The sequence below is a fragment of the Ochotona princeps genome, chromosome 10 (assembly GCF_030435755.1).
Source record: "Ochotona princeps isolate mOchPri1 chromosome 10, mOchPri1.hap1, whole genome shotgun sequence".
NCBI lineage: Eukaryota > Metazoa > Chordata > Mammalia > Lagomorpha > Ochotonidae > Ochotona > Ochotona princeps.
In genome coordinates this window covers 17818803-17889589 of record NC_080841.1, presented here as the reverse complement: position 1 = coordinate 17889589, position 70787 = coordinate 17818803, and the positions used below count along the sequence as shown (strand labels likewise).

The 70787-nt window shown below is 47.4% G+C and overlaps 1 protein-coding gene and 1 long non-coding RNA gene across 4 annotated transcripts; one reads left to right on the top strand and one right to left on the bottom strand.

Moving 5' to 3' along the window:
- Positions 1 to 4539: 4539 nt before the first annotated feature.
- Positions 4540 to 17751, top strand: LOC131481234 (uncharacterized). Of its 2 annotated transcripts, XR_009246158.1 has the most exons (4): positions 4540 to 4740; positions 4908 to 5430; positions 11292 to 11465; positions 17377 to 17751. It is a non-coding gene; the product is annotated as an uncharacterized LOC131481234 (long non-coding RNA). The 2 variants fall into 2 exon arrangements; XR_009246157.1 differs by having other exon boundaries at positions 4540 to 5430.
- A 24714-nt stretch (positions 17752 to 42465) lies between these two features.
- On the bottom strand, positions 42466 to 70061 carry CD46 (CD46 molecule). 2 transcript variants are annotated; one of them, XM_012930296.2, is made up of 11 exons: positions 69818 to 70061; positions 60454 to 60642; positions 60012 to 60114; positions 58768 to 58853; positions 58116 to 58313; positions 53047 to 53229; positions 50388 to 50435; positions 45973 to 46011; positions 43842 to 43877; positions 42730 to 42793; positions 42466 to 42532 (listed from the first exon to the last, which is right to left on the bottom strand). In XM_012930296.2, exons 1-11 carry the CDS (start codon positions 69939 to 69941, stop codon positions 42493 to 42495), a joined length of 1110 nt encoding a protein of 369 aa, XP_012785750.2. In that variant the 5' UTR covers positions 69942 to 70061; the 3' UTR covers positions 42466 to 42492. The 2 variants fall into 2 exon arrangements, 1 of the variants encoding a protein (XP_012785750.2); XR_009246156.1 differs by lacking the exon at positions 42466 to 42532 and adding an exon at positions 48418 to 48515 and having other exon boundaries at positions 42760 to 42793; positions 69818 to 70060.
- Positions 70062 to 70787: the final 726 nt, after the last annotated feature.

Here is a 70787-nt window from a genome sequence, read left to right as displayed (position 1 = left end):
AAAAATTCTTGTAGTCAATAACACCTGCATAAACTTGGAGTAGCCAGTAATTTCGTAAAGACACTAAATATAAAGGAAAAGTTCAGTCAGTTGGATGATATTAAAATAAGAAACTTTTTAAAAAGAGATTATGTTGATTTATTTGAAAGAGTTAGAGAGACAGAGGAACTGAGAGCTCTTCCATTATCTGGGTCTCTTGCATGGATGGTAGGGGCCCGAGCACTTGGGCCATCTGCTGCTGCTTTTTCCTATGTCATGACCAGGGAGCTGGATCATCAGTGGAGCAGTTAAGACATGAAAAATGCCCATAGAGGATGCTGGCATGAGAGGTAGCAAGTTTACTTGCTCTGCCACAACCCTGGCCCCAGGAGGACCAGGACCTCAGCAGAATAGAATAGAGGCAAGCCGAAGAGAAGATGCCTGCAGAGTGCTTTGTTGATAGGTGTATTTAGGTACACAGTCTGCCCAGAGATCCAGCAAGTCCGGAGAAAGAGAACCCCTGTGCCCATGTTTGGGATTTGTGAGATGCCTGTACTTTTCTTCTCCCAATCCCAGCATGTCCTGGATCATCGGCACAACCTGGTGGCTGTCCCTGGGAACTGTCTCACCGGGTGGCTATCTCCATGTCCTCCTGTGTGTGGCCTGCAGGCCTGTCCTTCCCCTCAGGGCTTTCTGGGCCATCAGTGCCCCCTTTCGCACCAGCGTGTCTTGGCCTTTCTCCTTGGTCTCATTAACTTTCGATCAACTCTGCTGAGAATATTTCTCTCCACACCCCAGCCCCCTTTCTTTTTCATTTCCCCTTTCACACCTTCTTGTTTAGCCTGAAATTTTGTGGCTGTAGAAGCTATCCTAAAATATCTCGGAGTCTTTGGGGGGACAGTAGCCTTGACCTGCGAGGCAGCAGAGGCCAATTCCTAACAGCAGGGTCATCTCATCTCCGTTGTCTGGACATGGCAGCGTCGCCTTGTCTCTATTGTCTGATTCCACCAGAGGTGGGGTGGGAGGTTGGAGCTCGGAGCAGCCCCTCTGCATTTCCCAAGCAGCAGATCTCAGGAGAGAGAGAAGGAGAGAGAGAAACAGAGAGAAAGAAAGAGAGAAAGAAAAAGAAAGAGAGAGAGAGAGAGAGAGAGAGAGAGAGAGAAAGAAAGAGAAAGAAAGAAAGAAAGAAAGAAAGAAAGAAAGAAAGAAAGAAAGAAAGAGAGAAAGAAAGAAGAAGCCGGGATAGCTGTGGAGTCCACCTGGTCCATATGGGCCACACATGAGCCCTTGTACCTCCATGTACGGCTGGCTGGCAGCTACGATTGACCAAAGGTTTAGAGTGCCCTGATTTTCCCCAGTGGCACCTGTACGGTAGTCAGGTTTTCCTCTTGTTTCGTTGTCATCGTCTGTCATCCTCATCTTGGTTGGTTTTATGGAGTTTCTCATTCTGGCCACGTTTGTTCTTTTTCATCACAAACGGTCTTCTGGACATGCTAGGACTCAGCGACTAAAACTGGAAGCTCTGTGTAGAGACGTTTTGACTTTTAACATTGTTGGACAGTATTTAAAACTCAGGAATGTCACATAACAAGATTTGAGTTCCACCTTGCTCTGAAAAATGGGGCAGTGTAGACCCTTTGGGTCTCTGTTCCTGGGTAGCCCTGAGCAGGCTGAGCCAGGGTGGGTGGGAGATGCCCGGCTGGAGTAGTATGTTCCTATCACTTCCCACGTTCCCTACCCTCCTCCAGTGCCTCCCTCTTTAAAGTTACCTGTCTCCTCCCCAAAAGGCACTGGAAAGGATGACTTCTGAAATGGACAAAATATGCATTTGTGAGCCAACCTGGGAACCCAACAGTGTTTGCTACTTTAATGGGATTCCAGTTTTGAAAGTACAGGTTTTTTAAACACCCAACAATGTCTACCTGGGGGATGCTTGAGGCCCTCACCTGGAATGTGGTTGTGGCTAAGATCCTTGTCCTTGTCCTGGACTCCTCCCGTGCTGTTATTTTGCCCTGGCACTTAGTAGGTGCTTAATAAATGATTCACCTCCTGGGATCACCAGGCACCTCCAGGGGTCACCGGAGCGTGTGCTCCCCCCAGGCAGTAAACAGAAAGGCCATCTCCTTGTGGCCCTGGGCCTGCGCGTTCCGCCTGAGACCGGATTGCTGCCTGATTTATCTGGAACACCCACTCCTGCTCTAGATAGCCAGGCAAGGTTTGGAATCTGTCTCCTGCACAGCTGCCCTATCTCGATAGCACAATTTCTTTCACCAAGTGAAGACCCAATCCCTGTAGAGGCCAGCCCAGGTGGAGCCTGCTTCCTCGGCAGATGCCCGGATGCCCACTGGAGCTGTGCCCTGGACAAGGACAGGTCAAAGTGCAGCTTGTTTCCTTTGAAGAAGAAAAAAAAAATCCTCTGTCTTTGGCCTCACCGAAAGTTCTGACCCGGCTCAGTTGGAGGCCATAGAGGGCTCATGGTATCTGCAGAGTTTATTTAGTTCCTGGGCCTGGAGTGGTAGAGAAACCCGCTAGAGCCTATGACCTGCTGGGTCCGAGCTGAAGTCCTGCCCTTTCAAGGCAGTCCTGGCCCGGCTTTCCCGGGCCTGTGAGGGTGAATGGAAGGAGCCAGTACCTTCTCGCTCCGGAGTTATCTTTGCCCCCTGGAATCAAACACTGCGGCACCCTGGTGAAGCCGCTTCCTTGTGCTCGTTAAGTAAACATCCTCCTCTGGTTCTGGAAAGGAATTCGTTTCTGCTTCCTGGTCATCCCATTAGATTTTTTTTTTTCCTTTCTGTTCCCAATGCCCCACAGAATCAGGTTAATAGGAGGAAGACCTAGAATTGGGCAGAGGCACCCACAATGACTGTTGTAATCCTAGTATGACTACGAAGGGTAACAGGGTCGTGGGAAGGAAAAGATCTCGATGGAAAGTGCAGTGACACAAAGTTGTCCACGCACAGTGGCGTCCTAAGGCTTTGCAGCTCACCGTTGGTCCATGCCACACCCCAGCCCAGGACATACCTGTGCCTGGATTCAAGCTCAGCTGGCTCACAGCCATCAGCCCACCTTCAGCCAGCCCCTCTCTGCCAGTCCTAGGCTGCATGTGTCCGTCCCCTGACCCTGCCCTGCTCTCACTCTGTCTCTCCTGACTGATTTGCCTCAGCTCTCTTACTTCCACCCACCCGTGACATCTCCATTGCCATGGCAGTGAGCAGCCACGTCATTCAGCGAGTCTACAGGGTGATGGGCCAGTCCTGTGCAGGGCCTGCTGCTCTCTGGTTCTAGCTCCTGAAGGAGGAGGCTCCCTGGCAGAGCACAGAGCCCTTTGTTTATTTGATCCTGGGCTCTTGGATAAATCAGGAATGTCCTGACATGAACTTAGGCATGTTTTTCTTCCATGGAGAAGGAAACTGCAGCAAATGGGATCTCAGCAAGCAGAGGACCATCGCAGGAACTTGCTTTGGTGCCATCAAGGCCACATTCCTTTGGTCATCAGACCAGTAGGTGACTTCTTTATTGGCATGCTCAACTCTGGAGCCCAGAAGGTGTGAATTTGAAGCACTTTCCCCCCTGCTGGGAGCCTGGCACGGAAGGCCCTTTTAAAGCTGGTGCCATGGGCATCTTCCAAGTGGTCCTCCATTCTGCCGGGCAAAAGCTTGGGCCAGAGGAGTTGCTTGAAGGAGTTTTGGGATCTGGCTAGGAGATAAGGCAGCCGGCTGCCTGGTCTGTCGTCCTCGCATCATCCCTCTGGAAGTTGCAGGGTTCTTGGAGGGCTCTTTGAGAGTCAGCCACGTCAGGACCCCAGTAGGTCTTGCCTTTCTGGCCAGGCTGGGGCTCAGGAGGTGTGACTGGTTGTGAACAACCTTTGTGGTCTGCATTCTTTGGATGTAGAGGTGTGGGAAAGAAGGCTTCCTGGGCGTGTCTGGCTATGTAGACTCCAGTGGATTAGCATCTGAGCTGTGCTGGGAAGCGTTTTTTTTGAGTCTGGGGTGGGGCGATGGAGAAGAGAGGGGCAGGAAAATGTTGAGAGCTGTGAACTTTGCTGCCCTGGAAACCTGTCCACATCCAGAGCAGAGTCTCCAGATGGGTTCCCATCCGGGCCTGACCCACGTCCCGGGTCTGGAGTGGCTGCTTGGTGCCCACTTTCCATGCGTGCCTGTCCCAGAGAAGAGAACCCAGTCATTGGCCATTGCAGGCCCAGGCCTGGCTGTCGCTGTGCTTTGTTGCGTTTCGTGTTGTGAGGAGGATCTTCTTGGGAACAAATGACTCAGCAACCTGGATCTTGGAGGCTGTGTGGCCTGGGTGTCTGCTGAGCAGTAACTGGACGGAGCTACCTGGGCCCTACCATGATGGGCCTGGGGAAGAAACGGAGAACCAGATTGCTCTGCCTTTGGACTCTCCAGGCTCTGAGGTTCAGTTTGGTTTTTTCAAATTCCTGTGCTGATAGCAGGATCTGACTCGTGGGGTAAGCAGGCAATGTTTTAATTATGCTTTTTGTCCTTAGGAAATTCCAGGGAGAAAAAGGTCCTGGTGTGCAGCCAAAAAAAGCCAAAAAAAAAAAAAAAAAAAAACCAACAGAAATGAGCTGTGGCTGTAATTCTGGACTTGTCTGTGGTGGAAAGAGTTAAGGGGGTGGTGGTCCCAGGGCAAGGACCACTTCCCCTTGCTGAGGGAAGCCCCTGGGTCTCAAGAGAAGATGATGCAACATTTAGCAGGGAGCAGCCCTGTCTGGGCTCTGGGGGCTGCCACTGTAAGAGTTAAGTGAGTGTTGTGGCTGGGAAGCCCTCAGGGAAGGACCTGGTCTGGAGGGATGGGGACCTGCCAGCCCTAGGGCAGTGAGGTGTGGGGGACAGGGGGTTGAGGAGTGTGGCTGTGGAGGCAGAGTATGGACCCAACTTTTTTTTTTTTTTTTTGCCTTGTTTGACCAGCCTTGGCACTGCCCTCCGGCTCTCCAGGGGAAAAGCTGCAGTTCTGCTCTTGCAACACAAGGAGCAGACTGGAGAATTTAGATCTGCGTCACAGAGCTCAGAGAGAGAGAGAGCAAGCGAGCGAGCGAGCAAGCTCCGTGGATAGGTCTGCTAGCAACAGCCGTGCTGCAGCAGGGAGAGAGAGAAATGAAGAAACAAGTCATAGCAACACCGGGCACCAGGTTCTGCCAGATCACTTGCCAAGCGTTCAGAAATCTGTCGGGGGCCAGAGGCCTCTGGGTAGCCTTGGCTAAGGCGATGACACGCAAGGTGGCACGGGCGGTTCCCGCAGGGAGGAGGTGGGGGGGTAGGGGTGGGAGCAAGAGGTTGCGGGGCGACGGTGGAAGGTTGAACAAGACCAAATTCTGGAACATTCGGGACTGCGGCACCTTACGGCCAGACCAAGATTTGGGTCTGCGCAGGCAGTGATGGGTGGTCCGACAGGCTTCAGGACTTGATGGCGTCACCCCCTTCGTTCCCCCATGTACGTATTTGCTGGGATCCGGGGCGCTGTCTCTGCATATGTGGGTGCTCTTTCTTACCTTCTTTCTCTCTTTTTGCCATTTTTTTTTCTCTCAGAGGAAAGATTTTTTTCCCTCACTTTAATTTCTTTTTCCTTCGTGTCAGCTGCTCAAGGCTGACCAGGGGTACAGGAATGGGAGGAGGGAACTGTCCCTGGCTTCCACCTGACCTCCTAGCTTTTATTCCACTTCCTTCCAGTGGACAGACAGGCAGACAGACAGACAGGTTTTCCAGGTTGCTGGTGGTGTCAGCGTCCATCTGTCTGGGCAGATCGAATGTGGAAGGCAGGGAGTAAGGAGGCTACATGGTGAGAGGAAGGCGAGAGGCAGGTTTTCCAGGGGTTCCCTTGCTGGATTGTCGGGTCCTGGGACTCAGGCTGGCAGGGAGTGGGTGGCCAGGGTGAGGTGTGGGCTGAGAGAAGTGGGGCAGAGCTGAGAGGTTTGTCACTGCGTAGTTGGAGAAAGTGGAAGCTGGTGACGCAGTCACTGTTGCATCTTGGTAGGAGCTCTGTGGGGACAGGTAGTGAGGCTCCTGGGGTCCGAGGGGCCGGCTGAGAGTGGCCGAGGATGAGCCAAGAAGGGAAGCTAGCATTTAGAGATTAAATGTCATCTTCTTGGCGTTGGAAAGTTGTTTACCTTGTGCTCTCTGTGTCTCCATGTTGGCTCCCTTCCAGTTCACATGTGATGGCCTTCCCTGTACTGCTGCATCATTAACTAAGTGACTGAGCTGGCCTTCCATTGGCCAGGGGAGGGCTCTCACTCCAGACACTTCCTCTGATTGGTGGGTGGGCCGATGGCAGGTGAAAAGCCTTTTCTGATTGGCTGAGGACTGGGTATCAAATCTGAATTTGCATTTCACTTGCTTAAAGGGGAGGAGGGAGAAGCCCAGCAGCTTTCTAAAATCTCTTTAGGGGTGTGCGTAGGCTCCGTGTCTATGCTTGCCTCTGACTGCCCAGTCGAAGCTTCCTCCTGGGCCTTTTAAAATTTCCTGCACCATGAGGAAGAAGGGCTCAGACTGTCCCAAACTTTTTTTCTCTTTTCTGGAGAGAGAAAGGTAGGGAGATACGGGTGCGTAGAGGGTTGGCCAGATTGGAGGGAGGTGTTTGCCCTTTAGTTTGGTGTCGGAAGAGGGAATTTTCCAACCGGCCACACCTCTGTGTTGCGGCAAAATAATTCTTGGCTCCCCTGGAAACACACGGCAAAGGTAGGGCAGAGCTGCTACCGCTGTTACTGCTGCCACCCTGAGCTTCCTGCTGCCTCGGGGCCACTCCCTAGGGACCAGAGATTTGCATTGACGTCCGGGCCTGTCCGAGGTCCTCTCAGGAGCCAGGCGTGTGATGAGCCCACTGTGGGAAAGATCTGCCTTCTAGAAGCTGCTGCTGCCTGGTGCTGGGAAAGGTGAGGATGGAGGCCAGCCTGGGGACCATGCTCAGGAACTGTGTATGGGGGTGGACTTTCCAGAAAAGCCCTTGGGTGGGAGGCAGTCAGCAATCTGGAGGTCCCGGGCTAGAAAGGGTTGTCAGTCTGGGGACAGACTAGAGTGAGAGTAAAACTAGGGCAGCAGGCTGTTGGCTGTGGTAGGGGTGGCAGGGGAGGCCTGAAAAATTCAGGGCCCTAGCTCTCCAGCCTAGCCTCCTTGAAGGTCCGGTGTTTGTGGGGAAGGGGTTTCCCAAGTCCTGTGCCATGCGCAGTGGCCTCCACCCGTGACTGCGCATCTAGGAGCGCAGTGCGCCCTGGGTCCCTGGCCCGGGACGAGCACCGCCCTTCCCATTACATAACGGAGGGCATGGCATGTGCCTTCTCGGCCCTTTCTTGCAACCTTACCTTCTGGATCCCCAGGGCAACGGGGTTGAGGTGGGGGGCTCTGACTGAGGAGCAGGGAAATTTGCACTCTTCTCCAGCGTTGACAGTAGGTCGGTTGGAGCATAGATATGGTTTGTTGTCCCCGGACGGAGGATGCCCTTCTGAAGGCCCTGGGTCACCTATGGGGAAGGGGGCGGCACCCTTCTTTCCCTTGCGTCCTTTCTGGGTTTTAAAGGCCGGTCTCTCAGGAGAAAGGTCTGATGGTTGTCAGAGTAGGGGCAGGTGTGATGGTCCAATAGCAGAAGGCTGACAATCCCCTGGAGTCCCCAGGTCCCAGTGGCTGCTCTTTTCCTTGGGTGGGTCCCTGATCCTTCTGGGTTCCTCCATTGGCTGCCATTTTGGAAGCATTTTTGTCAGGCTCCGGCTTGGTGGCGTTGATGTTTCTGGTCCTGCTGTGCCAGTTCCGCAGAGTGGGCGGGGGGGCGGGGGTGCTGGCTGAGTGAGGGAGGGGCCGCAGGCGCAGTAGAGATGGGGCAGCGGCTGCTGCCGCAGTGAAGGTGGCCCCTGGGGCAGGACCACCCAGTCCCACCCTCTGTCATGGCCTTGGATGGGGGCTCAAGTGCAGGCTTCTGCGTGGGAACTCCAACACTTTAGGGCACCAGCATTGCTGGAGCGTGGGCATTGGGTTTCCCACGCCCCCATCCCCCTGGAGCTGTGGGCTTCTGACATCAACATGCCTTGGTGAGAGGTGGGAAAGGGGAAAAGCATGGCCCCCCACCTTATATGCATCAGACCTGAGGTTTGTGTTCCTGCGTGGGCCATGTCTCTGGCTGCCTCACCACAGGAATAGGCAGTGAGGACTTAGGCAGCTTGGAAGATTGCTTTGGAAGGCCGTGATCTTGTTGTCTCCATCCTCTGTGTGTCCCTGGTGCCCCCCTCCTGTGCCACGCTTCCAGCTGTTGTCCTCTGGTGGGGCTCCCTGCTGCCTGTCCTTCTATCCAGGCCCTTCTGCGTGCAGCGGCCATCTTGTCTTTCTTTCTCAGAGATGTAAAATGGTCTCTCCTCCCTCCCAGAATAAAATGTCTCCCCTTTGCTCCTTGCTCAGACTGTTACTGGCTCTTGCATTCCTGCTGGGTGGAACTTCTCTCGCTTTCCTTAGATGGACCACAAAACCAGATCTTTTTCTCCTGTTTCCTATGCCCCTGGCCTCAGCTGGGGTGGTCTCCCATGGTTCTCCCACTGCTGTACCCACCTGCTGCTGTCTCCCCTACCCTCTCCCAAAACCCGTGCAAGGAACAGCTCTCATACCCAGCTCCGTTCCTTCTGCCAGAACCTGGTGCCCCTTTGGTGGCCCTTCTGATGGATCAGGGTTCTGTGTGGGATGGCCCCTGCCGCCTCTTGGATATTGAGCTCCAGGAAGGAGGCTGAGGAAAGAAGGAAGAACACACATACATATTTGGTGCCTGACCTCTGCCAGATACCATGTGACTCTCACTAGTGATTTTCTTTCTTTCTTTCCCATGGCTGGTAAGTGGCCACTCGTGGTTGGAGCCCCGGTCTTCAGAAACCTTTGCGTTTTCCTCTCTGCATCCTCTGGGTTGGTGAGATGCCCAGGAGGAGGTGGCTCCTGGTGATGAGTCTGTTTAAGGAGTTTGTGTGTCCTGAATGCCGTGTGGGAGCCGGGGGCCGTGTGCCTGTGTCCGTAGCCGGGTCACTTAGCTCTTCCTTTCCTGCCTACCTCTTTAACCTCTATTCTTCCCTATGACTAGGCTCACACAAGATGATGGCTTCCTTCGTAGCTGAGATTGAGGGACTGACAAACTTCAGTTCTCCTGGTTGTCTTGCTGTCCAAGAGGAGGCAGAGCACACGGTTCCAGGGCAGGGACCGAGACCCTGGACCTGGACAGGTCTTGTGCCCAGCTCCTCTTAGCTTAGTCATTTCAGAGACGCCATTAGATTTCTCTATGTCCTCATGTTCTGGGTCGGTGAGATGGAGCCACGACCACCTGTTCCATGGGAATTCCTGGTAGATAGGATGTGGCCCTTCTCTTCTTCCTTGTGGCTTGTTAAGGACCTAAATGATGGGCAGGGAGGGGGACTGCACAGGAGGAAAAGGGTGCTGGGTGTTGTGTGCTCTGGGAGGTGGTGTCACAAGCAGAGGCAACATGTCCCTGCAGCATGCGGAGGTGGTATCCTGCCACCCCCTTACCCCATGGTGCGATGGCCATGGAGTGGTGGCAGGGTGAGGGTTAAGCAGTGAGCTGGGATTCTTTTGGTGCCAGGCTTGCTTCCCTTCCTCCTACATCGCAGCCCTAGCTGCCCGCCTCCTGTCACTCCAGTCCTGTGGGACGCAAGGTGGCCAACCCAAAGCCCCTCATCACCAATTCCGGGTCGCAGAGCAGAGTGACGGCAGCCAGCCACTCGTCATTCGACGGCAGTGGGGACCCTGGTGACGGCTGCTTTGTTGTTTTTTTCCTCTTTGGAAGATGACTCAGTGTGTTGGGAGCCGGGAGATGGAGCTCTCCGCTGAGTGGCCAGGATGTTCTGTCAACATGAAAGCAGCAAAACAGCTCACTGGGGTTCAGAGCTGATCCTCTCTGCCTGGGGTCATTTTCAGGGAGGGCTGGGCAGAGAGTGCTAGCCCTGGGGCGCTGGCCTGGCCTGGGGATGATGCCAGGTAACTGGACAGGACGCTGCAAGCACTTGAATTTTAGAGACTGACCAGGAAATACAGCTGTGTCGTCAGCGAGCTTGGCAGACAGGGTCATTTTCTGACCTCTTCTCCCTGGTCTCAAAAGACAGACATTTTCTCAGGGCTAAAGAGAAAACCTGTTGGGGTTCCTCGCTGTGGCTTATCTCTGGTGGTCATCCCTTGTAGCACAGGTGTGAGACAGGCAGAGGGGCTAAGCATTGGCCGCCTGGGACGCCAGGAGCAAATGCCTTCACAGGGATGTGGCGTCTTAGGTGTCCTATGCTGGGCATTTTGTGAAGCAAGTGGGCCCCCTCGCTGACTCTCGGCAAAAGGCAGCCTCTGCTCTGTGCCTGGTGGTCCTAAGCTGAAACTACCCCTTCATCTTCCTCCTTTCCTTCTTTGGTGCAACAGTGGACCTTGAGTTTTTGACCTTTCTCTTTCTCTCTTTTTTGCGCATCATCATGGCGGCTCGGTTTCTAGACTTTTCTTGATTCTGCAGCATTGCGCCACGGGCGCGTGATCCCCCGGGCCCCGCCCCGCCCCGCCCCGCCCCGCCCTGCCCCGCCATGTTTTCTTGAGCGTGAGAGAGAAGAGGTGCCTACTTCTGTGGCCACTGCATCTGGACCTAACCGCGAATGCCTTGCTCACCTGTGCCCCCCGGCCAGTTGCTTCTCCTGGCTGTCCTTTGTGTCATGCTCCACTCTCATGCTCTCCCAGAGGGGATGCTAGCCCTGACATTTGTCACTGGGCACTCCCTCCTCTTCCCCGAGGACCTCTCCGAGTGACTCATTTGGGATCTCTGGTAAGAGTGACTCCTGGGCCCCGAGAGTCAGAAGGGCCAGGGAGCCATGACCGAGATCATGGCTGTGAGGGAAGCAGGGCGGGGGTAGGAGCCAGGCATCCCCACCCAGAGCTCGAGGGCGTCCACAGCCGTAGCATGTCACGTCTGTTTGAGCCTGAGTGCAGAGTGACTTGACCTAAACAGATGGCTTCGATGTGGCCTTTGGGAACTTTGGTGTTGTGTGTTTCTTCATCCTGAAGTGTACACAGGAGGAATCATGAGATTTCTATGCTCCAAGACTCTGCTTTTCTCTGCTTTTTCTCCTCGGTTAGCCTCTGTGCCCAGTGGCTGGCACCAGCCTTTCTCCAAAACACTGGGCCTGCACCTCTTGGGCTTCTGTTACTGCCTGATGGACGTAGCTGTGGATGGACCAAGGCCCAGGGGCTGCACCTCTGGCCCAGCAGGGATCCTGGTGAGGGTCTGTGCAGCTCACTGCTCAGTGGGCCCTGTGAGCTGCCCAACCTGCCTCCCTTCTCTCATTCCTGCAGAGCAGTTAGGAGAGTGCAGTTCACTGCGTGAGTGGGTGACAACCTCTTGGCAGCTCAGGCTCGGCTGCGGTGGTGCCAGCGTGCCGAAGAGAAGCCGCCATGCTGCCGGATGGAGCGACTCACTTGCATTTATTTGGAATAGAGAAAGGAGCCTCCTGGCAACCCCACTCTGCAGTAAGTGTTTCTCTACATTCTTGTACATTCTTTCATTTCTTCGAACATCAGAAGTGGATAGATGTTTATTGAGCCTGGCCAGCTGCTGTGCCTTCTCCATTCTCCTCCTGCGTACCCCTCCCTGAGTCCTCCAGGAGAGAGGGATAGATTGATTTTCTGGTGCTACTGGAGAGCTACAGAGAGGATTCAGTGTTCAGCCCCCACACATCCTTTGGTGTTGGGAGAAGTTGATTCTCCCTAAGATGGAGTCAGCAACCTGCGTCCCTTGGTGTGCCATGTCAAGGAGCCACATGAACACTGTGTGTCCCCTGGCCCCCAGCAGGGAGGTGAGACTCATTGTTGACTGGCTGCAAGAGGATGGTCCTTGCCAGAACCTAGCATGCTTCTTTGCCAAATTCTAGCTCCAAATCTCTAGGCTGGTAGGGACCTAGACTATATATAGCATTGTGCTAAGAAATTCTTATCAGACATGTCCGCCCTCCCTTGTGGAAGAGGAGTGCTTCTATCAGAGAACTGGAACCTAGAGAGTGTGAGCTGTCTCCAAGGGTCTCTTACTCTGGGAAGCATGTGTGTGTGTGTGCGCTTGTGTCAGGGTCAGGGCTGCCCAGCTTAGCTTTCTAGCCCCCGTTTCAGATTCTGATGGATTCCAAGACCATGCCAGCTGTGGGTAGTGCTGTGTAATGGGGTGAGGTAGGCTGAATGTTCTCTAGGGTACAGTGGACTTAGAGGGGCTTAGAGTTTCTGGATGCATGGCACAGTTGGTTGTGCCATGCGTTGGAGACCAGCTTCCAAAGTCTCTTCTCTGTTTCCTGTTTGCCTTGCTTTTGCTCTAGGATGTCTCTTGGCCTTACTCTTCCTTCTTTCAGACCTCTTGTGGTCTCTGCCTTCCTCTGCCACTTCTTTGAGGATATTTGAGGGTATCCATGAGCTGGCCCTTCTCTCTGCCCTCATCCTTGTTGGGGGTTTCTGGAGACAGAGAGGGGTCCGGTCAGTCAGCCGAGGGAGTCAGAGTCACCAACAGAGGGAGTTGGTGGCGCATGAGTGTGTGGTACAGGGACGTGAGAAGACTGGTGGCTGGATGGTCTCTCCCTCCCATTGGGATGCTGTTGAGCCACCAGACTGTGTAGCTCAGTGACCATACGTGCTGATGGATGCAACATGATCTGATTCTTGTCAGTGAATCGTCACCAGGCAGCTCACTCATTGGAAAGCAGATGCAGCAGGGAAAATAGCATCTTCCTGCCTCCCTGCCTCCCAGGTGAGTCAGGTGTGACAGTGCCCTGTGGCCTTTGCTGTGAAGGTCACCTTCCTCACTGCCGGGCATAGATTTTCCAACTTCTCCATTCACAATCTCCTAAACAATCGCTCTCTTCTTTGCATTCTCCTACTCTTGGCTTTTCTGTGAATGGGGTTGGTTACAGGCATAGCCTTGGGGGAAGGGTGCCCAGCTGAGGGATGTGTGGGAGATGGTTGGGCAGCTCAGCTACTGCTGCCGCTGGGCATAGCACTGGCCAAGCATTGGACCTCCCACAGTAAGCAAATGGAAACTGTCCTTGGTCCACAGCAGCCAGGCGTGAGACTCTGGATTTAACCCCTTGGTTGTGCTGGAAGCTGGCCTGGACTCTTCTCTGTTCGTTCTCACTCCAGTGCTCTGTAACCTTGATGGGTCCTTGTCCAGGGCCATGGTCTGAAGTTCAGATGGGGCTGAGGGAGGAGCTCTGGGACATCCCCCTGTTTGTGGACTTTGCTTTCTGAATAACTCTCTTTGTCCAGGCTCTCACTGCCTTTGCCTTACAAATAAGATCCGGGCTCCAGCCATGGCTGAGCATGTCTGGGCTGTTGACGAGAGATGCTTTTGCTCTGCCTTGCTTGTCGCCGGTCTGAGTGATAGTAGGAATGATTAAAGATATTGATGACCTGAGGTGTGGGTGAGGTCTGGTGGGCCAATTCAGAAAGCAGACTGTGGGTGCTCACTATGCCCCTGGAGCCTCCCTGCCCATCACGAAGGTGACTGCAGTATCCTTGGTCTGTAAGGCTGATTGGAGTCAGCCAGGAGCATGTCTGCCCGGGGTTCGAAGATGAAAGGGTCTTCTAGGTGATTTGAAGAGGCACTTCCAGGGTCAGTGGGGGTATCCCTCCCCTGGTGCTGCTGCTTGTGCTCATGAGGAAAAGCTAGCGCATTGCCTAACAGGGTCTCCCCCTCCCCATTTGGGATGAGTCTGAGTTGGGCCTAAATAGCCTGAGACCCTGGCCAGTGTGAAGGATACTAAGCAGTCTGGGAAAGCGAAACATTTCTTTCTTCAAGAAACTTGAGCATCTTGTGGTGAGAGGTGGTTGGAGGGTTGGAGCTGGGGCAGGAATACAGAGGAGCAGTCAGGTTGGCTGCAGGTACAGGGAGCAAACCAGGCCCCCCAGGACATGAGCGATGGAGTCTGACCACTGCTGGTCTGATCTGGGGCCTTGGCTCTCACACAGGTGGCATGTCTGCAGGCCTGGCTCTGCCTGACCCCCACGCCTGCTCAGAGCCCCATCCTTAGCTAGATCAGAATATTGCAGTGGGATGTCAAAGGGGAATTGGTTTTGCTTCTGGTCACCATGTTTGCCCCAGGGGCTTGTTTGTTCCCAAAGTTGGGGTTGGAACTCGCCTGCTGATTTTCCTATTTTTGTCCCTTGTCTAGTTTTTTGCACCCTCTCACCAGCCTGCTGGCTCCTGCTGCCATGACACTGGGCATTGTGTACTGCCAGTCAGGTGAGCAGAACAGTTGGCATCCCCTCCCAGGGGGCCCAGGCATATCTGGCACTTTTTCCTTGACCTTTGAAACCCTAAGGTTCAGCAGCCAAGAAGTGGTGTAGGGCCTCCCCACCTGTGAACCAGCAGAGGTTAATGGAGTTGGTGGCACCAGTGACCAGGTAATGTGGCTTGGCTGGAGTAGTGGGGAGGGTCCCCACTGGGGGCCCTGATTGGTTCATGCTTTCTCAGTTTCCTGGAATCCTGGTCTGATCAAGCCTGAGAACTGTCTCATGCATATCTTGGCTCCGTCCTCTGGTGTGAGTGGCTGTGACGTGGTAGGCACAGCTTTAGAGGGACCCGGTGTCTTGGCCTGGCCACTTCTATGGGCCTATTGCCTCTCCTTCCTTCCCTTCCGTTCTCCTTTCTCCCCCACCTCCCTGCCCCCTGTTTGCTCTGCTGCTGTTCTGGGACCTGGAGTGACTGTGAGAGAGGCGTGGAGTGGGTTTGGCTTCTGTCTGGCTCCTTCTGTAGGAGCTCTACATGGGCTTATACAGCCAGAGAATCCTCCAGGGCCCACAGTCTATGCAGGCCTGTGTGGGCTGGAGTGGGGGAATGGGGATGGAGAGAGCCATGTAGGAGGACAGTCCAGTGCACAGCCAGGCCTGTCCGCTGTGATCTCAGACTGAGGTGGGTGTCCCAGGGCCTGACGCTGCAGGCAACATGGTGCCCAGATCTGGGCCTGTAATGAGGCCTGAAGACTTGAGATGGACATCAGTGCTCAGGCCGTCCCAGATGGGGGAGGCTGACCTTTGAAAAGGGGCCCTTCCGCCTTTGCTTATCTGATTCCCTCCACAGAACAGCGGGTGATGTAGGAAATGTTTCCCTTTTATGGTTAAAGCCACTGTGATTATTAAGTGACTGAGCCAAGGTCACACGCTTGAGGTTTCAATCCAGGCACCTTTGCTTCTCAATCTGTGCTCTCTTGTTCACTCTCCTGTGCTGAAAGCAGACATTTTTGGTGAGCTGAGACCCTCAGATACTCGAGGCGGCCCTCCCCCACCTCCCACTTTGAACTTCCTAGTAGCTGGGGACTGTTGTGACACTTTCCTTTTAAGGGAGGCAGGGCCTGGGCAGGTCCCCTTTGGTGTCAGGCCAGCAGAATTGAGCATGGTCAGTACTGGCGTCACACCAATGTGTCCGAGGCCTGTGCTTTCCCAAGACAGTGTTTGAGCCTGAGAAGAGTCATGAGTCATTATCTGACAAAGAATGGACAACAATTATAAACCAGGCACATCTGGAGATTGTGTGAGGCCCGAGAAGGACACCCATACAGAAGTGGGGGGGGGTGAGGCAGGTGACTGCCAGGAGGGTCCCAAGACTGAGGGGCCTTGGCCACCTGGGTGGCCATGGGGTGGAGCCTGCCCAGCTGGGACAGCGGCCCCTGGCATTTCCTAAGAACTAGGGAGATCCACCCTCTGCTTGCAGGAACTCACAGTGAGCCAAGGTCAGGATGGGAGGGACACCACGCCTCTGGTCACCAGCAAACCGGTTTTTTTCCATATCCCGTGGCTTCTGTGCCCCGTCTCAGTCACTGTGCGTCTGTCTTTGGCCACGCAGCATGCAGGGACGTTCTGGTTCGGCTTTTGCCGAGTCATTGGTCAAATATGTGCCTGCGAGGGGCACGCTTAGAGCTCAGCCTTGCCTGCCTGTTGGAACGTATGGTTCCCAGAGCTAATGACCGTGGGGCAGAGGTCACCGCTTGGTGGATGCTCCGAGGAGCCTTATTCTACGCAGGGCTGCTGCTGTGGGTGGTGCAGGACAGCTCCTGGGCCCTGGGATCATTGACGTGGGCTCAGAGGTGGCCGGCCCGGGATGAGTCAGGCCATGGATCCTCCTTCTGCCCATGTAGCTGCCACCTGCTGAGGGGCCTGGGGAGAGTGCAGTGTATGTGACTTGGTGAAGAGGAGACAGCTGGAGAACTGAGTTACTATGAGACAAGGGAAGGGATCCTGAAGGACCGTCTGGGAACTTCCCGAATCCTGGGCCCCAGGAGCTTCTATCAGCTGGAAGGAGGATCTGTGAATGGGCTCAGTTTCTGACAGTCCTCCCAGAAGGAAGAGGGGAGTTCACGGGGATGGATGCAGGTGACGGGCTGTGAACGTGGCTCCCACGAAGAAGTCTGTGGAGAAGGGCCGTGTGAGAGCTGCTGGAGCGCATGGGGCTGTGTGGGGCTGCTCTGAGAGCCCAGGCCTGGGAGAGCTGCTCAGCCCTGCCTGGCTCTGCACCCTGGGGCGGTGATGACGATTGGTGGGCCGGCCATTGTCTGCTCTGGTGGCTGTACCCTGTGAGGCCAGGAAGTTGTTCTTTATATTTAGCCTTCTTTTCTCATGTGGTTGCTTAAGGCCTTCTATTAAAAAAATCAAGTTACATTTTAAAACAAAAAGAAGATGACAACTAAAGAAAAGGAAGAGACAACACTAAAAATATCTCAGCACCACCAGTTCCAGTTTGGCTTTTCAGTCTTGAGTCAATTAAAAAAAAATGGCAGAAATAAAACACATGCAGGAAAGCCTGAAGACCCAGGCCCAGGCCAGGTGTGGCCCAGCCTCTACATGCCAGGTTCAGTCCTGACCGTCTGCCCTTTGTCCGAGGTTGTGTGGCTGGAGCCCCTGAGGCTAGTGGGGCTCGTTGTGCAATCTGTGATGCAGAAGGCAGCTTTAAAAATACGCCACTTCTCCAAACACTGTCTGCCGTCCCTTTGCAGGATGTCCACCTGGGATTCGTGGGACCCGGGAGCCCGCTCCCCACTCCCAGTGGGGCACGCAGAACAGGGCTAGAATGCAAAGGCTCAGCCAGGCGAGCCATTGGCTATTTGTTCTCATGTCACACTGCCCTTGTTGCTTGGGCGTCGCCCATCTGGTCCCCACTCGACCCTGCTAGTCAGGTGGCAGTGTCCTTGTGGATGCCAAGCTGGATACTTGTGCCTGCTCAGCTAGGCTCCCTGACCCCAGCCTACTGGCTCCTGGTGTTATCTTCCAGGGCAGGGGTGAGGGACGGGATTAGGAGTAGGTCGCTGGGGTCTGGGCAGTGTGCATCTCTGAAGATCCTGGGCTGCTTCTCTGTGCTTTGTGAGGGGAGGGAAACCTTTGCCCATATGGCTTTTCTTCTCTGATTCTTTAGACTTCTTGACACTCTCATGAGACCTGGTCTGCACTCCTTGACTGGGAAGAAGCCAGCCACACCATGCGTGTTCCCCAAGAGGGTCCCTTCATTTTGGAAGTTTCCAGAACATCTGACCATGCTTCGGCTGAGTACCATCACTGAAAGGTACATCCTCACTGTGGGATTGTCAGGGTGTTTCTGACAGATGGGTGAGGGCTGCCCGGAGCTTTGCTCAGCATGTGTGGTGTGGTGTGGTGTGTTACCTGTTGGCAGGCTCATGTGCAGCACCTGCTGCAGGTATTGGCTAAGGTTCAGTGCAGCATCAGATACTAGAAACACCAGCTTCAGTGCCGATGGTAGACCTCACCACGAGAGTGAAGGAGGCTGAGAGGGTGCCCGCTCTTTCCAGGGATGCTGAGGCAAGTCCCCTGACCTTCCAGTCCTCTCACTGGTCTGACTTTGTATATACCCCAGGCTTCCTGGGAAGGGGAAAATCAAGTGTGTGGTTATAGCTGATGGCTGTCAGCTGCTTCTGAGGATTTTGGTGTAAGAAAGGGGAGATTGGACAGGACAGCCTGCGTGTACATCTGCGAACACCAATCCTTTTGCTCTCCCTGATGGCAGCCATAGCCGTGAGACTCCCCAAGACAGGGAATTCCTTTGCCAGCCACCTGGTGGGTATGGCTCTTCCTGTTCCCCTGGGGGATGGAAAAGTGGATGGGCTCAGTGTGTAGTGGGGAGAGCGACTCAGGTCAGACCACAGGAAGCAATCTGGGCTCTTCTTGCTAAAGGGTCTCAAACACCAGGCCCAGGCTCTTTAAACCAACATGGGGAGACTGGACGTCCTGGACAGGGCCCCCTAGTCATGAGGCTGTGGTACCTGGCAGCCATGGGCAGAAAGCTGGAGGTGTGGGTATTAGGATGGGGAGCAGGCTCTGCCCTTCTCCCATGTGGGACAGGACTGGGCTGGAGGGAGGTGCATCAGCGTAGGCATCCACCCTGGCACTGGAGTTTCTTTTTGCAGAGAGAAGCTGTGGTGCTGATGCTTGGGGAACCACTGCTATTTGCATGTCAAGAGAAAAGCACAGTACTTCTCTGCCCTTCTAGGGAGGCCCTGCGCTATTCCAGTCCTGTGGAGGCCTACCCTGCCCTCCTGGTATTCAGGACCTTCGACGGGCATGGCAGAGGTGAGTGTGTGTGTGTGTGTACACATGCATGCACATGTTGAGAGAAGACAGGGCCAGGCATGGTTTACATAGTAGAAAGGAGGTGGCAGGGAAGTACCTTGGACTGTCCCACATCCCTGGGAGCCTGCCTGATGTGCTGCAGGCATGGTGTCTTCAATGGCCATGCTGTGAAGAGGCAACCCAAGGTCTGAGAATAATTAGGTAATGGTGAAAGGAGAGTTGTATTGGTGATGGGAAATCATGCATCTTTTTGTGTTATTGCCACTTGTAGATTTCGCTACCACCAGGGACCCTAGGTTGTCTCTAATACAGGTAGGGAGCATCCTACCATGGGCCTTAGATCTTTGAAATCACTGGGCCTGGCCCTGCCAAGGCAACTGTAGGAAGGACTCAAAATTCAGCATAAATATAGCACCTGAGTTTTTTTTTTTTTTAAAAGATTTATTGTACTTCTTTGAAAGGCAGTTACGGAAGGTGGCAGAGTGATCTTCTATCCGTTGGTTTACTCCTCAAGTGATCACAGCAGCCAGGGCTAAGTCAGACAGAAACCACGAGCCAGGAGCTCCTTTGGGTACAGGGGCCCATGGATGTGGGACCGTCTTCTGCTGTTGTGTCAGGCACATTAGCAACAATCTGGATCAGAAGTGAAATGGCCAGGACTTAAACCAGCGCCCCTATGGGTAACCAGTGCCGCAGATGGCAGCTTGACGCACTACATCACAACGCTGTGCCCTTGTAGGCTAATTGTTGACAATTCCATATGGGCCGCGAATGATGTGACAAGTATCCAAATGGCTCTTGGCAGAGAAAAGGTGCCCCACCCCTACTAACGTCAGTCCTGCTTGTGTTAAATTGACATTGTGGCTCCTTTCTTTGCTGTTTCCCACGCTCTTGTCCTTGAGGTACAGGCGAACATAAGTGCACCCGTGCCTTGGTGCGGGGGAGGGGCGGGGTTCAAGACATTGTGGCCCACAAAGCCCAGAGTGCCAAGAGTCTCAAACACCCAAGTCCCTTTGAGGAAATGGTGTATATTCCCTACCCACATCCTCGTGTGTTCTCTCAGTCTCCTCTGGATTACTTGTAGTGCTGCATACAGTGAAAAGGCTACGTGAGTAAGTAGCAGGGGAACTGCTTAGGGAGTAACAGTAAGAAGAGCAAGCATGGGCAAGTAGGTTTTATGTACGTTCTCTGCTGTGGTGGTTGTACCCAGGAGCCAGCATGCATGGGGGCCGAGGGAGGGCCTTTCCCCTGTGGTGCTCAGTCCTCTCATGGTTGCTGGGGCCCGTGATTACGTGACTTTAATTCAGGTGTCAACAGGCCACAGGTTCACTGCAGGGCAAGCCAGGATGGGAGGCGGCCACCCATGGACCCCCACACTCCCAGGAGTCCTAGACTGACTTGGCCTGGCCGGGGAACCGAGCCACTGAGACCCAGGGTGTCCTTGCCAGGTCCTGTGCCCTGTGCCCTGTGCCCTGACCTTACTATCCACTGCTGCTTTTCAGCTTGACTCCAGAGCAGTGACCACATGTCCCCTTGCTTGGCGAGAAAGGGGACGGGAGCAAGCAAGGGGGAAGGGACACGGGTTCCCGGCCACTGGCCTTCCTCCAAGACAGGTGAACTTTGTGTTCAGAAAGGAACTTCTTTAATCTTTTGGCCCTTCATAGAAGTTATTTGTATTTTCTGTCCTCTATTTTCCCTCCTCTCTGTCTCTCCCTCTACCCTGCCCCCCCCAACCTCCCAAGAATTTAATCTGCTGGACAACAAACAATACTGTTATAAAACTTTGAAAACAAGAGGGCGAGGCCTCGCCGACAAGGAGAAGGGCATGCCGGGTAACGGCCTGGGGGAGCGTGCCAGGCCCGAGACGGAGCCGGGCAAGAGCCCAGTTGGCTAGATACCTGGGCTCCTGCCCCTGCCCAGCCCACTCGCCATGCCGTCCCCAGTCCTGGAGGGAAGGAACTGAAAAGAAGGGGGGCATAGCAGGGCTCAAAAAGGGGAAGTTGTCTGTGTTCCCCTCCAATCTGATGGGAACGCAACAGACTGTGAAACTTCCTCCTCCACCTCCCCCAACCCCCACCCTGCCCTGCCCCCGCTGTCCACCCTCCTCCTCCTGCCGCCTCTTGCTACTCACTGTTCTGGGGACTGAAGGACAGAGGTCCTGATAACGGACAAAGCTGGAATGGATAGCAGCCACCTGCAGGGCTGGCAGAGGCAGGGGAGAAGGCAGGCCTGGGGCTGTGTTCCCCTGTGTGCCACCTAGCCTCCCGCCCCCAGCTAGGGAAGTGGAGCCACGTCACAGGGTGTGCCCTGGTACAATGCGTGTGCTCCACCAGGTGTGCGCCCTGGGCACTGAGCCTCGTGGCTGGGCCCTGGGTTCCTGGTGCTGCTGCCTCCGGCTGGCTGAGCTCACGGGGACACACTCTCTCCTTTGCCACGCTGCTCTCTCCCCAGGGAGACGCAGAGGCCAGGCTCCACAGTCTGGCCATGCCCCTCTGGAGGAGCACCTGGGGGACAGAAGCCTGCTTTCCCCCAGTGGTGCCTGGTAGGACGCTGTGTGTTAGTTACTGCCCATAGGCAGCCCAAGGAGGGGCAGCCCTGCTCTGGCTGGGGGTGGGATGGTAGAGGGGTAAGGGTGGGGGTGTGGGGTGGCTGGAGGCTGTGGGTACCTCCCCCTTGACCTTTGGGGTTAGGGCCCATGTGAGGCTGAAATCTCTTCTGAGCAGGTGATTTGGGTGTGAAAAGGTATAGGCCTTGCTGGATTAATTTTGGGTTGCATGGGTCTGAGCCTGTGAGTTACCTTGGGGGCATTGATTGTGCGGTGGGTCACAGGCATTCATGCTTGGTTTTCCTCCTGTGGGGTGCAGCACAGGGCTCTGCCCTTCTGCCACTTCCTGCCACCTGCAGGAGCTGAGCCGCTTTGCCTGGGAATGTGGAGGAGTGCTGCTCCCGTTTTCTCCGTTTTTTCTCCTTCCCTTCACTGCTGTCTATGCCCCATCGCAGACCTGAGGCAGGCAGGCCACAGAGCATCCCTCCTTACCCGGCCGTCAGTCCCCACCCAGGGAGATTTGAAGAGCCAGAGTTTTGCCAAGGAGGGGACAAAAAAACTGGCATTTTTGCAGTACAGCCGCCTTAGGGAACATGGGCCTCTGGACTCCTGCTGCAGGGCAAGCCGGAGAGTCAATGCTGGACCCATATACCCTTGCCAGGCTGGGACTCAAATGAGTGTTTGAGGGGCCTTAAGGATCCAGAGAGTGTCCCAGGGGTTCAAGGAGGGCAGTGTTCTGGAGGCTGCCAGGAAGGAGGAACCTGGCAGAGGGGACTAGGGGCTGCAGGCCAGCCAGCTCCACGTTCCCGTCCTCTCTTGGCCCCTCCACGCATACCCCTCATTTTATCACCCTTTCCTCTGATTCATTAGCCACCGCAAGCTGGCAGCAGGCCCCACCCTGACAGCTAAAGACAGAATGTCCAGGACATTGGGCCTGGCTGGAGCAGAGTGTGACAGGAAGCTGGGCTGGCCTTTCCGTCCATGCAGACAATACCCTGGGACTGTCTTGAGGGCAGGATGCTCCCCCTTCTTTCCCAAGGGCCTTCCCCGAACCCTTCTGCCACCGGGATGGGCTCTTTCATGCTGCCAGGAGCCCAGAACCCAGCATTCCCAGTGGCGAGAAGATGGAGGATCTGGCTCAGCTTCCGGCACCTCCCCCAGCCTGGCTGGAGCTCGCATCAGTCACGTAAGTGGCGGTGACTCAGCACCCAGTGCTGGGTCGGGAGAGAGACGCTGCTGCCTTGGCAGGAACCTTCCCACGTCCTGGATCGTGCATGCTGTGGCTACGCAGAGCAGGCAAGCAGGGTTAGGTTCCTGGGGGCCCACAGCTGGATGCTCGGGTTGTGGGGTGTCTCATGACTCAGAACCCCCTTTTCCTTCTCCTGTTACTTCCAGGGCACCCTCCTGGGCCTGGGGTCCTTGAGGCTCTGAATGATGTGGATAGCAATCCTGGCTGCCAGGATCAAGTCGAAGCTGTCTGGCAGCCTTCACCCAGTTTTCGCCCCAAGGCCCATGAAGCCCGTCTAACCCTCAGATGTGTTTTGTCTTGCATGACTTGCATGGCGTGGGTTTGTGTGCCTAGAGGCAGCGTGGAGCCTGTCCAGGTCACCCTAGACTGCTGCCGTGGCTGTTTCTCTCCCAACATCCTGTCGCGTCCTCTGCACATTGCATGGAGTGAGACAGTCCACCCTGGCAACCCGTCTCTGCAGGTGGCGACCTGGAGGCCCGTCCAGGGCAAGCGGCAGCTCCCTGGTTTCAGAGCTGGCACCAAGCAGGCGTCAGAGCCACCGTGCTCTGATTCAACGGCAGCGACCTTTCCACCACCGTCAGGTCAGTGCCCAGGCCGAGGCGTGTCTGGCGGTGACAGGGTAGGGAAGCTGCCAGACAAGGGCTGGGGTCGGGGCCCCCAGGAGCACCTCCCTACATGTTGGCTCCCTGCTGGCGGGCACCCCTATCCACCCCTCTTCAAAATAGGACTGCCAGTGTGCATGGAGCCAGAGAGGGAGAATCCTGTGGCTCCAGGTGGGCCTGTAGGCTATTTCCAGGGGATATTTCTGACCAGGTCACTGCAGGCTCCACACCCCAGCCGCTATCTACACAGTCATGGTGGAAGTGCTGCTTGCCCCAGAGCTGGGTCATCGCCTGCTGGCCTCCTGTAAGAGGGAGGACTTCTGGTTCTGTGGTGGGAGTCGAGGCATGGTGGGCCTTTGCAGAAGATCAGTGGAACCAGAAGGGGAGGAGCTGTTGGATGGAGACCGTTGCTACTCTTTCTTCCTGTGCAGGGTCCATAGTAACCCAGCCTCACTCCCACACTCGTCTTTCAGGGAGCTGAGTGTCCGCTTGTAGACTGGAGAAGGGGGAACCTGTGCCCAGCCCCACCTCTGAGTTCTCTGTACTGGTGGCCGCCTCGCTGTCCCTGTGGTTTCTTTGCTGGACTCGGGATGGTGCTGAGCTTCGTGGGTCTCAGGCCACTCAGGCATTCCGTGACCACTGTCATCAGGCAGGATAAGTGCCTTCTCGCAGGAGGGTGCCTGAAGTGTCTCCCAAGCCAAGTGGGACCTGGAACCTTCCTTGAGCTAGGCGGGGGCACAGGACAAGGGTCTAGTCTCTCGTAGCAAAGGGTGAGTGGGTGGAGAGGTGGAGGACATTCCAGACAGGGGACGGCATAGGCAGGGCACTGTGGGAGTGGCAGTGGGTCTCCCATGAGGACACAGATAGGGATTTGTGGATCCCGGCAGCTATGGGTTGCTAAGGGAGAGTGTGGTCAAAGTGAAAAGAGAAAAGCTGAGGAGCCCCAGGTGTGACCTCGTATGCCCATCATTGCATGGGATTTAGACCTTCAGTAACAGCTGTCATGCAACATGTTCCCCTGCCATTTAAACTGCTGTTGTGCAGGTCACAGGGCCCAGGTGTCGGCGGCACTCAGAGCCTTGGGCTGCAGACCCAAGCGCTGGAGTCAGAATCCGCCCCCCAACAAACACACATGGACGCTCCACCCTCCCTCCCACCCCCAAAATCTGCCTGCTGTGGGCGGAGAGCAGAGCAGTGGCCTTGAGCTGCCTGTGCCTGTTACATGACCAAAGTCGTGCTGCCACCTCCCCCCAGGTATAACATGCCACCTGAGGGGACTTCTGAAGGATTGGGAACACAGAATAAAAAGGCAGGTTTCTATTTATTGCAAAGAGGAGGTGTAAAAGAAACCCAGTGACTGTTTTTTCACACTGTGCTCTCTGCGTGAACTTGTTGAAGACCCCACATTGTTTAGCTAGCATCATCCCGCCTCAGCAGTAATGCCTGGGGGTCCCTACCCTCATCCTGTTGATGATGAAGTTCAAGAACAAGAGAGGACAGTCAGACCTGTGGAGGTCAAAGAAGGCAGAGAGGGGCAGAGACTTGGGTCTACATTGATTGCTCATGTAGCTGTGAGCAGGGTGATTTAGCTTCCCTAAAGATCGGTTTCTTCTGAAAAACAACAAAACCCGGCATGAACACCTGCTTTCTAGGACTGCTATGAGAGTAAAACAGCAAAGTTTTCGAGGTTCAGGTTTTCTTTCCTACCCTTAAAACAAACACGTTGTTAGTGCCTGGCTCCAGGAAAACACAAACCCATATACAGGGATCCACAGAATTGGCAGGGAACCTGAAAGATACATCATGTCCTCACATCTCCCACGTGGTTATGGTATCAGAGGAAACACTTCACAAAACCAGAAAAGAGGATGCAAAAAAAAAAAAAATCTAATTCAGAGCACAGTTGCATATCTGATTTTCAGACAAATTTGAAAACAAGACGAAACTTTATTCTTATTGAATGTAAGATAACCTGCTTAATGTAGTTACAGGTTTTTAATTCGCATCAGAGGCTAAAACAGATTGTCATCTTAGGAGTTTGTATCTGAGTATTGTAATCCTTGTTTCTGGATGGGAGAAGGGGCCCCTTGGGAAGTCCCCCTGGCCCAGGAGAGGCTCACCTTAGGCCCTTACTCCAGCAGGTAGGTGGGCGCCTGAAGTGAGAGGCACCTTGCACACTGGGCAGTCACAAATGTAGGGCCGTGTGAATGTAAATGTTAATGTATTCTGATACTAGCTTTGCTAGCTACTTCTTCCTGTGTGTAATAATTTGCAGAGACTGGAATGAATGCACTTGTATTGCTCTCATGTATTCGAAGTATCGGCTCTGACTGGCATGTGGCTTTGGCCAGCCCCAGCAGTGCCTTTTCTGAGGGGGCTTTCTGCCCAGTCACGCGTCAAACTTCAACAAGATCCACCTCCGCCGGCTTCTGATCGCACCTCCCTTCTGCCTGCGGTGAGACCCTCTTCTTCTGGAAGCTGGTTTCACATGGTGGCTTAGATTTTTCCATCTTTGTATCTAGCACCATTTGAAATCAGTGTTTTAGGAGTAAGAATTGCAGCACGGCAGGGCACAGACTCCACGGAACTGCTGCTGGGGGAGCTCCTGTCTCCTCCTGCCACCTGCGCCTGGGCAAGAAGCCTAGGGAAGACCCCGAAGAGCAGAGTCATTCGAAATGCTGCATTTTCTGAGGGGTGATGGCAGCAGGGCTGGGTGGGTTTCTTGCAGCCGTCCAAGCAGCGGCAGAGGCTGCCATACTTTTCCTGACCACTGTCTGCTCACAGCCATCTCTGGCTCCAGACACTGGTAGGACTTGGAGCAGGGGTTGTGTTGTTGTGGAGTGCATTAGGCACCAGGTACTGGCCGGCCAGCAGGTTGGGGCCATGTGCTGGAGGGCTGTCCAGCTACCCCTAAATGATGCTCCGGAGTGTTAAGCTGTGGGTGCTATACAGCTGAAGTCAGACTTGCCACCTGCATGCAGGTACAGCCCCAGGGACGCCACTGGCCCATCTCTTACACAGGCTGACCGATTTCTCCTGGTGTTCAGAGTCTGTTTTTGTCTAGCACCATTTGAAATCGGTTATGATGTAGGGGGAAAAGCAGCGACCGCCACACCTCGTGCTGCCACCTCTGGTGTCCTGGAAGATGGATGGGCAGAGTGGGGAAGAAGGCACTCTTCCCTACTAATTGTAACTGGTTTTATGATGAGATTACTGCAGAGGTAAGCCATACATTATCGGGTACAAAAACAACAAATCACTATCATTTATCTGATGTCCTTCATTACGTTTCCTGAATTGTGGAACTGCTGTAAATTGTATAAACTTGGTTGCCGTTGAAGTATCTTTCTGTTAAGATGAGTCTATTCATACATCTTGACCTTAATAAATAATTTACTAGATTCAATTTATTATGTCTGTGTTTTTCATCTATTATTTTCCATTCATAATTCCATGACGATGAGAAGTGGTTCCTGAAAAATTAATTGACTGCGCAGATCCTCCCTACTCCATAAAGAATTTGAAGTAGGCTGCAGCAGACATTAAAAATGAAGCCCATTAAGACAAGGAATTCTATGTGCCAAAAAATAAAGTGGGAGAAGAGATGACGGAAGAGGAGAACTGTGGATGGGCTGGGAAAAGCGTCTTTGGTTCCAGTCGGACTGCAGACCTGGCTGGCTGCCAGTCAGTGTTCCTGCAAGAAACTTTGGCTAACTGAACATATTGTCAGAGGGTCTCTGCAGGGAGCAGCGCTGATGTCACTCGCGTCCCAGCAGATGGATTTCTACTTTTGCCTGTGAGTTTATATCAACCCTTGAAAACAGGGTGAGCCAGTTTTGCAAAGCTATTCGGAGATTAGCCAGATTTGACTTGGTAGGGAAGCAAGCTTGGAGAATCTTCAAACAGGCAGTCTCTGACCCCTCAGTGGTGCGGGCTTTTCCCACAGGAGGTGCATGGCTGGCAGTGAGCTACCTGCAGCACAGTTAGTTCCAGCCAGTGGCTTTCAGTAAATGAAGGCAAGTTGGCCACCTGAAAACAGGCCTCCCAGTCTTCCCCCAGATGGCTGCTCTGCCCGCTGGGCTGGAGCTGAGAGGGATGGGTGTAGTGTTTGCTAGGAAGACTTCCCAGGGAATGGGATGTGCCCCCTTGCTGAAGCTGTAGTGCTATCGCAAGCCTTTGGTAGAAGAATCCATAGTCTGATTCCCAGGGGGTGGGGAGGTAGGAAGTTCAGAGTCTAAATTGCACATGGACCTGCTGCTGTGACAGTTTGGGATCTGTTGCATTAATACATTAAACAGGTTCTGATTCATGGTCCATATCTTGGCCTCCTCATTCATTCCTGTTGCAGATACAGATACTTTGAGTACACCCAGGCGGCCACAACTCTGCTGAGTGATTGAGTTTATAAGCATCAAAGCACAAAACTGTAATAATATGGGACATCTTTTCCATAGAAGAAGTTTGGGGCACTCCCTTTGTCAGCTTGATCATAAATGGTGCCATATCAATGGGTCCTGAGAAGCAGAATGTGCCTGGGGCGTCTCCCAAATAGGATTGCTTGTTTTTCCATGCCCAAAGTCTTGACTAAAATTGCCATGCCAAGGAGGATTGGTTGGATTTTGTTTGTTTGTTTCTTCTTTTAAGCTTTTATTTGACAGACACAGAGAGGAGAAACACAGAACTTCCAATCAACTGGTTCACTCTCCCAGTGACCGCAACAGTCGGAACTAAGCCGATCTAGAGCCAGGAGCTTTTTCTGAGTCTCGCATGTGGGTGCAGGGGCCCAAAGACTTCAATCATCCTCCATTGCCCTCCTAGACCATAGGCAGGGAGCTGGATGAGAAGTGAAGCAACTGGGATACAAACGGGTACCCATCTGGATGCTGGCACTTGCAGACAAAGGTTTAGCCAGTTAACCCTATGTCCTACAGTGCTGGGCCTCATCTGTACCCATCTGTGCATTTCCAGGGAGAAGGGACATATTAGTCTGAAAAACACACTTCATAGAGTTAAATACTGATGTGTGAGACCAGTGACTGCTTTGTCTGCTGTAGGGAAAGCCGATGAATCAGGTCTGGAGCCCAGTGACTCCTGGAGCAAGATGTTGACCCTGGTCTTGATTCAACAATGTCACAAGAAAGTGTGTCATGCTTGGAGTAGCTTAAGAGTATAACCTTTATGCAAGAAACATTGCGTCTGATCCAGTAGTGCTTCACCCTTGCTGCCTCTTACATTCACGCTAGGAGCCTTTAAATTAGTCAGCTTTGGTTCCCCCACCCCCATCTCGCCCTGCTCTGTTTAGCTCAGGTTTAGTTGGTCTAGAAATGGGACCAGGACCGTGGTATAACTGTTCCATGGTTTCTCTAGGCAGCTCTCATTGGTAGCCTGGGTTAGGAGCCACTTGTCTGTGGTCTTTTCTGAAGACCCCATCACTGTGTTGTAACAGCACAAACTTTTTTTAAAGATTTATTTTTTTTTATTATAAAGTCAGATATACGAAGAGGAGGAGAGACAGAGAGGAAGATCTTCTGTCCAATGATTCACTCCCCAAGTGAGTGCAATGGCCGGTGCTGTGCTGATCCAAAGCCAGGAACCAGGAACCTCTTCTGGGTCTCCCACATGGGTGCAGGGTCACAAAGCATTGGGCCGTCCTCGACTGCTTTCCCAGGCCACAAGCAGAGAGTTGGATGGGAAGTGGAGCTGCCGGGATTAGAACCGGTGCCCATATGGGATCCTGGCGCGTTCAAGGTGAGGACTTTTAGCCGCTAGGCCACGCCGCCGGGCCCACAGCACAAACTTTTAAGATTTACTTGAAAGAGCAGCAGAGGAGAGTCATACACACACACCTTCCATTCACTGGTTCATTTCTCAAATGCCTACTGGGCTCTGTTGAAGCCAGGAGCCAGAAATTCCATCCTGATTTCCTGAGTGGATGGCAGGAACCTAAGAGCTCCAGCCATCACCTCCTCTCCCCCAGGATGTCCCAAGGCAGAAACTGTGTCAGAAGTACAGTGGCCACTGCAGTTGTCTGCTCGGGGATGCTGGTGTCCCCAGCAATGAGACTCACTGCGCCGCAACACTGGTTCCCAAACTCACGTCTTAGAACAGCACACCTTTATCTTCAACGGTGCTGGAGGTCGGACTTTGGAGCCAGTGTGCCTGAACTGCAACCAAGCTGTGGGTGGGGCTGGCCCTTTGCATGGGTGAGAGGTTTTCTTGCCATTTTGTGCTTCTAGCACAGCATTCTGGGGTTCATCCCTTCCTCCCTATTCAAAGCCAGCCCCCCAGCCCTATGCCCCAGTGCTCACATCGTGATCTCATACAGTCATATTCTCCTCCGCCCTCTCATAGGGGCCCTTGTGATTCCTTCCGGGGCCCCACCTAGATAATAATGTCAATTCATCTCAGCTGCACAGACCCAGTCACCATAGAGAGTTACCTCCACAGGCTCCGGATATTAGTGGTCAGACATCTTTGGAGTTTATTATATCCATATCCTGTCACAAACAGCAATGTCAAGACTCATTAAACACCCTCTCATGGCACCTGTTGAGTCCACATTTACTCACCAAGTGAGTCACCTGCACACTGAACCTTGACAACGTTAATGCTACGGGGTCCTTCCTGAGAGATTCTTCAGTAATTGAATCCTGCCCTCAACCACACACCTAGAGCATTTTCCCTAGTAACCCTGTTCAGGTAGAGATGTGCTGTCAAACAGCATAAATTTACCTAACGCATTTGAGCATCAGTCGCCCCTGAATGCCGAATAAAGCCGCTCAAAGCAGGGCTTCAGAGCTCTGGTTTCCATTGACAACGTCCATTTCTCGGGCTTTGTGTGCTATAATCACGAGCCACGGTCATTTTGAACAGCCTCCATATTGCCTTTTTCCCGTGCTTAAGCGGAGTTGAATAAAATAAATAAATTAACTTTGTGGACGCGGCAGAAGACACTTATTAGAAACCAGTTTCGGAATGAAACTAGGAATCCCAGCAGTAACTGAAGCCTCCGCAGGGCAGGGAGTGGCAGGAGCCGCGACCGTCCACAGGGCGGCAGTAGTGCCACGACTCCCAGAGGCTCCCAGCTCAGCCTGTGCTTGGAAACCCTTCAGCACCGCAAGCTGCGATGGGGGAAGGGGAGATGAGGGGTGGGGAGCAGGGCGTACGCCTGCACAGTCAGGTTTTCTGAAACTTAGTAGACTATCTTAAAGCCTGCCTTTTGGTACAAGTATACACGCTTTTTAAATATGGACAAAAAGCTCATGGCTGGGCCTAAGTTTTGCAGTATAAGGAGTTGACGACTTCAAGAAGCAAATGTGAATTCCTGCCCATCCCAGGTCTCATTCGTGCAGAAAACTCAGCTCCTTTGAAAGCTTTAAAAAAACCTCTCTGTGTACTTTTTATGTCAGCCTAAAAAACAGTATTCTGGGACATGGCACGGTCTGCCTTGCATGCACCAGGATCCCATATAGTTGCCGGTTCTAATCCCAGCTGCTCTACTTCTCATCCGGCTCCCTGCTTGTGGCCTGGGAAAGCAGTCGAGGACGGCCCAAAGCCTTGGGTCCCTTTTCCACCATGGGAGACCTGGAAGAAGCTCCTGGCTCCTGGCTCCTGGCTTTGGATCAGCTCAGCTCCAGCCAGTGCAGTCACTTGGGGAGTGAATCATCGGACAGAAGATCCTGTCTCTCCTCCTCTCTGTAAGTCTGGCTTTCCACTAATACTAATACTAATACTAATACTAATACTAATACTAATACTAATACTAATACTGTATCCAGTAGCTTCAGATTACAATTGAAATTTTCTTAAAAGCATTATTTATAGTGAATAAAATGTCCACCCAAGATTAATATGAAATAGGAGGACTGTTTTGTATTTTTAAAACACAGATAACTTTGTTCAAATGGACAGTAGTCTCTGAAATTTTCAGATTTCTTGAGTAGGCTGAGTTTAAATAGGAATTGGTTTGGCCTTCGGTGCCTGTGAAAGTTTTCTGTGGAGAAACTGTGGGGCTGGGGAATCACACATCTGGAGGTGCTTGGTTTGGCCACACAGCAGAATTGCATGGGGGCGCCTTTAAGCGTCCCATCCCCCACAGCTGCATCCTAGTTGGGTTCCCTGCAGACCTGGGGTTGGGGGAACCCAGGTGTCAGCTGCACTCCCTGGGGATCCCGCTGTGCAGCCTCAGCAGAGAAAATCAGACCTAGCCTGAGCAACCTGCCACCTGATCAAACTCATGTGCCAGGATGGCGGAAGGTATTTTTGCATCAACAACAGCAAAAATCCTATTGATTGTCCCAAGTGTATAAGTGGTTAGGACTTGAGTTGTGCCTTCGCCCTGTACGCACCTTACAGTGATGCAGGAGAGCCATCTCGAGACGCACAGGCTCGGTGCTTGAGTGTGGCCGGCTCCGAGGGACGTAGTGGAGGCCTCGGGAGCTCAGCTCAAGTCAGGCAGAACTTCATGGAATATGGCACTGCCTAGACAGGATGGTGGGTGCTTCTAGCCACAGGAACAGCAGCAGCAAACACAGGGGCTGTGGGCACGCATGCCTGAGACCGGATTATTTGAAGCAGTGTAGCTAAAAGGAGAGTCTTGGAAAGAAAAGAAGAAGGCTTGCCAGTGTGCTGCCAGGAGGCTGGGGAGGCCTCTGTGGGTGTGGGGTCAGTGCACTCCTGGGGACAGGAGGATGTCGCCCTGGGGTGGGAGTAGAGAGGCAGTGCAGGTGCCTGGGAGCCTGACTCATGAGGGACAGCAGCAGTGACTGTGGGGATGGAATGGGTAGAGATGGGCCCCAATTAGACACTCTTATTCAGGGTAGAACACACTAGAAATAAACACAGCATCACCAACCAAGTGTTTCAAAGTGTACAGTTTTATTTTTACCAGAGTTGGAGAGAAGTTTAAAAAAAAATAAAATAAATAAAAGAGCTCTATCCATGGGGCTTTTCATTTTCCTGAAAATACATTTTTGCAATCAAAAGATAATTTCTATTTCTAATGTTGTTCCTTCTGGTTTAGAAAAAAAAGCAAACTGGTTTCCACATATACAAAACTGACAAAATATGTATCTATCCAAATATACATCTCAAATATGAAATTGGAAGCATTAGATTTGAAGTAGAAACTGCTATAAAACTATTTTAAGACAAAAAACTTTGTTAAAGCATGGCAGGTTTACAAAAAACAGTATAGCTATCCTAAGCAGTGGCTACATTCTTGAAAAGTATGTGAAAATGGATATTTATTTCAACTCTGTTTGATTCAGAATTCTTGTTCATTTCCACTCAGATGTTCTCTCCCTGATGTAGCTCACTGGAGAATGTTCAGGACACTTAGAGTGTGAGCAATGACCATGTCTGTACATAGCAAACCAAGAATTCCTCGGATCCTCTGGATTCCCCAGGCCCGGCCTTCTCAAGGCACCATGTCTTGTGCCACTAAATATCAGAGAAGCAGCAGTCTCTTCACTTTGCCCTCTGGCTCCTTGTACTGACTTACAAGTCACTGTGTGGCTCCAGGCTTGCTATAGGGCTGGGGTCTGTTTTGCCTGAGTTTAAAGTGCTGGGAGCTGGGTTCACCTGCCTCGGCTCTGCCTGCAACCTACACCAAGATAAAGTTTCCTCCTGAGGTCCATGGCCTCGGTCCTGCCCTGCCTTCTGAAAGATGAGGTGACTCATGTGCAGTGCAAGCTTCCACAAGCACATCATTGACCCCAGCACAGCCTGAGGGGTCCTTGGTGAACTTCTTACAAAGCAAACCACCAGCAAGATAGTGGTGTGCATGCTTAAAGACCACCATTTCAGCAGAGAGGAGAAACCAGCAACAGCCAGGATTTTGGAGTGGTTCCTCAACTTGGTGGATTTCTTTAAGGATGCTGCTTGGAGACAGTGTTCTCTGGGTACCCTCATCTGGCACTCTGCACCTGTCAGTATTCTCACATTATACAGACAGATGCCGTTGATCTGCCATCCCTGCTGAATTTTGAGACTGGCTTATTGGAATAAAAAAAGCCATGCAAAATGTTTCTGGCTACTTTACAAAAGTTACATACATAGAAATAGAATTTTGTGTTATTGACTTTTAAGTTTTCAATAATAATCTTAGTGAAATCAAACTTGCCCCTGTTCTCAGCTTCCAGCGTTCTTGATTTAAATTGATGAGAGCAGTAGTAGCATACGTAGATCAGGACTTTTTAAATAACTTTTTGAATAAAGAATAATAAGATTATATTTTAGAGTTGTTACCAATCTTTGAGCAAAAGTCTCAGAACCATCTTACCACTGCATCATAATTTTCATTTAAACTGCATTTCTTTACATTTACACTTGGATAGTCAGTTTTATACCAGACTGTGTGTCATAGTTTACAGTCTAGGTACGCCTCCCCAGTCGGCGTAGGAGCTAACTGTGTTAATTTGGGGGACTCCAGTATTCCACCATCCTGACCCTCCACGGTTGCTGTACTGACTTGTAATTCAGCAATGGCCTACAGACTACCATGCTGAATGATGTCATAGTTTATCTTGTCACTGAATTCTCCATGACTGTTTCATGTTTCCAAGTCAATATTTTCTACTGCACAGTGTAGAATATTTGAGTCAAAATTTTAAAAGAAATTCAACATGTGAGAAAGACAAAAAATATCAGTAAAATGAAACTCTCGCAGAGAATATAAATTTGAAGTTGAATTACCAGTTACAGTCATTCTATACTAATTTCAGCATTCGTTGCATTCGCTTCTGATGTTTACAGACACCTGAAAGCTCAGAGTCTGAAAGCTGCTTTTTCAGTTGGCTTTGGCTTCAAAAGTGTGCTAAGAGAACTAGGACTTGGGAAGGCACAGACTTCCAATTCTAGTTGGTATATTTTATTCCTTTTTTTGGCCCTGGTCTGATCAAACACTACTTTGCCTTAAATGAGGAAATTCTTCCATTGACTGGCCTTGTCCATCCTCTTCCCAAACTCCTGCTCATAAACCAGGGTAGGTCCGCTCACCATCAAGGTGTCTTTTCAGCTGATACTGTGGCATAACAGGTAAGGCTTCTACCTGTAATGCCAGCATCCCATATGGTCACTACTTCCTGTTCTGGCTGCTCCATTTCCCATCCAGCTTCCTGCTCATGGCCTGGGAAAAGCAGCAGAAGATGACCCAAGGGCATGGGCCCCTGTCCCCCACATGGGAGACTCAGATGAAGTTCTGGGTTACTGACTTTGGCTAGGTCAAGCTTGGCCTTTGCAGTCATGTGGCGAGTGAGCCAACAGATTGAAGATCTCTTTTTCTCTCATTAAAATAAATAAGTCAACAAATATTTTAGAAGATTTTTTTTTATTTGAAAAGCAGACTTAGAGAGACAGAGAGAGGGAGACAGAGACAACAGAGAGAGGGAGAACTTTGATCCACTGGTTCACTTCCCAAATGGTCACAGTGGCTGTAGATGAGCAGATCTGAAGTCAGGAGTCAGGAGTTTTGACTCGGGCTCCTACGTGGGAGCAGGAGCCCTAGGACGTGAGCCATCCTCTGCTGATTTCCCAGGTCATAAGCCAGAAGCTGGATCAGAAGTGGAGCAGCTGGGACATAAAGTGGCATTCATATGGGATGCCAACACTGCAGGTGCAAGAGCAACCTGATATGTTACCGTGCCAGCTCCAATAAACAAATTTTTAAAAAAACAGATTTAAAGATGAAACTCAAAGGTATAAAGCAATGTAATCTACAATTTTCTTTTGAAGTCTGGGGATGTTTTTATTGTGCTAAAAAATTCTGATCCAGGGAAATAAATTCTTTTACAGTTATTTAACAAGTTGGAATTGGATAAATTTATAAAACTGGGGTCTGGCACAATGTTTCAGTTGTTAAATCCTCATCTTGCAAATGCTGGGATCTCATATGGGTACTGGTTCATATCCTGGCTGTTCCAGTCCCCATCCAGCTCCCTGCTTATGGCCTGGGAAAACAGTAGAAGATGACCCAAAGCATTAGGACCCTGCACCCACATAGGACACCTAGAAGAAGTTCCAGGCTCCTGGTTTTGGATCAGCTCACCTCTGCTGCTGCGGCCACTTGGGGAGTGAACCAGTGGGGGAAGATCTTTGTCTCTTTCTCTGTAAATCTGATCTGCCTTTCCAATAAAACTAAATCTTAATTATTTTTTTTTTAACAAAATTAAGGCTTCTGTAAAAGGGTCCCTTTTTATGCCTGCCCTCAAAGGTCAACTGGTTCTGCTGATTATTTCCCATTGGGCTCAAACATTTCTCTATTTCATGATTCAGAGTAGCTGTACAAGGTGGTTCAAGCCAGAGCATCTGCTAAGAGGCGGGAACTTGACGTTGTTTAAGGCTGCGTCAAAGCAGAAGCCTGTCAGTATACATTACGTTCCAATCATAAAAGGGCTGGTGTAAGAAAACATTAGTAATTCAGCAAAGAGAGCAGGAGTCTGTTTCCTCTTTGATGTTTATGGCCAATATGGCTCAATCCAGGCCACTGATATCTTAAGATCTGGTGACTGTTGAGAAGAAAGGACATCTTTAAAGAGACACAATAGAAAGCAGGTATGTTTTTATGTTTTAAAAAAAAAGCAAATCATTCTCCTAAGAAAAAGTACATTTTACGTTTGTGTTGCTCTCATCAGGTTTGTACTGAATAAAAAAGGGGAATTGGCTGAATAAATAACAGTGACATATAACTCCAAAGAAGTGAGAGTCTCAGCATGTGTAAGGTGGAATCGGTGCTGGACAAGGAGCTTGCAGCTCACAAACTGGCTCACGCACTGCAGAACATCTGGTTCTTTCTTTTTTTTTTGAAAGTGGGTAATATCATTGTTTCCACACTAATATTATTTTACCCTGCATCTGGGATTAGGGGAGTAACAAAGGGAAAAGCCCCATCCAACCTCCCACCCATCCCAGATCCCCAACGGGAGGCATGTTCCGAGGGTCCTGCTCATACAGTTTTGATAGTTAATCAGTTCTGGATTGCTGCTAATCCTCGCAGTTCCAATCGCAATGAACCCTATTCAGAGTCCACTGGCTGACAGTCTCTTCATGGTTGGGGTTCTAAGATCAGCAGTTCAGTTGGAGCGATCTCCAAAGAAACTTCATCTGAGATGATCCCAAACCTGATTCTTGCGTGAGTTTGCTAGTACAGGGTCCAACACCGTCCGTCACACCAATCAGCTTATGCTCCTGCTGGTTGTTGCGATTGCTGGGTCCGATCTGTTTCCAGCCCCGTCTTCCTCGTGAACCAATGGGTGTTGTAGTCCAGCTTGATCCTACCCACTTCATACTCAGTCCTCACGCAAACCAGTTGGAGCTGCAGCCTAGTTGGGGCAACTCCCCATAACCCCCACCAGGCCTACCCCCTACCCTGGTTCCCATGCTTGCCAGTATGTACTGCAGGCCTGTCCAGTCTGTCGCACATCCCATTTAGCGCTTGCACATGTCGATGGGCATTGAAGCCTAGTTCAACCCAACCAACCTACTATCCAGCCCACACACCTACTGGCAGGTGCCCTTCTGTACAGCCACCCCTGCCCCTGTCCTGGTGTTCGTGCTGTCCAGTGAGAGTGGTAACCCCAGGGAGGTGCCCACTATTTCCCTTCTAGGCCACACCCACTCCCAGATTATGCACTCTCCACGTGGTTCTGGCATTTGACTTGACAGAATTAGCTCCCAGTGCCAGCCTCTGCCAGCTAATGCTGCGGCTAAGCCCAACCAACCCTCACCCACTCTAATTTTTGCTAGCCCACATGAGGCCCACAGGTGTTATAGCCCTGCCTATTCTGATCTGCCCCCATCCCGACTCACACTTTCCAATGGAAGTAGTTGTCCAGCAGGGGAGCCCACATTCCCCTGTCAGCTTTGCCTCCTCCCCCTGATTATCACATGTGCTGTTTGGGCGCTGCAACCACATGTGGCACGGCTTGGCATTCCTTAAAGTGTACTGGTATGTGTTACAACCGAACCTGGCTCGACCCACACTCTGTTCTGGTGCTTGGATTCGCCAGCGGGTGATGTGAACAGGTTCAGCCTGGTCTGCCCCCAGTCCATGCCATGTGTATGCCAGTGGGATAATTTCCATTGCCTGCTCTGGGCTGTTTCCTATTGTGCTTCTTGCACTTACCTGCAGGGACTGTGTCCTGCCAGAGAAGTTGTCCAGACTCTTCCAATCAGAAACTCTCCCAGTGCCAGGTTTCGGGCATACCAGGGGTCCATGAGCCAGCACTACTCAGTTTGCCGCCTGTCCTAGCAGGAACAGTGGCTTTTCCTGACTGGCCTTCAACCCAATCTGGTTCTTATTGTTGGATGTTTCAACCCAGCCACGGCTCTTCCATACCCACATACAGCTCACACATGTTTCAGTAAGGGCTGAGACCTAGCCTAGTCTGTCACACATTTCCCCTGGTCCTGCAGAGCACCAGATGGTGTTGGAGTCTGGCCCGGCTTGGTGCTTCCAGTCCCAGTCCACACTTGAGCCAAGTGAGATTACAATCGTATCCTGATCAGAACGCAGCCCCAATTCCAGCCCATGCGCTTATTGGTGGGAAACTCAACCCAGCTAGGGTGTCCGCTTAGCTGCCCAACTGGGCATATTCCCAGCCTTAGATCACGTGCAGGCCAGTGGTTGCTCTAACTCAGCTTGGCAGAGCCCCTCACTCGTCCTGGCCCCTTCAATGCTGTGGCTTAGCGTCCATGTCTCACGCAGATCAGTAGGTGCAAAGACCTACCTGGCATGACCTGTGCTCCATCCTGATTTCTGTTGTTTCTTGTGAGTTAAGGTTTGTTCAGCCCTGCCCATTCTGCCCCCTTCCAGTGGCAGCACGGCCCACCCCATATCCTGTTTTAGGATGCACATTCAGGTGCTGCTGCTGCCTTGACCTGCCCTGACTGTTTTGGGTTCCTATACCTGTGAGTGATGGCAGGTGGCATGGTCACATCTAGCTTAGTCCATCCCAACCGCAGCTTGCGAGCTAACCAGGGGGACTTGTATTTCCACAGGGTTGGGCCCACACAACCCCACAGAGTCTACCCCCAGACCAAGTTCTCTCGCATGCTGGATAGAGTCTTGACCCTGCCAAATGTGACCACTCTACCACACAGTCTGGTAATGGTACCCAACACTGCCAAGGAGGCCCCCATCCATAGCTTTGGTGTGGGCTGGTGTGTGGTGATCAGTGATCTTCTATGCTAACAGCGCATCTCTGTATTCCTAATTGGGCTGGTGAATCTGTCTAACCCAAATTATCTTCTGGATACTTCCCTCCAAACCACCAGGTCTCAGTCCCCACGCATGCCTGTGAATCACCCCGAATTCACTTCTCACCTACACTAAAACTGGCCTTAGTCATGGGTGTACCCAGGCAGCAACTACATATCTTAAAAACCCCAGAGTTTGCTGCCGGACGGCCAGCAGGCAAAGCCTGGCACCACTTGGTGCACTGGCCGCCCAAGGCTGAGGACTCGTTCACTGCCTTGCAGCAGTGTCTTTGGCGTGAGCCCCCAGCATTGGGTCTGACCTTGCAGGGGCACCCTCCACAGCCGCCACACTGCAGGGAGCTGCACTTGCCCCCAACCCCAAGGCCAAACCAGCATCTGATTCTAACAGACTCCACAGAACTGTCCCAGGAGCCTCTTTCCCTTTGAAGTCCCAGTATGTTGCCGGCAGAGGAGCAGGCTCTAAATTGCTGTTCAGTGTGTTTGCCTTTGAAACCATTTTTTTTAAAGATTTATTTTTATTACAAAGTCAGATATACAGAGAGAGGAGGAGAGGCAGAGAGGAAGATCTTCCATCCGATGATTCACTCCCCAAGTGAGCCGCAATGGGCCGATGCACGCCGATCTGATGCCAGGAACCAGGAACCTCTTCCAGGTCTCACACATGGGTGCAGGGTCCCAAGGCATTGGGCCATCCTCGACTGCTTTCCCAGGCCACAAGCAGAGAGTTGGATGGGAAGTGGAGCTGCCGGGATTAGAACCGGTGCCCATATGGGATCCCGGGGCATTCGAGGCGAGGACTTTAGCCGCTAGGCTATGCCGCCGGGCCTGCCTTTGAAACCATTTTGCACAAAGCAAATAAGGTAAGAAATCTTTGCAAGAATAGCAGATTTTGCAGTTGAATGGTCCCAAGCTGTCTTCAAGGGAATACGTGGAGTACATGTGTTCGGGATATGTATGTAATGTGGTCCCAGAAACCAATTTTATGACGAGTCACACATTTTCAAATGCATCTTGACTTTTATACTGAGTAAAATTGCTTTCTGGGACACATTGGCTTTCAACTTGAGGGAAGAGCCTTGTCAGATATCATTATGTGATCTTTCAAATCTCTGGGCTGGATCTAATTTCATAAATATGCTTTCTAAACTAATTACATAATCTTTTGTTAGATTTTTGTTGTTGTTGTTCAAATATCTGTGGAAAGGGGAGCCAGCCCTGAGTACAGAAGCTGGGGTGTTTGTGTGCCACATTAGGCCATCCAGATCGCATTGCCAGCTCTGGCTTCTGAGTCCAGCTTCCTGCCTGGGAAAGTCCTGCCAGTTGGGACAGTGATGGCTCAAGTAGTTCCTGCTGGCCATGTGGGAAGCCTGGAGTGTGTTCCCACTTCACCCTTGGCCACTGCAGCCAGAGGGACTGAACCAGCAGAAGGGAGCTCACTCTATCTCTCACTTAAATGCAATCAATGATTACTTCTTTTTTTTTTTTTTTTTTTTTTATTACAAAGTCAGATACACTGAGAGGAGGAGGAGAGACAGAGAGGAAGTGGAGCTGCTGGGATTAGAACCAGCAGCCATATGGGATCAAGGCGAGGACCTTAGCCATTAGGCCACGCCGCCAAGCCCTCTTTTTTTTTTTTTTTAAAGATTTATTCATTTTATTGGAAAGTCAGATATACACAGAGGAGGAGAGACAGAGAGGAAGATCTTCCGTCTGATGATTCATTCCCCAAGTGAGCCGCAACAGGCCGATACCGGGAACCTGGAACCTCTTCCGGGTCTCCCACGCGGGTGCAGTGTCCCAAGGCATTGGGCCGTCCTTGACTGCTTTCCCAGGCCACAAGCAGGGAGCTGGATGGGAAGTGGAGCTGCCGGGATTAGAACCGGCGCCCATATGGGATCCCGGGGCGTTCAAGGCGAGGACTTAAGCCGCTAGGCCATGCTGCCGGGCCCAATGATTACTTCTTTTTAAAATTTCTGAAGCGTTTGTTGAATGGTCATGAATTTGATAGTCAACTAGAAAAATGCTCATGTCAACTTGATCCTGAAGTTGTTTTTTTTTTTTTTTTTTTTTTTTTTTTGTCCCTTGTCATTACATCCTGCAACTACTGTGCTTAAATGAAAACATTCATCAGTGGACTAAAAAAAAAAAAATCATAAAAGAATTGGATCAACCAGTGTTTCTTTTAACATTAAAAGTAGGTTTAAGTTACGCCAAATAGTAAGTATCTCTAATGGAGGGGAAAAAAAACTCTTATTTTGTCACAGGCAATAAAAAACATAACATAAAAATTCTCATTAGCTTATGCAAGCAACTCTCTTCTTTCCAGAGATTAGTTAACTCAAGTAAAGAATATCATGTGTTTATGGGAAAAAAAAGGGTAGGGAAGTGAAAATACTTTGGTAAACAAAAGCCATCTGGGCTTCTGTTCTGTTCAGAATCACATGGCTCAGATGCGAGATGTGCAGTCAGTGGTGAAGACGGGGCAAGGGCTGTGGCTTCCAGCACGAGGCGTTACAAGAATTCCCAGAAGAAGAGGGAAGGAAGGAACATGCAGATGGCATCTGCCTTAGTCACATTTGGATTCTGTTCTAAGCTGATAAACAGAACTACAGCGGAGTGCTCTGGCTTTTGGGTCCTTTTCCATTAAAGATCTTGGATGATTTGAATGATGACTTACACAGCTTTAGGACTTTGAGATGAAGGCTGCAGAGGAGTGTTTGTCAAGCATCATAAATGCAGACTGCATCACATCCATTCGGAAACAAGCTTTAAGCGACAGTTGGGGATTACAGATGTGAACTTGGTATCTCGTTTGCAGCGCTGGTTTGACATATAGAAAGTGATTTTCTGGGGGAGTCCATGGACTGAGCTACTACACCTGCAGGTAATCAAGGGAGCTGAGATGGGGTAAAAATCAGAAGGCAGAATCCAGAGGGCTTCCCTGGCTCAAGGGCTTGCCTGTGTCTGTAAGAGCCAGGGCTGGGGGCAGATCAGGCTAGCCAAGTGGCAGCATCCTCTGGCACCCCCAAGAGCTGTGTTTGGGGGAGGGTCTGGAGAGGTTCTTTGGAGTCATTCTGACTAGACCACAGCACTCAACAGTGATTCCAGTGATTGCAAGATATCTGCCTTTCCTTCTCTTTCTGTAATGCTCTTTCAAATAAATAAATCTTTAAAAATGTATACACAGGGCCTGGTGCGGTAGCCTAGTGGCTACAGGCCTCTCCTTGCATGAACCAGGATCCCATATGGGCACTGGTTCTAATCACAGTGGCCCCACTTGCCACTCAGCTCCCTGCTTGGGGCCTGGGAAAGCAGTTAAGGACAGCCAAAGCCTTGGGACCCTGTACCCGCATGGGAGACGAGGAAGAAGCTCTGGGCTCCTGGCTTCGGACTGGCTTAGCTCTGGCCGTCGTGGCTACTTGGGGAGTGAATCAGTGGACGAAAGATCTTCCTCTCTGTCTTCCCCCCTCTCTGTATATCTGACTTGGTAATATAAATAAATAAATCTTTAAAAAATGTATGCACAAAAGATAGCAATATCATATATGTATATCATGTGTTTCAGAAACACAAGATTTAAGATACAAATGAAGGAACTATAGGTACTTAGAAAATAACCAAGGAAGATGAAAAAAAGTTGGAGATCTTGATGAATAAAGAATGTACTTTCATTATATAGCTCTGACCTGTTGAATACAAAGGGTGAAACCAGAAGCATCGGAAATCTCACAATTACTAGGCTTGATTTCATAGTTATTCCTAAAGCTATAGGGAAAAGAAAACAATAAAAATGCATATTATTTTTCAGAAATTCCAAAGCCTTTAATCTTGGTCCCTGCTGTAGGATTTACCCTGAATCTTTTTTTTTCAATTGCAAAGACTTTCATTAAAATTTAAGTTTGATGTTTTCGAACTCTTCCTTAGAAGATTTGTATTTGTTCATGTTTTCTATCCTACTCTCCTCTGCATTTTTATAGATTAAAAGATTTAACGGAGGTATGCTATAATCTTATTGCCTCAGCAACTTTAACCCCATCAGCTATTCTATAGCCTAATATGATAATGTAGATGAAAGTCAAATAGGGTTGTTATTAACCAGCTTAACATCTATAAGTAGCTCCAAATTTAACTGAATTATCTAAACGAGAAACCTACCATAGCTTCTTACACCTAACCAGATTGTAAGGACAAATGGAAAGTTGCATGATAAAAACCCCAGGGAAAGCAACTCTCAAGGCCTCTCCAGAGAAGTACCGGAAGCCAATCTATGAAACGTGCTGTATTTACAGAAGAGTGGGAAGGCCTGGGTGGTGATCCATGATTCGCTAAAGAACTTCAAACTTCACAGAAGTTTTTATTCTCATCTTCATAGCTGCTGAAGCAATGCTGCACAGATTCCACATGTGGCAATGACGTTAATAACAGCCGAACATGCTTTCAGCCGTATACAATTCGTAGGAAACATTTTTAAGATCAGCATGCAGCTTAGAGCACAAACTTAAGCAGCACCAAAGTGTGTCATGCGTCAAGGAAAGAAGGGCCAATGAATGAGAAGAGACATGCTTTAATTACCCTTTCTTCTTCCTGCTTTGGCAGCATTTGTACAGGCAGGTGCCACATGCTACAATTCCAGCAACTGCAAGAAATTAGGAAACAAATACCATGTGACTCTGAACATGGATTACCAAGATTCAAATCTATCAGAAAAAAGCACTGTAGGTTCTAGTTCAGAGGTCAGAAAAGGTGACTCTACTGAAGCACTGACACATTTAAATTTAATCCAAACTAGTCATTACCTAAATCACTCGCAGTCCACGGGAAGTCAGAGAAGCCATGCTTAGTCCAGAGAATGATTAAAAGTATATTTGAGAAGTAAACTAGTCATGCTAAGCATCTTGAGGAAACATGTCTCAAGGCTTCTTACTAAATGGCTACATAGAATACAAAGGGATGGCAGATTACCAACTCCAGGTCGGAAATCCTTAAAAGGTTGGTTTACTTAAACTATAAAAAGCATAGGAACTGAAGAAACGGTTCAGACACATAAGTAGAGTGGGCCTTTAGCCTCGTGGGGAATGCATCTGAGTCCCACGTCCCAATGTCCTGGCTCTTGACTCTCAGGCAGTGTGCTGGCTCAAGTCCCTGGTTTCCTGTCCCTCCCGTGGGAGACCAGATTCAGTTTCTGGCTCTTGGCTTCAACCTGGCACAGTCGTGGCCAGTGAAAGCATCTAGGGACTGAATCAGCAGAAGGACATCTCTCTCTGTCTCTCTCAATATATACAAAATGATTGTTAGAAATTCCAGCTTTTGGGCCCGGCGGCGTGACCTTGAACGCGCCAGGATCCCATATGGGCGCCAGTTCTAATCCCGGCAGCTCCACTTCCCATCCAGCTCCCTGCTTGTGGCCTGGGAAAGCAGTTGAGGATGGCCCAAAGCCTTGGGACCCTGCACCCATGTGCGAGACCTGGAGGAGGTTCCTGGTTCCTGGCTTTGGATCTGCACAGCACCAGCCGTTGCGGCTCACTTGGGGAGTGAATCATCGGACGGAAGATCTTCCTCTCTGTTTCTCCTCCTCTCTGTATATCTGCCTTTCCAATAAAAATAAATAAATCTTTAAAAAAAAGAAATTCCAATTCTTTACAGTAGCATTCTGATTTAAATGATTCAAATATTGGGATACTCACTTGCAGTAACAACAATCAGGGCAATGAGCCATGCATCTATAAGAAGCAATAGAAAAATGGAAGATAATGAGCGTATAAGGATCTCCAGACAGCAGCTGCATCTTCATATACATTAGGTCCCCTAAGCCCCACAGCAAAGGAAAGGTCATCTAGTGTTAGCACAACGACTGACGGCTGGTGTGGCTGAGTCATTCTGATCACAGAGTCCTCCTACAACTTCTGGGTTTAGGACCCAGTTTGTGAAATTCTTCATAGGAATCTCTTTCTTTACTATTTTCTTCTGTAGCTTCCTCCTCAATTTACATAATAAAGGTTTTTAGAATTCACTACAGAAAAGTAATGAAAAATATCCCAAAAGTGGATCTGTAGAATAAGTCATAAACTTGTAATGCTCATTCACACAGGTACTACGTGCAGGGTCTTTATAAATAATAAATACTTCATCCCTCTGCACCTCCACCTCCATAAAATGTAGACCTCAGTGTCAAGGAGATTTCCTCTAGAAATGTAAATAAAGCACTAGGATACATGGACAAAAATTATGCAGAGAAACATCACCATACATTGTGGACTACTCCGAAAACACTAAATCATCCTACAAAAGCCTAAACCTTAGAGTGCTACTGTCTGCAGTGCCTTTGCTTCTAAATTGTCATTATTTTTATATTTGGCTGTTGTAAGTCAAAGCATGAAGTATTGCATTTAATCCTGCCCCTTTCATCTCACAGTTATCCAGTGTTTAACAGCTTAAGACAGCACTGGCCAGAGTTGGAAGATAAAGCATCCAAGTTGATAACCCCAACACTGGATGACTCAGCTTGGCATTTTTTTTTTTTTTTTGGCCTATCATGGCACCAAAGTGAATCACATTTGGTATTAACTGCACTTCAAATTTTGAATTTTGATCTTTTCCTGGTCTAGTAACACGTGGCATGATATTATGTCAAGCTGGGCGTAGAGCAAGCTACAGCTCCCAGCCAGCACGTGGTACTATGCAACTAAGTTAGAATGCTGAGTGGGTCAGGTATAGTCGGTGCACTCTCGACTTCTTGTTCAACAGAAGCAACCCCATTGTGTTGAGGAGCATTTGTAAAGTTATACCCTTGGTTCACAGGTTACACATTTGTGGATTCAGCACAACACTGACAGAAAACACTTTAAAAATCACTTTACCTATTTTGGACATTTGTTACTGATCCCTAAACAATACAGTGTAACAGCTGTGTATGCACTACTTATCTATACCAAATGAGATATTAATTGATATTTAAAGTATGACTATTTGCAAATATCATACTATTTTATAAGGGAATGAGGCTATACACAGATTAATTATATCTGCAGAAAGTAAACAAATCTACAGTGAATTTTATAAAACGATCAGCCATTGCTAAATCATACTAACAAATGGAAAGTAAGAGCTTCTTAATCTTTTTTTATCAAGAAAGCCTTATACTTCAGTGAGCTTTAATTTTCACAATATCCTTCATCAGTTTATTTAATGTATTGATGTATTGTATGCAGTGTATAAAACTAAGATAGGTGTGCCAAACTAGCTTTTTATAAAAAAAATAATCCAACTCATATAAAACATAAAGAAAATTAATCTACAAATTGCCATCATATACTGTCATGTAAAACTGTGTTTTATATATTTTTTACTTATATCCCCTTTCCACTGTAACTAGGAATCCTATATTGGGTCACCTGTTAAAACCACAATTTTCAATATTTTCCACACATCTTACCACCTATATTTGCAACGGGATCAATACCACTAAGATAACTATGAATGTTAGTTATCACTAATAGTTTTTGACATGTTTCTTTTTTCATAGCTGATAGCTGGGTGTAATATTTCCGTATACACTCTGAGAAAGGAATGGGGAATATCTGGTCTCTGGGCCATATAAGGCCCACAAAATATTTTGGTCTGGCTTTGCCAAGGCAACTTCAGACAGGACCCACAGAATTCAACTTCAGGCAGGGCACACAGGCTGATTTGTTGGTTGATAATTTCGTATGACCATCAGCTGATATTATAAATATCCAAATGGCCCTTGGCAGAAAAAAGTTCCCCATTCCTACTCTAACATCTCATAATGCAGGAGTAATAACCAAAACCAATAACCTAGATCTTCATTAAAGAATTCACGGGGCTCAGGATATCCTAGGGGGAAAAAAAAACATGCAGTAAATACGACCACATTAATAATAAAGCAAAAGAGTAAAGCTTAAAATCCACAGGTTAATTTTGTCTTTGTATAAAATCTATTAAAATTTAATGTCTTATAAACTGAAATAATGTTTCTCACTTAAAGTGGTATCAGAAAATTTCGCAGATTTATATTTAATAGGGCCTGGCGCAGTAGCACGTGCCAGGATCTCATATGGGTGACGGTTGGTGTCGCAGCTGCTCCACTTCCCAGCTAGCTCTCTGCTTATGCCCTGGGAAAGCAGGTGAGGATGGCCCAAAGCCTTGGGACTCTGCACCTGCATGGAAGACCTGGAAGAAGCTCCAGGCTCCTGGCTTTGGATCAGCTCAGCTCTGGCCATTGCAGCCATGTGGGAAGTGAACCAGAGGATGGAAGATCTTCTTCTCTGTGTCTCCTTCTCTCTGTAGCTCTGACTTTACAGTAAAATAAGTAAATACTTTAACAATTATATTTAATGTTATTAGATAATATTCTGTGGTATAACATGCAAATTTAGTGTTTTCTCAAAATTGGTCTGAATTCAAGGTGATTTTCATTAAAATTTAAAGATAAATATTTTAGAAATTGATCTGGAATGGAAGGAAACTAATTCAACACAATAAAGAACATCAACAAAAATCTTACAGCTGACACGATACTCAGTGATAACTGACTAAAGGCCAGAACAAAGTAGGACACTCACATTTGCCAATCTGTTCAACAAAGTATTGACAGTTCTAGCCCAAATAATTAGGCAAGATAGATAAAAGGGATGCAAATTGGGAAAAAAGAAGCAAAATTACCTCTGTTCATAGATGACATGGTCTTTTATAGAGAAAACCTGAAGAATTCCATATATACACATTCAAACATCTATTAATACTAATAAATGAATTCAGCGAAGTTGCAGGATTCAAATGCAACACACAAATATGAAATATCAGGTTTTTTTTTTAAAAAAAGATGTACTTATTTTAATTGGAAAGGCGGAGTAAGAGAGAAAATACAGATCCATACAAATACAAATCCATCCACTAGTTCACTCCCTAAGTCACAATGGCCAGAGCTGAGCTGATCTAAAGCCAGAAGCCAGGAGCTTCTTCCTGTCTTCCAAATGGGTGCAGTGATCCAAGGACTCAGCCCATCCTCTGTTGCCTGCCTACACTGTAAGCAGGGAGCTGCATTGGAAGCGAAGCAGCCAGGACTAGCATTGGCACCTATATGGGATGCCAGCACCATAGGCGTGAACATGCTATGTCACTGCATTGGCCCCTCCAGTTATATTTCTGCACACCAAGAATGAATAATCCAAATAGGAAATGAGGACAGTTATTCAGCTTATAATAGTAGTTAAAAGAATAATACATGTAGGAATAAACTTTACCATAGAAGTGAACGAGTTGTACACTGAAAACTAAAGGACACTGTTTACTAAAATTAAAGAAGACCTAAATAAATAGGAAGACTTCCTGCGTTCATTGACTAGCAGATTTCATATTTTTAAGTGAGCAATACTACAAAAAAATAATCGAAAGATTAAGTGTAAACCCTATCCAAAGTTTGATCATGCTTTTTACAGAAATAGGGAAATCCACCCCCAAATTAATATGAAATCTCAAAGAAACCCCCAAAGCCAAAACAAGCCTAGAAAAGAACAGTTAATAGAGATCTCACTTCTTGATTTCGAAGCCTACTACAAAATATAATAATCAAAACAGAATGGTAGTGATACAATGATAGGCATGGAGAATAGCAGATTGGAAAACTCAGCAGTTAAACCCTACTGCATAGGGTCAAATGATTTTCAACAAGAATACCAATGGCAATCAACGTCAGAGGTCAGTCTTCCCAACAAATGTTGTTGGTAAGATTGGGTATCCACAGGCAAAAAAAAAAAAAAAAAAAAAAACCAGAAAGAAATTGGACTGCTACCACATACACAAGTTTTCATGGACCAAAGGCCTAAATATAAGAGATAAAATTCTGGAACTTAAAAACTTCCTGGCATTAGATATGGCAGTCGTTTCTTGGCTTTGACACTGCACAGGCAGCAATAACAAAAAATGGTGAAATTCATAGACATTAAAAATTTGTACTCCAAAGGCCACAAAAAAATAGTGAAAAGGCACTCACAGAATGGGAGCAAATATTTGCAAATCATAGATTTGATAAGAGATTATGTATTCCTAAAAGTCAAAATGATAATGGACCTTGCAGCCCCGTGAAATGTGAGAAATACTTTTTTTCTGCTCATCATAGGTTATCTTGTCTGTGGTATTCTCTTATAGCAGCCCGAAGAATGAAGACAGATATCTATTATTTTTTAAACGTCCAAATACAGCAAATGTTAAAGACAGAGAGACATTCATTGGAACACATACACACTTTCAGTGAGAATGTGAAATGATGAAGTTGCTGTGGAAGATGATGTGCCAATTCTTCCCCAAAATTAGATTGCTGTGCTCCAGCAATTCTACTCCTAGAATCCAAAAGACAACCTTTTATGATACGTGTGCTCTCAATAAAAGCACTACACACAAGAATCACAAACTGAAAACAAACCAACTCACGTATCAAGCAACAGATGAATAGATAAACAAAATGTGATATATACATGTTAATACACTATTATTTGGCCATAAAAAAGGAATAGGGTTTTCATTGCGTATTACAAGAGAAATGAACCAATATTATGCTCAGTGAACTAAGCCAGGCATAAAAAGCCAAAATGTGGTATGTATTCTATGTATTTAAAGTCTCTAGAATGGGAAAATTCATAGAGAAAAAAATAGATTAGTAGTTTCTAGATACTAAAGAGAGAGAGAAATGAAAAATTCTTGCTTCTAGAGTGCTGTTTCAGTTTGGTGTGATGAAAAAAATTCTGGAGGTGGGTAATAGTGGTGGCTGCACACAATTCCAGTGGCCCTGACGCCATTGAACTGCACTTTTAAAACAAGTAAAATGGTTAAAAAATATATGTGATTGGAAAAATTAACATAAGACTAGCTTGGAGATTTTTTTTAAAAAATGGAAGTATTTTTGCCAGATAGTATGACATGCAGAACTCCAACAGGAAGAAAAAGGAAAGGAGAGGCTTGAAGTCCCAGTGATGTGGACCCAGTGATGTGCAAGTTAAGCCACCTGCATCCCATATCAGCATGCCAATTTGAATCCTAGCTGCTCTACTTCCAACCTAGCTCCCTGCTAATGCACCTCAGGAGGCAGCGGAATGATGGCCCAAGTGCTCAGGACCCTGCCCCCATGTGGGATCAATCTTCCTGATCTTGGCATGGGTCTGGTGCAGATCTGGCTACTGCTGTTGCTCATGGGGAGCAAACAAGCAAATGAAAGATTCTATCTCTCTCACTCCTTGTCACTCTGCCTTTCAGATAAATGGATGAATGAATGAGTCTTCTGGCACAGGAATCGACAGTTCACACAAGGAAGGGAAGCTTCAATGTGTGATGATGAGTAGCAATTCAGACTCTGGAGAAAGAAAATGATGCTCTTAACTGTTGGATGAGGTGGGTGTGGTGGGGGGAAACCATCCCATTCTATACACCGTAATGAATTTCAAATGTATCAATAATTTCTAATGCAAAAGAATGAAGTCAGAGCACATGGCTGAGATTTTTTACCCAATTCTAGCATGGAGAAGAAATGAAGCTTTCATAAGAAAGACACAAAAACTGAGTCATTAGGACAAAGGCTGGTACATCCACCTGCCTGTTAGCATGAAATTTCTGAACACATCAATGACTACCTAGATGAAGATAGCTACATAAAATAGGGTATGTATTCAAGTCCCAATTACAAAAGCCTGGGAATCTAAATAGAACCCTAATCCAAGACACAAAGTAGAAAATGTACAAATTATAGATAATATAATTTTTGTTTAAGAAGATGGAAAAAATGCCAAATTACATGTGTAATCACTCACAAGACATGTTTAAATACAGAACCAATGACAATGATATATTCAGAGAATAACTGGATGGAGATATAATTACTACTCTACTTTTATGATGTCTGAAATTGTACAAAAAATTCATATGCCATTCATGTTGGCAAAAGTAAAACAAATAGCCATCTAATTAAAAAAAAAAAAACCTTAAAACTGACTAGTAAAAACAGAAACGAGTAAACTAAGAAAGTAAGTACTCATAAAAGGATTTTAATGTTCTCAAAAATGATCAACAAACTGATTTTCAAAATCTAATAGAAAATTGGCCAAAGGCCATAAATACAGATGCCAAAAACGTTCAGCCTTACTGAGAGTTAAAGCAATCCAAGACATCATTTTTAATACATCTCCTACGAAGCTGTTAACAATATCAGCAGGATACCTGACCTGGATAATTATAAACTGGAGGCTTGGTGGGATGAGTAGGCCTAGGACCTAGAAAGACAGATACGGTTGTATCAGTTCGTCAACCTTATCAATATATTATTATGTATTTAAATTTGACCATTGGTTTGCAGAAAGATTATCAAAATGAAAAACACACATCTTTGAATGCTGCAATTCTTTTGGGAAGTTAACTTATATGTATATTTGCACAAGTGTGGATGCATATATGCACAAAAATATTCAATATAGCATTGCAGTTACCCAGTCACAAAATCATAAAAGTCATGTGTTTGAGGTAAACACATATTTTTAAAACAAACAAAAAATCCTAGTGGCATCATACTGCATAATTTGCAAGTAACTTTTTCCGCTTGGTATTTTTTTGGACCTCTTTTCATATTCACACACTGATGCATGTTACCACCATTACAAATTGTTATGGACAGATTTGACACAATCTTTTGCTAATAATGATAAAAAGTGATTGACAATTCTGTTCAAATTTTTTTTGTTTGAGCTTTAAAAACATTCCTATAGTTTCTCTTCTTTATAAAGGTTTTCTAATTTAATTCTCTCAAATCCACACAGGTAAATCAGTGTTTTACAAATTCTTTATGAAATGCTTATCACCAACTCTTTGGAAAGAGAGTTTCAACAAACTTAGTATACTACATGCCCATTCGGCACATGTGAGTAAACACACATGATTCAATGGATATAGACTTCTAATGCTATCTTAGTTCTGTTTGTGTATCAGTCCACTAAAAAATTATCACTTCCCTTCCCTAAACCATTCAGCCTCAATTAAGTTACTCAAATAGGTTACTAAGTACCAAGTTCTACAGAATTATAAAAAGATATTCTAATTACCATATTACATGTGCAATTCACCCTTCAACTTTTACATTATTAGAAACAGAAATTGTGAACGTACACCGAATCTTCAAAAAAATGAATGGAAAATGTGTATCATGAAAAAACTACCCATGGACTTCCAGCTTTTTAGCACCAAAATCTTTGAATTTCATTTTCCACAACCTTTTCAAAGTCTCTTCCTGGGAACAAATTAGGATCCAGGACTTAGGAATTGTTTGACATCAAGATCCTGCTAAAACCAAAGGAGAACTAAAGCCCACAGAAATGATGTTAGCTGAGTAAAGCAGCGCTCAACTAGGAACCTGTGTGCAGCCTGCCCTGGCTAAGCCTCTTTCCGCTGCTCCTTTTGTGTCTGCTGCTGCAACCAGTGTGGAGCCAGAGACACAGCGCCAAAGCCAGGAAGATGATTTCTTACACCATTTTGAAATAATCTCTCGAGCCTGAAGCCCATCAGGTGATGAGTAATATCTGCAAGAAATTCTCCTTCCTTTTCCACAAATAAGCACTATTCCTTCAAATATAGCTGCCCAGTGTGTGTGGGGGGGGGAATAAATTATATGAGGGGGAGAAAAAGGCAAGGAAGAGGTAGAAAGCCAGTCTTGTTCAGGAGAAAGCTATTTTCTACCGCATAAAGGAAACTGTGCTGGTTACATTCCAGGAAGCGGAACATGGCTCTTCCTGGGAGGATCACCCGGGGAAAGTGTTAGCAGATCACACCTCTCCCCAGCCCTCCCCCGCAAAAAGAGTAAAATAGCAAAGCTGAGGATGCAGCAAACACATATTAACAGAGACAAGTCATGGATCCTCTTTTATCAATGTTGACTCAGTAGGGACAAGCATAATATAAGCTACTTGTCAGAGTTTCCTCCCTACCCAGCAGTGTGCTAAATGCTTTAAATATGTCCCACTTACCTTCTTATCAGCAGTAACAAAGATACCATGTACTTTATGTGAGTAAACACATTTAAAATTTATATAACTTTCCCATGTTCCTGTTTCCCAAGTTTCTTTTTCATCTCTGTGGACAATGGCACATAAAATTTTAGATCCCATGTATAGTAACTAAAATAGCTGTAAAAATATGCTTCCTCCTTTCATTCCTAAAGCATGAGATGAGTGGACAGTGCCATTAATTTATGGTATATTTGAAAAAAAATCTCCAGGAATGAGAAGGAAAAATACTCCCAGGAATGATTAAATCTCAGACAGTAGAATGTGCAAGTTTCATACTGGGAGTTGTCACTACGGGAAAAGAAAGCAATGTCGACTGGATTAAATACCTGGGAGTTATTGTTGGGATTTCCAACAGGAATTTTGAAAGAGGCTTGAAAACTGTAAGCAGAAATGAATAACCTGAGATAGTGGAAAGTGGAGGTTTTATAGTGGGAGTGGTCACCACTAGAAAAGAAGATAATAAGGACTGGATCAACCACTTGGGAATTAATGCTCACATTTCACTCCAATGAACTACACCTTGCATTCTTGACTTATGCAGATGAAAATGTTCATGCTTCAGTTTATTCTGCAAATGTTTTATAATCCATCTTTTTTAGAGATAGAAAGTATTCAACCAAACACATGAAACACACAAGGAGGAAAAACATACAAAATCACAACAGCGGAATTCTCTATAAAATTTAGGTCATACATCTAGCATAAAAATGAGTACAAGTCAGAGGTAAGTGCTATAACTTTTTTTTTCAATTATTCTGTGAAAGGTTATATTTAATGCCAAATACATAAACTCAAAGACAAAAATGAACACACCCCCACAACTTTGTACCTTTTACACATGTTGGAACTGGGGGCTCCCACGTGCTATTACTGTTACAGGTCACGGTCTCACTCCCCTGAAGATGATAGCCCACGTTGCATTCAAACATAATCATTGCTTGGTAGTAATATTTCTTTCTAAATCCTGTTACCTGTCTTCCATTTTTGAGTTCTGGAAATGGACACCTGACCACTGAAAAATCAAGAAACCACAGAATAAATAGGAATACGTTTTTACAATGGTCTCACCCACTTTCCTTGACACTTCCTACCCTGATCAACTATGTAAACATCATCAAAAAGAAAAAAATGAAAGAGAAAAAAAAAAAACACTTTTAAAACATAGGGCCAGAGGAAAAAAAAACACAAAGCAATTATTTGTAGTAGGAAGAAAGAGACAAGGCATGGGATTCAAGACGTTTAAAAAAAAAAAAAAAGGAACCTTTATGTTAAAATTGTTGGGGTTTTGGTTGGGATCAGAGTTGTGGCACAGCGGATAAAGCTGTTGCCTGAGACCAGTCTCTTCTTCCCATCCTGTTCCCTGCTAGTGGCCTGAGAAAAATACCACAAGATGTCCTAAGTGTGTGGGCCTCTGCCACCCATGTGGGAAGCCTGGAAGAAGCTCCTGGCTCCTAACTTCAGCCTGGCCCATTCCCAGCCATTGTAGTCTTTTGGGGAGTGAACCAGTGGATGAACGATCTCTGTCTCCCTCTCTCGCTGACTCTGACTTAAAAAAAAATTCAATGTAAAACATTGAATTACAGATAAAAAGAGAAATCTAATAATTCTTTTACACACACACACACACATCCTAGAATGCCATTATAATTTATTGGTCTTCCTCTTTTCTGTTGCTGACAAGGTTTAAGACCTGACTATAAATTTGCCATAAGTTCCAAAGCAAATTTGTTTTCAAGGTCATGTTATTAATAACAGTGTGCTGCTTTTTGAAAAGGTAGGAAAGAGCTTTCTGATAACGTAATAATTTAGCTCATTTTTTTAAAAAAAAATGAATCATGTAAGGATATGCCAAAAGAAGGAAAAGAAATGTTCCAGGTAAAAACATCACATGCAAGCTGTGACATTCAAAGAATACAACAAACCAGTGCACAAGCATACAGGCCTGAAACACAAATTAAAACCAATGCTTGGCTTTCAAAGCAATGTGTGCCGATATTTCCCATTTTGCTCTCATTGCTTAAGAAGCAAAATGTGGCTCTGACCTACTAGATTACTTGCAAGATCTCAATAACAGACTTAATGAAATTCAGGAAACAGAACAAAAAAGGTTGTGCTGGACACAGTTGGAACAAGAGAATACTCCATGAGATTAAATCTGAGCAATAGGAAAGGGACTGTATACAGTACAGCCTGCTAAGCCAGGCTAGTGCCCTACATTGTTGATATATATATTTTTTCCTGTAGATCTGCGTTTCCATCTGGTATCATCTCCTTCCAGTCTGAAGAACTTCTTCCAGCAATTCTTGTAGCACAGTTTGATTAGTGCTTAGCTTTTGTTTTTCTGAAAATGTGTTCAGTTATTTCACTTTTGGTTTTGAGAAATTCTGCCTTGATATAGAAGTCTGAGTGTAAATGTTTTCTCTTTTAGTACCTTAAGACACATGCTTGTATTCTAACTGCAATAGGCATTTCTATGATTTATTTGAAAGGCAGAGAGAGAGACAGAGAATCTTTTATCTGCTGTTTGACTCCCCAAGCAGCCTCAACAGCCAAACTCTGGGCCAGGCCAAAGCCAGGTGCCAGGAACTCCACCAGGTCTCCTACATGTGTGCAGGGGTTCAAATACTTGTGCCATCTTCTGCTGCTTTTCCAGGAACATTAGCAGGGAGCTGGATCAGAAGTGGAGCACCCAGGACTCCCATAAGGGTTGCTAGAACTGTAAAGTTGCAGCTAAACTCTCTGGACCACAACTCAGAGAGAACTCAGTTGTTATTCTAACTTGGCCCCACCTTCTCAAATGTAGTGTGGTTTATTGGTGTGGTTTTCATCCCTCTTACTGATTGTTTTTTCTCCTATTTTTGGTTTTCAATAACTCAAATATCCATACCCCTTCAAAAAACTTGATACTGCAGTTATCTGTATGTTTGTTAATGCTCTATCATATATCTGTATGGCTCGCATTTTAAAACTTTCTTCTTACATCATCTTGGATGTCCACTGCCCTGTCTGAAGCCAGAAATGTCTTGTTGTTGTGGTGGTGGTGGTGACATCAATTTGCACCTGATTTTTTTTTAATTAGGACCATTGGATGTCGTTGACAAACAGTACAGCTCACTCTGAAGTGCACAGTGGTATGGGTTTCCACAAATGCAAATAATCATCACACAACTAACACCAAATAAACATACAGAAAAGTTTCATCACTTCAAAATATCTCCCTGCCTCTTCGTGACTTTACTTTTCTGCTCCAGCACGGCAACAAGCCAAGCATGGTTCTCTGCCTCTCTAGCTTTCTCTTCCCAGAAAGTCACAGAACTGGAGTTATAGCCTTCTAAGAGTGGCTTATTTCATTCAGCACGATGCTTTAGTTTCCTTCGTGTTGATGCCTGAGTCAGGCATCACTCCTTTTTATTGTTGAGTCTTATTCCGTCACTTGCGTGGACACAGGTTGGTTATTCACGCACCAGCTGAAGGACTAGTGGGTTTCCCTTTTGGGTTGATGATGAGTAACACTACAGTGGACACCTGTAACCAGACTTCTCTGTGCACACTTGATTTCAGTTCATGTGAATTGCTTAGCTGTAAGTCTCTGTTTAACTTGATGAGAAATCGCCGTAAGTATTCCAAAGTAGTCATTCCACTTCGAAGTCCTTCCAGCAACTTTTTGAGAGTTCCATTTCCTTGCCAGCACTAGATATTGTCACTTGTGTATGCATTTAACTTCTAATAGGCATTTAGTAGTATTTCACTGTAAACAAACCATTTTATTTCTTCCTTTATCGATTACTTTCTTCTGCTTATTGTACTGGGTACAACTCCTCCCAAGACTATGTGAATAGAGTGGTGAGAGTAACCATCTTCACTTGGTCTATCTTTAATCTGTTTCTTTTTAAAAAGTTTGTTTGTGTGAATGAGAGCGAGAGAGAATATCTTCCATATCCACTGGTTCACTCCCCAGATGCTCACAACAGCTGGGGCTGGGCCAGGCTGAAGCCCATAAACTCAAACTCCACCTGGGTTTCCCATGTGGCTGTCAGAAACCTAAATCCTTGAGCCACCTCTGCTGCCCTTCCCAGATGTGTTAGCAGGAAGCTAGATTGGAAGTAGAGAAGCCAACACTCAAACCAGGCATTACCATATGGGCTACAGGCATCATAGGTCATAGCTTAACCCATGGCATCACAATACCCATTCATGTTTTTTTTTAATTGGAAAAAATGAGTCTTTTAACCAGTAGTTACGTTGCTATGTTTTGCAGATTCCTTTGATCAGGTTGAGATAGTTTCCTTGTATTCCTGGATCTCTGACTTTTATTATAAAAAGATGCTAAAGTATGTCAAAACATTTTTTTTTGCATCTAGAAAGATGACCATATGATATAAAATAATCTCTTGATATGGCAAATATACTCATTTATTTTTGCTTTTGACTAAACTTGCACTCATGAGATAAATCCTACTTAGTTGTGACATACTTTTTACACAAACCAGATTTTATTTTATGTTGTGTGTGTGTGTGTGTGTGTGTGTGTGTGAGGATTTTTGGTTTTATGTCCTCCAAAGATATTATTCCTAATCTCCTTGTAAAGTTTTTATCTGGTTTTGGTATCAGGGCAATGTTCTCCTGATAAGTGGGTTGCACCTTCTGGAAAACACTGTGTAGAATTGTGTAATGTATTCATTATGTCTTTGGTAGATTTTCACAGTGATGCTATTTGGACCAACAGATCTTTCTGTATTTGTTTGATGGAGCACTATTTAGGTTATCTATATCTTTGACTGAGTTTACATATTTTGGTATCTTATAAGAAAATTGCCAATTTGCTTTTAAAAAAATTATTATACACACATGCATGCATGTGATTTTTCCATCTGCTGGTTTACGTCTCAAATGTCTGTGATGGCCAGAGTTGGACCAGGTCTGAAGCCAAGAGCCCCAAACTGAATCTTGGTCTCAGGTGCGGAAGGAACCTGACTGAACCATCCCCACTGCTTCCCAATATGCACAATAGCAGGAAGTGGTGATTGGGAGCAGAGCTATGACATGAATCCAGGTATTCTGACATGGGATGCAGGGGTCCCAGGTGGTATCTATCTGACCCTACTCCAAATTTTAATTCTCGACATGTAAGTACGTATTTACTGTCAGATTAATAGACATGAAAATGTTTGTAATTTTCCCCTACATTCTTTAAATATCTGCTGGATATTGTGTGGTATTCTCTTATTCATTGTTGACATTAGTAATTTGTCTTTTTTTGACAATATGTCAGCCTATTTATTTTTATCAATTTTCCCTAGGAAGCAACCATCAGTTTTACTAATTTTATCTACTCTTTTTTGGCTTCATTGATTTTGTTTCTGTTTTTTTTACTATTTCTATTCATTTGTTTGAGTTTGATTTGATCTTTTTTTCAGTCTCTTAAGGTAGAAGCTTAGATTACTAGTTTGAGACTCCTTTTCCCCCTCCAATCTAAGTATTTCATAGTATAAATTTCCCACTAAGAAATGCTTTGATTGTATTCCAAATTCTGACAGTTTGATATGTTGTGATTTTATTTTCGTTGAACTCAAATTGCAATTCAAAATTCCTATTTTCCTCCTGTTTTTTTTAATCTACAAATTATTTGGAGGTATCTTGCAGAAATTTCAAGTATTTGGAGGGTATGTTTTCTATTGATTTCCACATTCATTCCATTGGGATTAGATACACACAAAGAGATGCCAGGAATACAATGAGGTGAGAGATGAGGCTCTCTATACTAGAAATATTCTTTGGTTTATATTAAATGAAAAGTTATTTCTACATTAGGGGGAAGCATATAGCCTTAGACAAAATATTTACAAAATGTCTATATTGACAGGTCACAAATGAAGGTGAAATAAATTGAAAGATTACCTCTACATTCAGGAGCACCACTACTCCATACTCCATTGGCGACACAATAAAGTGATTTTTCCCCGACAAGTGAAAATTCATCTTCTTTGTGTGATGGATCACAGCTATAAGTTACTGATTCTGAGTACTCAAATATCTCAACATCACTAAAAGTGTGTTTTCCATTTTTTATTTTTGGAGGTGGTGAACACAAAATCTCTTAAAAGAGAAAAACAGGAATGTGAAGGCCGAAAGGAAGGCAAAAAAAAAATTAAAATCTTATTATTAATGTACTATGAAAGCATCTTTCAAATAAATTATCAATATAGGATTTCTCTAGCTAGTTAGGAATCCAGTAACTATTTCTAAGAGAGTTTTTATGAAAAAAAGTCTTATGCTAAATTCAAAGTATTCACATAGAAATGAACTTTCAGAACAAGGCTTATTTTATTAAGCGGCAGAACATCTATATTTATTTGCAAGGCCATGCTGAGTTTTATTTTAGTGACAGTAAGAAATGCTGGCAATCCGTTTGTGATTGAGAAATGCTTTACAGATATAACCCACATACAGCAAAGCTCTTTAGGGTCCTGTTCATGTAAAAAATCATAAATGAGCCCCAAGGCCAGATCGTTTGAGAACTATTGGTCCAATGCAAATATAATTTACTTACTTTCACATCGTGGGACACCATGGCTCCAGTGTGTTGTTGATCCTTTAAGTAGACAGGTTACAAATTTTCTACCAACTAGATAATAGCTAAATAAAAAGCAAAAGTTACTTTTTTCTTTAGCCACTAATAAAAGACACATAATAAGGAAAGGGGTTTTCTATACTGCCTAGTTAAAGGGAAAGGTTTTTTTCAACAATATGTAATGAAAATGCTAAATAAATTAATTAGTGTTTAATTCAAAGATGAGTCTCCTTGCTGAGAGTGAAGATGTTTAAATAGATCTGTTGTGCCTGCCAGTCTGGCTGCTCTGCCACCAAAGGACAGGTTAACATGTCTGCCTTTGCGCACATACTCTGCTTAATAAGGACAGGGACTGGATGGAGGGATGAGGCCCTGGAGCTGGGCTGCCAGGAGTCCAAGCCTGGTCCCAGTCCTGACCTGCTACTGCAGCTTGGACAAAAAATTTCAAGCTTGTCTTGCCCTTTCCCTCTCTCCCTCATTAAAAAGGGGATGCCAGCACCTACCATGGAAGCATGAGGTGAGCTGGGCATAGCACATTCCAGGAGCCTGGTCTGTGTGAGTTCTTAGCAATAACATTCATATCAGAATCCCATCCTGGGAACAGCTCAGCAGCGCTCCCACTCAATGATGCTTTATGTGCTTGAGAATCCAACTGCTGGGCTCTCACTGTCACTGTCATGTATTATTCTCCTTTGGTGGAGAATATTCTCCAAATATTCTTGCTGTTTTGCTTGGGTAGCTCTCCTTATACAGTATGTTTCTCAAGAGGGCTGCCACTTTATGAGTGGATGCATGTCTTAAACTTTGGGTTTCCTTAAGTTTCAAGCAAGCCCTCTGTAACCATTAGCAGAATGTTCAATATTTTTACTTGATCAAGTTAAAAAAGCAGAACGTGAACCTGCTTGTACATTGTCAAAGTGACATTTCTCCCAAGGCTCACGCATTTACTGTTTTGTGTGAGTTCTATCTGTTCCTTAAATGTAAATGTTTCATCACATTCTTAAAGCTCACAACAGGATTATTATTAGATAGAGCAAGAATCATTCAAGTTTCCTGTCCTTCAATTTCAATTTCTTTCTACTTGTTACACATCCTTCTTACTTCCATAAAATGTCTAGGAGTTATTTGGCAAGAAGCAAGTTTACACGAACACTTACAAACAGGAGCAAAACCGAAAGGGAGTTAGCAACAATCACCTTACCTCGAAGAAGCAACTTACTTACCCCTCGTCACATTCAAAGTGAACCTGGTGACCCCACGCTAGAGTTCCATTTACAATATGTTCCCTACAATGTGGGATAATAGGTAGCTGGGCGCATTTTATTTCTAAAAGAAAATAATTTAAAAATAGTTTTAAAAATCCATTTTCAAATAGTTGAGTCAAAATCAAAAGTCTACATTGCTCTTCCAAATTTGTAAGCATGCTTTTTAAAAAAGAGTATTTAAATACTGTATTACAAGGACTCCACATTTACTCAGGCAAACCAATTGCCAAGAAAATCACTCCCTGGAGATTTCTTAAAATCCCCTCTATCCCCCAATACATTTTCACCTGACACCCCATTTCCCAAGAGAAAGTCATCATTACAATAGTGAAATACCCTGAAATGCAAAAGTCTCTAGAGCAAACCAACCAACCAAAAAAACCAAGTTTTATTTACTTACTTTCACAAGCCCAGTCAGTGATAGGAAGCCATGAGTTATTCTGTTCACAGTAAGTAGATGTGGTGAACAAATATACATATTCCCATCCTACTTTACACCTATAATTCGCATATTCCCCAGGCTTATAAAATGGTTTTGGTTTACCAATGAGCTCCATAGCCTCAAATGTTGGTGGTGGACCACAGGCATCTAAGAACAAGGGAATAACAAATAGGAAGAGAGATGAAATATTGATACCATTTTCAGCTCCCAGAAACTCTATTTTGTCAACAGGGAACGCAGAAAATATGGATATTATATGTCTTTGACTAGCTTTTCAATGAGTACTTTGTATATTTGCCCAAGTTAGTAGCAAAAGAACGTGCCTTGTAAGTAACCTCTTCTAAGTTTGTCGTACTCACTTTTGATTTGGAAATGAACTGAGCTTTTATCCAGCATCAATAGTTTTGATCTTAAAATATATTATATCAGCAGGTATGTATCTTTCTCTCCTTTTTTTCCAAGTTCATTTCAAAACTGACGTCTAAGAGAACTTCTTTTTTAAAAATTCTATTTTTGATTATTTTTACATAGTTGATTGGGGTGCAAAGGGTCAAGGGCTAGAGGAAGGTGGGTGAGACCATTATGTCCACATTCTCTTTTTTCCCTTCTTGTATCTGGGGGATAGGGGGAGATAAAGGGAGAAGCCAAACCCAGTTTCCCAAATGCCTCCATACCCTGGGATGGGGACAGCCACCTAGTGCCATCCCAGGGACCCCAATTTGGGGCATGCTCTGGGGGTCCAGCTCAAGAGGTTTTGATAGATCAGTAGTTCTGAATTGCTCCCGATCTTGCCACTCCAAGCACGATGAAATCTTTCCAGAATCTGCTGGTTGACATAGTCCACCTTTTGAGTCTCCATTTGCTCAGATACTCAGTGCCAATACTTGGCTGGGGTAGTTGATCAATTTGTTCTGCTCTCTGTCGTGGTACCAGGTGTCCTACTGCCATATTCTCCAAGTGCAACTAGATATGCTGTCCACTTCTCCAACTATGCCACTGAATAGGCCCAGCTCTGACACATGCACTCCACAGTCAGATCATGGAACCTGTGATTCTCTCCATGGTTGGAGCTCTGAGTCCAGCAATTCAGCTGGTGGGTCCCCAAAGAAACATCATCTGAGGAGATCCTAGATGTGATTCTTGTATGTGCTTGCCAATACAGGGTCCAGCACAGTGGGTGCCCAAATCAGCCTATATACATGCTGCAAGTACAGTGGAGTCCCTCCTGAGTCATTCCTCACATACACATATGGTGGCCTTATCCATGGATGTCCCTAGGCAGTAATTCCTCACCCCCAAGTCCCAAGAGCTCATCGCTGGGTGGCCAGCAGGCTTTGCCCAGCACAGTTGGTGCCTTGGACACCTGAGCCAAGATGGTGCCAGCCACATTTAAGCAGCTGGCGCTATGACATTCCTGGCTTGGAGGCTAGACTGTGCTCCCTCCCACCAGCTGAAAGCAGCTGGTGGGATGGCAGATTGCGTTCACAGGCCCAGCCCCTGAGAACATGTACAGTACATACTGAGGCCACTCTTGAAGTATGTACGGTACATACTTCAAGCCTCTTGTTTGCTCTGAAATACACACCTAGGACATTTCTAATCAGAGATGCCATTGTATTATACTATAGGTTGTCTCAGGCTCTTAGGAAAGTGATTTTATTCTCTATACCAGAACCACTGAATCATTTACCTTCTTACCATTTACATCAGCTTGCCAAAATTAATTATTTGCCATGAGTACACATCCACACTGCCCAGACTGTATCATCAGAAGTGGTCTATTACCTACCAAGTATTCAAGCAGGAATCACAATGGGATGTGACCCTTTTACTCCTGTCCTGTTGGCTACACAGCTGATCTTTCTAAAAAAAGATGTATTTATTTTTTGCTTGCAAGTTGCATTCACAGGGAAGAAGAGAGATAGAGATCTTCATCCATTGGTTCACTCCCCAAATGGCCACAATAGCAAAACCTGGGCCAGTCCAGGGAAGGACTTGGAGCTCCTTCTACGTGTCCCACATGGGTCCAGGGGGCCAAGGCCCTGGGTCATCCTCTGCTGCTTTCCCAGGCCTTAATCAGGGAGGTAGATCAGAAATGGAGCAGCCAGGACACACAAATCAGTGCCCATATGGGATTCTGGCACTGCAGGTGGAGGATTAGTTGGCTAAGCCACCCTGGTGTCCCCTACACAACCTATTTTTAACCTTACTTTGCTTCTTCAAAACTCAGACCCTGATAAATACAGCTGTATTCCTCACTTCTCATTCATTTCTTGGGCCATGAAAATAGCTTCAACAGCTGTTTTAGAAGTTACCAAATGAGCCCTCTCTGTGTTAAATTCACCAACAGTCTCTTCCTCCTGCCAACATCCAGGGCTGCTGCTCATTCACTGTTCTCTCCCTGTAGTTTCCAGAAGCTCTTACCACCTGGATTTGGGCTGTTCTCTGGTGACATCTCCTTTTCTGCTTCATGGGATAACAGGATGTCCTGAATGGATCTGATCAAAATTCTTCTTGTAGGTTTCCCTTTGTTGTGGGCTTAGGTATCTCAATTTTTATTTCCAAATTCTTGCCCCCACAGGAACAAGAATTCGAGTCACAGGCAAAAATATAATGCAAAGTGAAAGTAGGATTTATGCAAAAGATAAAGACGGTGCATGTACATTCACACATAACTGGGTGCTGCCCCACACAGAAACACCTGGGATGAGTGGATCAGAGAGTCATCCATGAAGGGAGAGAAGCGGAGGAGCCCAGAGAAGAACACGCATGCATGGTCCAGAAGCCAAGAGCAAGGAAGGACATTTTCACCTCTTTTATGAGACAGGATGGTGTCCTAATTGAATCTATAAATGTGGTGATTAGCATGCATGAGGCTTTCTGGGAATCTCATGGCACCTCTAATGGAGTTTAAGTTTCATGTGGCTATCATGGCCTCTCCCCCTTTCTGTTTCTGGGTGAGGCACAGATGCATGATGGGAAAGTAATGTGCTGGATTGGCAGGTAAGGGGATGGAGTTGTAATGCAAGGGAGGCAGAAATTGTGAAAAAAAAATTTCCAGTCATATTTATTCCTACTTAACTCCCTGTCTACTTACTTGATGTTACCTATGTGAGCTTAAATGAGCACATGTTTCTGGCGTAAACAACCATCTGCCTTCCAAATCTCTCCATCTCCTGACAAAGCCACACTGTGGAATGTGTCACACCATTTCCAATAACACATTGTGGTCACATTCATACACACTTGTAACGGAGTCCCATGCCTAGTACTAGGTAGAATTTACCAGGACCCAGTACTTCTTCCTTAGTCTGCAGTTCCTCTGTGACTCAAGGGAACTGATGCATTGCTCCTGCAGTTAAATTAGTTAATACCTCAGTACCAACCCTCCATTCTGAAATCTCTCACGAAAACTCACAGGCAGAACTCACCATTTCAGGCCTTAAAGTTCATTTATCTCCCCTAGAGGTGGCATCCTAGTGTTATACTTCAGTGAAATACTAGTTAAGAGATCAAGCCTCCATCAAACAAAATAATCCACAATCTACTCTTGCGACCCACACAAACTGAAGCCCACTTTTGCCATCTCAAAGGAAACATGCTGGTTTCATGGCTGACAAATCAAATAGAAGCCATGTGCCCTGTGGACCCATATGCTGATCCTGACTTATTCTATCTCCACATTAGTCATCAAAACATTGTCTTCTGTACGTGGGAAATTAAAGCAAATCCTTCAAAGGATAGGTGATATCATCATAGTCTGAATAATAATAACCGTTTATCTTAAGCAGCCTATGGCTTTTCACATTTTTCACCCTGTAGTCTCTCCCTCTCCCTTTTTGTGCCTTCTTGGCCCTGCGGCTGTCACCCTGAGCTCTGAAGCTGAGCTGTGCACCTCATGGTGCCCATGCCCATGTTGCTTCTGGTATGCGATAGGGCTAGGCAGGCAGCTTGCCTTTAGGATCTGCTGAACTGGAGGTACCTGCAAGCCACTGTGCCCTGCTCCATGTTCCCTTTCCTGGAATGCAATTTTTTCATCTGGGACCTGGAGGGAAAACACTATCAAAATATGTGGAGTCAGGACCATGTGGAATTTATAGAGGTACCACCAGGCTCCCGGGTGGCTTCCTGTCTGTAAAGGCACTCCCTTATAAAAGGAGGTGCTGCGAGGTGCTCCCTCTTCTACCAGACACCTCAGCTAGAGAAGGTGCAGGGGTGTTCTCTATTATTCCTGCCCTTACACTTCTACTCCTGGCCCTCTGCCCTTTCATGTCAGCAATGCTGTGTGGGCATTCCATGGAGATGTGTGTGCCTGTGTTCACTTTCTCACTAAATAAAATTTAGCTTATTTGGGTCAGCACTAAGAATAATTCTTGGTGCATGAACCTGGAATCAAAATTAAACGCTATTTGCTCACTCCACTTCTGCACTCTGACACCTTTCGTCTGACCTGCGGAGGCTCCTGCTCACCTCTTGAGTCCCTAGACTAAACCCTCCCATCATCTCCCCCAGGAAGCATTTCCCACGGGTCCCTGGGAAACGGTCAGCAGCTGCCTGCCCCTTGGCCTTCCCTCTTCGTGGACATCTCAGGTCATTACCACAGGCTTTTGGGCTGAACGGTTAACCTGTTTCTTAAATCAGAACGAAGTAAAACGCAGAGGAGACACACCCAATAGGAAACTGCAAGTTTTATCCCAAAGCAGCAGCCCCTTTCCAGTATGAAGAGACTGGTCCCAGTCACGTGGCCTCCCATGCACAGGACCGGCTACTCACACTCCATTGGAACCTGTGAGCTGCCCTGCAAATAAAAGGCTGATTTTGTCCATGGAGTCTCCTTGCGTAGCACAGAGATCTCATTTTCATTTCTCTAGGTTTCCTACCTAGCTTGATTGTATCTTTCAAACTTCAATGTAACCTTATCTTTCCTCCTTTTTTACTTTGTTTTTATTACTTCCCACGTCATGCTCTATTTGCTTTATTCATCTGCTTTCCTCTAGTTTTCATAATCTTCAATTTACAATTTGAAGCCTTTAGAAAAGCAATATTAGAAAGCAATAATCTTTTTTTTAACATTTTATTTTGTTTTATGGTATAGTTCCATAGGTTCTGGGGTTGCCCGTGCCCTTGCCCAAGGTCCCCCCACCCCCGCCCCACCACATTGATTTTCCCTCTAGTTTTACAATGGATGTCCTTCATGAACAGTCACAAGTCCATCGTGTTGTTGTTGAGGTGTTTTCCAACAACGTAGGCATGGTTATTGTCAGGGAGTCCATCATCTTACTTTAAAAAGCAATATTTTGTTTAAAAAAGAATTTTTAAAAAGCAATATTCTTTTTAAATAGAATCCATAGTACTTTTGTAGATTGTATTTATCTTTGAAGACTATATTTATTTGAAAGGCAGGGTTATAAAAAGAGGGAGAGATAAAAATCTTTCATTGCTGGTCCACTCTGGCTACATTGGCCAAAGCTGGGTTAGTCTGAAGAGAATCCAGGAGCTTTTTCTGGGTCTCCCACGTAGGTGCAGGAGCCCAGGCAGCTGAGCTCTCCTCTACTGCATTAGCAGGGAGTTGGACAAGAAGTGGAACAACCAGGACTTGAACCAGTGCCCTTATGGGATTCTGGGCATTGTAGGTGAGTGCTAAGCCTGCTACACCACAATATCAGCCCCAAATACTTTAAAAAAAGATTTATTTATTTTTATTAGCAAGGCAGATTTACAGAGAGAAGGAGAGACAGAGAGGAAGATCTTCTGTCTGCTGGTTCACTCCCCAAGTGGCCATATTGGCTGGAGCTGAGCTGGTCCGAAGCCAGCTTCTTCTGGGTCTCTAGCACAGGTTCAGGGTCCCAAGACTTTGGGCCATCCTCTATTGCTTTCCTAGGCCACAAGTAGGGGGGAGCTGGCTTGGAAGTAGAGCAGCCGGGACATGAACCAGCTCCTGTATGGGATCCCAGCAGATGCGAGGCAAGGACTTTAGCCATTAGGCTACTGCACCAGGCCCTCAAATAATTATTTTTAAAATTTATTTGAAAGGCAGTTACAGGCAGAGAAGGAAAACGAGAGAGAGAGAGAGAGAGAGAGAGAGAGAGAGACAGAGAGAGAGAGAGAGAGAGAGAGAGAGAGAGAGAGAGAGAGATCTTCTATCCACTGGTTCATTCCCCAGATCGTCTTAAATTGCCAGTCCTATGGTGGGCTGAAATCAGGGACCAGAGATTTTTCTGTTCATCCACACTGGTACAGGTCCCAAGTATTTGGGCCACCTTCTGTTGCTTTCTCAGGTGCATTAGGAGGGAGCTGTATCAGAAGTGGAGCAAGCCAGGTTTTGAAGTGGTGTCCACATTGGGATGCTGACATCATAGATACATTGTTAACCTGCTGCACACTGCTGGCCCAACAATAGTATTATTTTTAAAGATTATTTCTTAATTTTTATTAGAAAGATATACGGAGAGGAGGAGAGACAGAGAGGAAGATCTTCTGTCCATTTATTCACTTCTCAAGTGGCCATACTGGCTGGAGCTGAGCTGGTCTGAAAGCCAGGAGCCCAGAGCTTCTTTCGGGTCTCTCACACAGGTGCAGGGTCAAGGCTTTGGGCTGTCCTTAACTGCTTTCCCAGGCCACAGGCAAGGAGCTAGATGGAAAGTATAACAGCGGCACCCACTCACTGATTTTGGAGCGTACAAAGTGAGGTTTTTAGCCACTAGGCTACCACACTTGGCCCACAACAGTGGTTTAGTTAGTTAGTTTTAATCTTACTTGAAAGGCAGAGAAACAGAGACAGAAAAGAGTGTCTGTCCACTGGTTCACTCCCCAGATGCCTGCAACAGCTAGAGTTGGGCCAGGCCAAAGCCAGTAACCTGGAACTCAATCTGGATCTCCCACTTGGGTGGCAAGTACTCAACACCTGTGCCATCACCTGCTGTCTCCAAGTGTACATGCTAGTGGGAAGCAGGAATGGGGAGTGGAGCTAGGACTGAAACCCAGATACCGCAATGTGGGATGCAGGGACACCACATAGGTCTCCACTCTTGTGCCAAATGCAAGCCTTAAGGAAAACTGCTTAGGAAATATTTTCCTTTTGTTCTTACCATTTTCTTCCTATCACTGCTCCCCACTTTCACTATCAGCTTTTGAAATGAATTTTTGAATTATCATTGTTCTTCATAAGACTGGAGTATTGGAGTCCTGGAGAATTCTCCCATACCCAGGGGCAAGCAGGTCAGTTCTGAGCCTCAGTTGCTTCTGCCCTAACCTGCTGGCTGTGGTGCTTGCTGTTTCCTGAAGACCCACACGTTAAAGTCTTGATCCCCAGAGTCGTATGTGTTGAGACTAAGGATAGCCTTGATGTAATTATGGTGCCAGAAGTGGGGCGTGCAAAGCAATTAGATTGGAACTGGTTGTTAGGCACACCTGCGCTGGAATCGTGTCCACGTGGAGACATGCAGATGTGCAGTGCATGCGCCCTGTGTGATCTCTGCGTGACCATCATTCTGCCATTCTCTGGCCTCACTGATCTTTTCTACAGAACTTTCCCCTTGGAGGCAGGAGCAACATTTTCCTGGGTTCTACACCTGATCAAAATATCTAAATTTTTTGTAAGTAGTAATTACATAAGAGTGTTGAGGCTGAGGCAAAACAAAACAAAACAAGACAAAGGGCTTTTGGAACCACTGATGTGGCAAATATCTGCATCCTAATGGGGAGCCACAGACAAAAACATAAGTTTTTATAGGGAGCTGACAAGGTAGGGTAGTTTTGAGCTGGAATATGAAATAGCTTCAGAGAGCACAGTCCCACAAGGTCTCCCTGGGTGGGCAAGTGGAAGGGCATCCCAGTGGAGTTCAGAGGTGATTCTGCACTGAGTCAGGAGGAGAATATTCTAAGGCAGGGGAGGCAGCAAGTGCAGAGGATCCAGTGCAGCCTTCCTGGTCTGCTTGATGAGCAGAAGGCTCTCCCTGCCTCCTGTCACTGTCACTGCTGAGCACTGTGAGAGAACCATTTCCTGCAGGGTGCGCCCCTAGAGTTTATGATCTATCTATCCATCAGTATCCTGGCTTTGGTTAATGCTGGCCACTCCCTAAACTTTTAAGCCAATCTTTTTTGATTGCCTAAGGTAGGCCTGATACTGGAGTCATACCAAGGAGAAAACAAGGTCCTTGCTTGTATTCCAAAATGTTTGCAGAAAATAGAAAGAAAAGGTGGAAACTTTTGAAACCCATGCATAAGCTTTTTCACAATATTTTTCATGAACTTTGGAAGACCTCTGTTACATGTATTAGGATCCTAATTAGGACGACTTGACATACAGACACACCAAGCACATAGAAAAGCACAACAAAATATACCAAAATGATTTTTCTTTGTGAACGTTGTATTCAATGTTTTTAAACATGCATTTTAAAACTTGTTTGTTCATTCAATGAATAAATGTATTCAGTGTGTAGATTTACTTATGTGCTGTAGGGAAAAAATCCAGATTAACATTATTCATTGTTTCTTAATATACTAATTTCTGACTATATTTGGCATCAATGCGGTTTAGGAAATGCACCGAAACGAGACAAATAATGGGAAAAATTCTTTAAGTGATAGAATAGGATACTGTCTGGATTGGTTGTGAATGGGAGAGGACTCGATAATTCCATAATTGGGGGAAAAATAGCAACTATTTGTAAGCCAAGACTTATGCTGTGTGTCTGAGCAGAGACATCATGGAAAGTTCTAAAAGGGTGGCGCGCCCTTGCCACCCATCAGAACGCAGGCCACTCTGAACCTGCTCTCAACAGGTGCCCTTCTGAAGCCAGGCCAAGGGATTTTCCTATCTCCTACTCCGCTGGGCACTTACAGAGCAACGTCTGCCAGGCCCTCCCCCAACCCAGCCCAGCCCATTGGGGCACCACAAGCTCCTTGCAATCCTAAGGCCAGGCTGGCAGGGAATGCCCAGCCTCTAGGGATCACTATGCCAGTTACCTCAGGACCAAGGCACCCAGGGTAGACAGGGGAAACTCCCATTAGTTGCATAGCGCGGGGGGCGGGGGGGTGGGATAGCGGTACCTCCACTCCCCGCCTTGGCCACGCCCAGGTGCAAGCAGGCCTTCTGGTGTACCTGTTGGAGCTCAATGCTGGAAATGTTTTGCAAACTCATGCTTAGGGACACAGCTAGGCGGCCGAGACACAGACCTCGAGCTCATCAGCATGGCAAGGCTCAGACCACCAAGCACAGAGCCGCCTGGAGCACTGCACAGTCCCTACAGCCCCACCTCCTGGTCCCCGGCCGCGCCCCGCCGGGGCTTCAGCATCGCGCCCTCTCCGGGGGTCCTACCGGAGAAGGTGAACAGCAGGAACCCCACAGTCACCAGAAGCGTCCCAAGGATGCGCCACCGGTTAGGAAGGGGACTTTGGCGGCGGAAGGAAGGCTCCTTGCGCGGCGCGGAAGGCGCCGTCATTTTTCCAGACTCCAGTGAGGAAAACTGGCAGCTAACTGAGCAAGGCAGTCATTTTTGAGTCTGGGGGAGCAAACGCAACAATCCTCAAACTCACAAAGTGCCAGGGACCGCATGACAGGTGGGCGTGGCCTGAGCGGAAGTGACTTGAGGCCCAGCCCGCTGAGCCAATCGGCGGGCGGAGGGAGCGGGGCCTCCAGGGAGACACCCTGGAGCTCAGGGTGGCGCTGCCGCTTCCTCTGCAGGCCTAGGCGGCGCTGCGCTGAGAACCCGGGCCGCTGCCTGCCCAGGGAGGGGCCCCAGAAGCCCCTCGGCCTGAAAATAGGGACCCGACGCCAGGCCGGAGGTTGTGGGGGCGCCGGTTACCTCAGGACTCGAGGCTGCCCGGAGCGGCGGGCCGCTGACGCGCTGTTGGGCTTTAGTCAGGCGCATTATGAGGGGCGGGCCTGCAGTTGTCTGTGCCGGTCCTTGAGTCCCTCGGAGCAGGCTGGCTTTGGCTGTCTCCGTACCTGGCCGCTGCGCTCTGACCCGGAGCTGAGGGAGGGCCCGCGGGAGGAATGGCCCTGGGCGAGCATTGCGGGCGCCGCGGGGCCCTGGAGCCGCTCTCCAGCCTCCTCTCGCGCAAAAACGCGCGCACGCGCTCGTGGACGCTGTGGGCGCCGCGCGGGGCTGGACTCGGTGAGGCGCTGAGTGCGGGACCTGGGAAACGCCTGTGCTGGACAATTAAGAACAAGCAAGCCCGCCCAGTAAAGCTAGGAGTAAAGTTGTGTGAGGAAATTAGAAAGTCGCGAGACAGAAACCAAACCAGCAAACAAAAAGGGCCTCCTGTCAGGCTGGCCATGAAAGAAA

Coding starts and splice junctions, on each gene's coding strand:
- CD46 (XM_012930296.2), bottom strand. CDS start 69,941: ATGACGGCGCCTTCCGCGCCGCGCAAGGAGCCTTCCTTCCGCCGCCAA. Junction 50,436..53,046: donor AGTTCCAACATGTGTAAAAG/GTACAAAGTTGT, acceptor CTGTCTTTCTAG/GTCCTAGGCCTACTCATCCC. Junction 42,794..43,841: donor CCTGATTGTTGTTACTGCAA/GTGAGTATCCCA, acceptor AATTTCTTGCAG/TTGCTGGAATTGTAGCATGT.